Source organism: Stegodyphus dumicola, chromosome 4, assembly GCF_044657685.1.
Source record: "Stegodyphus dumicola isolate Sdum_Otavi_A_Nest chromosome 4, ASM4465768v1".
In the NCBI taxonomy this organism is placed as follows: domain Eukaryota; kingdom Metazoa; phylum Arthropoda; class Arachnida; order Araneae; family Eresidae; genus Stegodyphus; species Stegodyphus dumicola.
The window spans coordinates 89056352-89128440 of record NC_140771.1 but is presented as its reverse complement, the minus strand read 5'-3'; the positions used below and the strand labels follow the sequence as shown (position 1 = coordinate 89128440).

Below are 72089 nucleotides of genomic sequence, written 5' to 3'. Positions count from 1 at the left end.
CAGAAGCCTACCGAAACACTTCAGGAGCTCGCCACGGATGTTGAAAGGCTGTCCCATCTCGCCTTTTCGGAATACCCGACAGAAATAAAGGAAATCCTGTCCTTGCGATACTTTATCGACGGCATCCGGGATACTGAAATACAGAAAGCTCTACGAATGGCGGATGTAAAAGATTTAAAAAGCGCTCTAGTGTACGCCATGAAATTCGAGGCAGCCCAGTAAGCAACTCGTAGAGACCGCCACCCAATCAGAGCTGCTCATGTCCAGGAGCCAAGGGATCAAGTCACTGTTCGTCTAGACGATATAACCAGACAACTCAATGACTTGAGAAGAAACATCAGTGAAAAGAAACCGACCTTAAAATGTTGGAACTGTGGAGCTGAAGGACACATACGGCGGAACTGCAGAACACCCCAGGGCACGGATGTTAAGACCGCTCCTAGCAACCAGCGGGGAAACTAATTGGTGGCCATCTCGCGGGGCGGAGGTTGGCAGATAATAAAAAGCCTCAGCTTAAAGCGTTTCAGATTTCAGCAGTGAGAGGCGGCAGTAATAGACTTTTCATAATAGGACATGTTAATGGAGTTCCCTGCAACATGACGATAGATACAGGAGCCAACGTTACCATCATCCGAAAAGATTTGGCTCAACAACTGGGAAACAAACTTATCTGGACACCGCCCTGCGTTACCCTCCAGACTGTGTCCGATGAGAAGATCGACATTGATGGAAAAGAAAATGTTAACATCACGTTTGGAAGTGCCGCTTACCATCACACGGCATATGTAGCAGAGATCACTGATTCTTGCATACTCGGAATGGACTTTCTAAGGAAATACAATTTTTCCTTGGACTTGAAAAATAACGAATTGCATTCTACGTCTGAGGACATAGCGTTATTTGGAGTTAATTATGAAGTTAAATCTGTCCATAAAATCATTGCACAAGACAATATCACAATACCGGCAAGAACAGAAATTTTATTTCCTGGATCCATAGCCGAAAACAGAAATTTTCGCTACGGCATCATAGAATATCCTAATAACTGTAATAGCCCAAAAGGAGTACTAGTAGCCTCAACACTTGTGGACCAATCCAGAACGGTTATCCCGGTGAGAGTCGCCAATGTAACTGAGAAGGTGAGAATTATTAAGAAAGGTGAAGTGGTTGCAGCATGTACTCCAGTAACCACCGTTGAAAGAAAGAGTAACATCCAAGAATCCGTGTCTTCAGAAAGAATTACATCAGAGTTACTTCAGAATGCGCAATTAAACGACGAAGAGAAGAATGCTGCCGATCGCGTCATTAAAGATCTTCAAGTTGTTTTCTCAAGCTCGTCTTCTGACGTGGGTCGAACTAGTTTGACACAACATAGAATCGATACCGGCGATCATCCCCCGATCAAGCAACATCCAAGACGTCTACCGTTTGCTAAACAGGAAGAGGTACGAACCCTTTTAAAGGATATGGAAGAAGGCGATGTCATCGAGCCTTCAGCAAGTCCATGTGCATCGTTCTTGTCAGAAAGACGGCTCAACAAGATTTTGAGTTGACTGTCACCGGTTGAATGAGATTGCGAAGAAAGACAGTTACCCTCTTTCTAGAATTGACAATATTCTGGAAGCAAGTGGTTTTCAGCACTTGATCAAAAGGGTGGGTATTGGCAGGTAGAAATACATCCTGATAATTGAGAAAAGACTGCATTTACTATGGGACAAGAACTTTGGCAGTTCAAGGTGATGCCGTTCGGACCCTGCAATGCATCGGCTACATTCAAGCGCCTAATGGAGACTGTTTTGAAAGGTCTTTCCTACGACACCTGTGTGATATACCTGAATGATATCATCATCGTCGGAAAGACTTTTGAAGAACATCTAGAAAATCTTAGAAAGGTGCTTCAAAAACTGAAGGAAGCCAATCTAAAGCTGAGTCGTGCTAAATGCAAATTATTTACACAGGAAGTAACTGACCTGTGACATGTCAACTCTGCAGAAGGTGTGCGCATGGATCCTGAAAAGGTGTCAGCCATTAAATCATGGAGACGTCCCGAAAATGTCCATCAGCTGAGAAGCTTCCTAGGGCTTTGCACCTACTATAGGAGATTCGTGAAGGACTTTTCTTCCATCGCAAAACCTTTTCACAAGCTGACAGAGAGCAAGCAAAAGTTCTTGTGGACAAAAGAATGCGAGGATGCATTTAACAACTTAAAGGAGGCTTTAACATCTGCTCCAATCCTGACGTATCCTCAGCTCGACCGACCAGTTATTCTCGACACAGACGCGAGCAATGAAAGTGTCGGTGCTGTTTTGTCAGAAGAAATAAACGGCCAAGAACGTGTAGTGGCGTACTGGAGCAAGTGCCTGTCTAAACCGGAGAGGAATTACTGAGTCACCAGGAAAGAGTTGCTCGCCATAGTCAAAGCTGTAGAACATTTCCATCTTTATCTATACGGGAGAAAATTCCTCCTCTGCACGGACCATGCCTCATTGGCCTGCTTTTAAATTTCAAGAATTCTGAGGATCAAATAGCCAGGTGGATACAGATAATCCAAGAATATGACATCGCTATCCGTCATCGTAAGGGATCATCACACGGGAACGCCGACGCCCTGTCTAGACGACCTTGCCCAGAAAGCTGCCCATATTGTTCCAGGGTGGAAGCGAAATACGAGCTGCTGACTCCGGTCGCAAGACAAATTACAACATTAACATCGGCTGACCGAGACCCGTGGAGTGATGATGAAGTCAGGAAAGACCAGCTGGAAGACCACGACATTAAACCCATAATTGATTTAATGGAGTCATCAAACAGAAAACCTACCTGGCAGGGCATTTCTATCTGTAGTCCTACAACAAAACAATACTGGGCACTCTGGGATTCACTTCACATTCGAAACGGCGTCTTATACTGGAAATTCGAATCGGATGATGGGAAGACGTTCCGATGGCAACTGTTACCTCCAAGATCCCGGATTCCTGATGTCCTTAAAGAACTACATAACAGCCCTACAGGAGGTCACTTTGGAATAATGAAGACCTTGCAGAGAGTTCGTGAGCGCTTTTATTGGAATAATGCAAAGAGTGATGTGCAAAAGTGGTGCCGATCTTGTGATGCCTGTGCAGGTCGAAAAGGACCGAAGAGACGCAGCCGAGGCAAGCTGCAACGTTACAACGTAGGGGCGCCTTTTGAACGTATAGCCTTTGACATCTTGGGACCTCTGCCACGAACTGCTGATGGCAACAAATACATACTCGTTGTCATTGATTACTTCACCAAGTGGCCTGAAGCGTACCCTATTCCTGATCAAGAGGCTGTTACAGTAGCTGAGGTGATGATACAGCACTGGATTTCCAGGTTCGGAGTGCCTCTTCAGTTACATTCTGATCAGGGAAGGAATTTTACCTCGGTAGTAATCAAAGAACTATGCAAACTACTCGGAATTGACCAAACCCAAACGACGCCATTGCATCTTCAGTCGGACGGCATGGTAGAGAGGTTCAATCGAACCATCCTTAATAACCTCTCATTAGTGCTTTCCAGAAACCAGCAGGACTGGGACAGGAAATTATCGCTGTTTTTACTGGCTTACCGCAGTGCTGTATACGAGACTACCGGCTATTCCCCAGCACAGATGCTCTTCGGTCGTGACCTTCCTCTGCCTTGTGATCTCTTGTTTGGTCGCCCTCCGGATGCTCCTTCATCGCCTGAGGAATATATTCAAGATCTCCAGGCCCGGTTTGAAGTGATGGACAACTTTGCACGAGAGCAAGCCAACTTGGCGACGGAGAAGATGAAGACCCGCTACGACACAAGAGTTACTGAACATCAATTCCACGAAGGAGATAAGGTGTGGTTGGGAAATCCGATTCGACGGAAGGGACTCTGTCCGAAATTACAGTCACATTGGGATGGTCCGTACACAGTCCTAAACAGGCTGAATGACGTCGTGGTTCGAATCCGTAAGTCTTCGAAATCTAAACCTAAAGTCGTTCATTACGACAGGTTAGCTTATTACTATGGCCATAGTACGTAATGTAAATAATTTTAAATAGTGTAAGACTATCAGGATCAGTGTTCCGTCTTACCTTCTTCGGGAACATGCAAGGACCTGACTCGAAACAGAGAGCTTACTAAAGCTATGTTCAAAACTGTGGGAAGTAGACAGGATACACAAGAAGGGTATACAAAACCCTTTATTTTTCTCTATTTACAATAACTTCCGTACTTCGGAATACACAGACCAGCTACTTGGGGTCTAACGTAAAAATATAAAAATAGAACTAAACACTAATTTAACTTTAAAATAATAAACGTGGAAGATTGGCCTTATATTAACAGGAAGCCGTATGTAGTACAGAGAACTGTGAACACTACAATACGTTTAAAATTTATCAAGAGGATTAAAACCTCTGGCCTGGAAGGCAACCAGCAACTGCGTAAAACTTCTAAGGTAAGCGGCCTGCTTCGACTCACTGCTTCCTCTCTCTCTCTTGGCAAAAAGCCACAACTTAAATACTTGGCGTTCGCCAGACAAACTTTGCATAAAATACTTTAACGCTTATAATTCTGGCCGGAAGTAGAAAATAAGAAGTGATAGTAAAGATTTAAAATAAAATAAACGTTAGTAAAACTTAAGATCCTTACAAGACCATGGCCCTTTTTGTTTTTAAATGTGTATTTAGTATTTGATTTGTATTTTGTATTTGATAGCATTTGATTTGTTTTATTTATTGCATTTATTGTTCATGTTGTTTATTATTGCATTTATGCCACAGTTTAAGTTCGCCTTCCTGTCCAGGGATTGTACTGCCCGGGACGTTCAGTCCTTGGAAAGGGGGCAGTGTTACGAATTTGGTATTTAAAAAAGCTAATGTTAGTTCAATTATAAATTAAATGGTTTTATTTCCCGCGCAGTGCAGCGCGTGACTAATATTAAAAGAAAGCTAAGCTGGAAAAATTGAAAATACAAGAGCGCGTGCATTTCACATTTAATAAATATCTCTTTTTGATTTCGAGAAAGTACTAGAAAATTCTCGCGCGCGATTTTGAAATCTTATAAAAGGAGGAAAACCTTTCAGTTTGTTGTAGTTACTTAGTTTGTTGTTGTTTAGAAAACTGCTCTTGTTGATTGTAGCGAATTCGCGGATTAGCTTTCTTTAGCTGTTTTGAATTAAGTTCTCTTGAACGTTTGAGTAGTTGGAAGATACTACTGTGATATATTGTGATACTGCACTATTATTTGAGGACATTTAATCATATTTGTTGTGATAATAAGAAATTTTCTTCATTTTTCATAGGACTCGTGCATTCATTTCGTAACGAACCCGTACGCACGCAACAATACGTAGATAGCTTCAGTGAGGGATGAGCAGGTATGGGTACCTGAGAGCAGACGCAGCGGATATCGTCCAGAATCTTCCCGAAAACCAGAGATTAGACTTTGAAGCTCTATCCGACGCATTGGAACGGCGCTTCGGGAAGAAATGTTTGAAAGGCTACAGTAGGCTTCAATTAAAATCCCGTCAACAGAAACACTCCAGGAGCTCGCCACGTATGTTGAAAGGCTGTCTCACCTCGCCTCTTCATAGTGCCTGACAAAAACAAGAGAGATCCTGTCCCTGCAATACTTTCTCGAAGGCATCCGGGATTCGGAAATACAGCAATCTATATGAATGGGGGATGACAAAGACATAAAAAGCGCTCTGTTGTACGCCGTGAAACATAAGGCAGCCCAGCAAGCAACTCGTAGAGATTGTCACCCAGTCAGAGCTGTGTAAGTCCAAGAGCCAGTGGATCAAGTGACGGCTCGTTTAGATGATTTATCCAGACAAGTCGATGCTTTGTTCAAGGAGTAGGAGTGAGAACAAACAGCCTTTTTTCCCCCTAAAGTGCTGGAAATGTGGTACTAAAGGCCACATACGACGGGATTGCAGAACACTCCAGGGCACGGAAAATAACACGGATGATTTGACAAGACCAGTCAGTGCCTTGAGACGGAGCAGGAGTGAAGAGAAACCAATTATAAAGTGTTGAACTGTGGTGTTGAAGGCCACATACAAAGAAACTGGTGAAAACCGCAGAGCACGGAAAATAAGAGAGATGATTTATACAGACAATTAAAAGCCAAGAGACGGAACAGAAGTGACAAGAAACCAAAGTGCTCAAACTGCGGAGCTGAAGGCCACATACGAAGGAGTTGCAGAACACCACAGGGGACGGAAAATAAGACCATTTCCCAGCAACGACGCAGGAAACAAATTAATGATCATACCGCGGAGCGGAGTTTGAAGGATAGTGAAAAACCCTGTTTCAAAGCCCTTAAGATTTCTGCAGTGAGTGCTGCAAAACAATCCACAATCCAACAACAGCACCTTCTACTAATCTGCAGAGGCTACAGAACCACCTCAACCGCTGCCCTCCTTGTACTAGCTGGAACTCCTCCCCTAGAACTAATGGTACAAAGAAAAGCTGCGATTTAGAGAGCCTTAAGATTACAGAAAAACTGAACGTTTTAGACAAAAACGTATATAGCGACTCACTTTGAAAATAGAATATATCATGCAATTGGTCCCTGCAATAGAAGGCTTGTCAGCAATAACACTGTTTTCCAGGCCGAGCTTGTAGCTCTAAGATCAGCAGTCGCTTACTCAAAACAGAAGAACCTTGGAAAGCTCAAAATTCTCAATGACTCAACTTCTAATCTACATGCCATTCACAATTATCTGAACAGATATTGCATCGTACAAGAAATCCAATCAGCGCTCCTCGCACTTCTGGAAGAGAACAGGCCGGCTTTGTCATGGGTTCCGGCTCACGTCGGAATTTTCGACAACGTAGAGGCAGACAAGGGCGCAAAACAAGCAGCAAATAACATCTGCAGAGAAGAGCGACCGGAAAAGTTACCGTACTCTTACCTTAAAAAGATGAAGCTAAAGGAACTTCTGGAGGTATGGCAGCAACGCTGGACTTCAGAAACCACAGGTCGAAGGTCCACAATTTCTTCCCAAAGGTTTCATTACTTCAGCGAGGCCTAGTAAATTACTTAACGCAATTCTACTCAGAAACACGGCCCTTTTCCGCCCTATCTTAATGGATTCAATCTTACGAACACGGACATTTGCTCATGTGGAGCGGTTGGCGATGCTGATCACAACCTCTTTAGCTGCGCAATGACAGCCAGTCTACATCTAAAGAAACCACAGGAACACTTTTGTTCGAAATGGGCGGAGCTCCTCCCCAAAGAATCCTCTGATCTTAAAAAAACTTAAGGATATATTGACATTCTGTCAAAAACATACCTCTTCCATGAGTGGACGTAGAGCTTCAAGTGGAAACCAGTTGGTTTAGCAAAACAGAATATCACATCAAATAAGAATAAATCAAAAATCAATAATCACCAATAAATAAAATATAAATTGATTTAATGGAGTATAATAATATCACAATCTCAGATCATCGCTGCGTCACATCTTCCATCGACTCTCTGAACACACTCAATGGCGCTCTCAGCACCCTCTAGCGATACGCGGGTCTTACCAGCTGCCTTGTTATGAGAATGTTGCTCTGGATTAGTACATTTCAGAAATTGCAATGAAGTTCTAGTGCAGATCAAGTGAAAATGGGACGTCCACGTACTTGCCCTTCACTTTATATTTTCGTGAGGTAGACAATATAATTGTCTACTTTGCGGACACAGTTCATGACAAAGCTTTTAATTTAACACTTGCGGTGTTAATTTTTTCGCATAAACCAACTTTTCCAGGGAGTTCGCTTATATAATCATTGAATCTAACACTTCTTTTGTGTTGGGACAGCATGAGCATGTGTAAGTTAGAAGAATACTAAATCACTGGTGCACATCAATTGTTTGAAGATTCAGTGGTAATCCAAATTTCGAATATATGGTGGTTCAGCAAAACATAATATCACATCAAATATGAATAAATCAAAAATCAATAATCAGCAATCAATAAAATATAAATTGATTTAATGGAGTATAATAACATCACAATCTCAGATCATCACTGCGTTACATCTTCCATCAACTCTCTGAACACACTCAATGACGCTCTCAGCGCTTTCTAGCGTTACGCGGGTCTTACCATTCTTCCCGCTTACACTACCATGGAGTTTACATTTCAATTTTCAGATATTGACATAAATTTAAAATCAATAAAATTACACTAAACTAAATATTAAATTGGTAAATTATTAAATATAAAATAAAAGTTTTTCAAATTCATTCAGTCTTTAAACGGTAATGGAATAACTTTGCTGATGGCTCGTCGAAGAACACCTGTAGACGTCTTAACTTCAACTACTCTGACTAGACCACCAGGATACACTTGTTGGATGTGACCCAATGGCCAATGCAAAGGATTGGAGTTGGAGTCTTTTAGCAGTACTAGTTGACCAATCTGTGTGTTTGGCTGCGAAATGCTCCATTTGGCACGATTCCCCATACAGCACACTTAGTTGCTCAGACGTTGCAGTGACCTCTCAATGTTGCATTTTCTTCACATTACATTTGTGACCACGCAAAACGTCGCATTGTAATGTGGATGTGAATGTCGTACGGATGTCCCATACACGTCGCAGCAAACGTGTAATGTTACTACAAGTGTTCCCCGCCTGACCTTTCTTGACCTTGCTAAAATTATTATTCTTGAATGGGAGGTATTCCTGCACGCTGACCTCCCTCCCCCGATTCATTGCTATGTGTTTCAATAAACCTTTCTAAATAAAAGATTCTTTTATGCTAATAGCTTGCAATTTTAGTTATTTCTTTTTTATTAAAAATATTAACAGTTTTAGCGTATTTTTATTGATGCGGTACTTCGAAATCATTGAACTATATTCTATGGTGGAGAAATTCACATTCTACCGTATCTAGTGTTATCAAGAGAGACTGACGAAAGTGTTTGTTGTCTGCATAGCGTTTGTTTATCTTAAGGATTTTCGCCACCATTTTTTTAGTTCTGTTCACCGAACACATCTTGTGTGCTACATTTTCAGGTAAGCACTGTTTATTGTACATTGAAGTGAATGATATCAGTAATAATTAATATGTAATAATAAAAGCGTAATTTAAATGCTATGAATGAAAATAAATACTGGCAGTAGACTAACTTTTATTTGTATTACAAAGAGTGCGGAAGCAAGGGCCATTATCAAAAGTCATTTTATTTTTGTCTCACTGCTTAGAAATTTTAATTTAGAGAGTCAGGTTTATTTGGCACTTTTTGTTGTTTTTAATGTGAAAAGATAATATGAAAAAAAAAAAAAAAAAAAAAAAAAAAAAAAAAAAATGATTTTATGCATTTTACTGCAGTACTTTCATTGTGTTCAGCTATTTTTCGAAATTATTCACAAAATAATTACTTCCATGCGTGGTACTTAGCGCCACATTATAGATGACGCAAGAATTCCATAACCACGTTTTAGTTATATAGAACACGTTTTTTAATTATTATAACTTTACAAATGGTGTATTACTTTAAAACACTATATATATATATATGTAAATATCTGAGATTAGTTTTAAAATTTATTATATCAGATCTTTTCTTTTCGCAAATTATGTCAAACTTTTATGTATAATATATTTGTATTGTTAAAGTAACCCAATTTCCTTATTAAGAGATTTAGTTAGAGAAAAATATTTCCTAGTTTATGTCAAATTATTTTAATACGGCAAAACATACAAGGGCTGCCTACTTAAGAGAAGGGATGCCTTTGTGGAGGACTTTCTAAGGAAACTACCTCGTATTCACTTATTATATTAAGAGAAACATGAAAACCTGTGCAAAAGTATTTGTTACTTGAGAGATTAAGAGAATATATTTATGGTATTAATTTTTAAATAGATATATAAATTTTTTAAATGATAACAATATAAAAATAAGGAAATTAAATTTCATCTTTACTTATATATGAAGGAAGTTAAAATTTCACTTGTGACAAAAGAGTATAAATTAATAGTAATTTGTCTCTAAACGTACAAGTTACTTCCTGTTATAAAGAAACAGAATTTCAAATTGTATTTTAAGAAAATTTAATCTATTGCAGACAATTTTATAAACGTAATGAAAACTACTATAAATCGAAATGTATATTTAAGTTTCACCGATAAACTTTTAATCGAAATAATAATTTTATTTTAAATTAATATATTTCACTTCTGCAAACAAGATTTTTTATTTTGTTATTATAAACTTAAAAATTACACCTAACCCTCTAATTACGTCTAGTTTAATTATTTAAGCTTATCACATCTAGTTTTGCTTTAATGTATCATTTGCAGAAATAGACATTGAAAAGATACTAATTTCTGCAATCGTATTAAAAAAAAAAAAAAAAAAAAAAAAAGGGCAGCCCCCCCCCCAAAAAAAATCTGAAATGTTTCAGATTTTAAATTACGTCCAAAGGGGCGTTTTTTTAACGTTTTGAGTGTTACCTTTATTTATTAAATATCATGTTCTTTGCACTTAAACCATAAAATTCAGTTCAAGAGCAATATCGCAAAATAATGTTAAATTAAGCATATCTTTAGAATTTCCGATATACACAGTCTCGCAAGCTGGAGATAAAAGTATTTTTTTTTCTATATAACGTTGCCATTTCTCGCTTTTAAAGCATTGAGTTTGTAAATAAAAAATTCGTTAAAGTTTTACAAAATATAAAATCTATAATAAAACAAATTCCAAATTTGGGATTTCAGATGCCCATATTCGCAGTAGGATTTCGTCATTCAAAATTCGATGGCTCTATGTACCATTGTTTTATCACAATGCGAGAAATAGACAATCATTCATGCAGATTTTTAGTCCAAAGGGATTTGAATCCCGAAGGACTATTAGTTTCGTTTTGGCATTTTGCGTCGGACTCATAAATGTCGGTTCACTTTTCAAACTGTTGCCACAAAATGTTAGAGTCCTGCGTTATATTTGAAGAAATTAAATAATGAAAAATCTGCATAAATGTATGTATATTTCTCGTATTGTGATAAAACAACGGTACATAGAGTCATCGAATTTTGAATAACGTAATCCTCCAACGAATATGAGCATGTGGAAGACCAAATTTGAAATTTGAAATTTGTTTTATGATCGATTTCCTATTTTTTCCACAAAAAATTCGTCAAAGAAGGAAATCAAGCGAGCAATGGCAACGTTGTGCAGAAAAAACATTTTTATCTCCAGCGCGTGAGTCTCTGTATCGGAAATTCTAAAGATATGCTCGTTTTAAAACTATTTTGCGATATTGCTGTTGCACTGGATCTTATGGTTTAAGTGCGAGGAACATGATATTTAATAAAGAAAGGTAACACACAAAATGTTAAAAAACGCCCCTTTGGACGTAATTTAAAATCTGAAACATTTCAGATTTTTTTTTTTTTTTTCATTATTTAATTTCTTCAAATATAATGCAGGACTCTAACATTTTGTGGCAACAGTTTGAAAAGTGAACCGACGTTTATGAGTCCGACGCAAAATCGCAAAACGAAAACAATAGTCCTTCAGGGACAAAGCCCCTTTGGACTAAAAAAAGAGAAGGGGGGGGGGAAGAAAAACTGATTTTAAGGTAAAATATAACTTCATGGAATTACTTTTATTCGAAAAGACCTCAGTTCTTTGCCGCATTTAAATAAGCAAATAAATTTGTTTGTAAATCAAATAATCTATTTCTCTTCAGTTAAACGTATACTAAGGAAACTGTTTCTTTAATTCTCGTCTAGTAAAAAAACTATAACATGATTGCTAAAACATGTATTGATGCCTTTTTGGCATTTTAACAGTTTGAAATCATTTCTGATTTCAATAACTAAATCAAATGAAAACTTTAAAGAAAGTCCAGTGTACAGAAAAATGAAGTACTAAAGAAAGTAAAGCATCAGGGTCTTATCATCAGATTTTAATATTTGAAACTAATCTCATAACTACTTCTCCTAAACATTTTTATTACGTTCCAAATTCTTATACATATATTTTACGTGCCCCATTATTTTCAACTGCCTGATTCACCCAAAAACGGCACGGCTCTGTGTTGTACAGATTCATTTAGATTAAATTAATAACTTTTTGAAAGTATGCATTATAAACATGATATCTTCATATTATTTAAATTAAATAAAAAAAACTGAATCGTGTTTATATTAAAGGAGAAGGATAGCAAGAATGCCTATATTTCATGTTACCTCATATTTACATCAAAACACATTTTCTGAATCCTCGTCTTTACTCTGAGGCCCACCAGCGGCCGAGCGGTAAAGTCCCTGAACACTGGTAGTTCCGTCCGAGGTTCGAATCCCGCGAACGGGCTGGCTGCATGGGCGTTTTCGTGGTTTTCCCCATGTGTAACGTGTATACGAGCCAGTTTCCCTTAGAAAGTCCTCCACGAAAGCATCCTTCCCCTTAGGCAGATAGCTCTCGAGGCTTTGCCATAATCTCACACACACACATCTTTGCTCTGAAAAATCGTATTAAAATAATATCAAATGCCCTGATTTCATTGTCTGTTTGTAGAAATTTGTGAAAAGCAAAAAATCTTCATTGATTTTTCTCGCGTTTCTATAAATTTCATGCATCATCTCTGGTATTTTTCTCGTCGATAATCGCTTCATTCTTAATAATAATTTTAAAATTTATTTTAAATTATTATATATTAATTATTACTGCTATCATTCAAATCAATATAAAATAAGTGTTTACTCCCCATATGTGTTGATTAAAAAAAGGAGCTTGTGTACTTTAACGCATAAACAGCCGAGTGAACTGAATGAAATTCAGTTTACCGTACGAGCTACGAATAGTATTTAAGCATTGCTGTAAAGGTCATAGTATAGTGTATATTCTCAGAAGTGAGTAATACAAATTTTCCGTACGTCAGCTTTGGTAACAATAATGGTTCTATGAACTGGAGCAATTAATTCCTGCAAATTAGTTATGCTTTTGCATAATACTCCATTTGTTGAGAGAACAGAAAAATGCGTTTAGGAAATGCTGAAATATTTAAAACAAATGATTCACATTAATCATCAAATGAAACAAATTATGCGATATTTTTACCGTAATACAATTATTTAAATACATTGAAGCTGTGCAAAATTCTATAGCTTTTTAGCAAAATTTGAAGCAAAATTATATAGCTTCTGGACAGTTTATACTCAAAAGTATTAGCAATTTAATACGGTTAGAAAATAACCATAGATCATATTTGCATCACATATATTGTAACACGTTCTGCATTTTCTGTACACTCTAGTTTACACAGATATGTCATAAACATAAATGGATTACAGTTATATAACCTTAATAGGGTGAGATACAACCTCAGTAAGATGAGGAAATTTTAAATCATTATATTAGATATATTCAATTATTTAAAAAATTCGAATATTACGGAAGTATTTTTATACCTTGAAAAGTATAATACCTTACTGGATCATTAAAACATTGCTGTGGTTACCTCTTCTCTAAAATAGGAGTTCATCAGTCTAATCATTTAGAAAGTAATCCAGTGTTGCGTGACATCCATTTACATCTTTAGTGACATTATATTCATGGCATTTTATTATGCTGCATTCATGTCACTATATGGCTTTATATTAAGTCGAAATGAGTTGTTACACGAATGTCGCAGTGTGACTTCACAACAAAGTCGCAGTGTAACTTCACAGCAAAGTCGCAGCGTGACTTCACAGCAGTGTCACAAAGTGACTTCACTTTAAAGTCCCAATCTGACTTCACATGAACGTCGCAAAGTGACGTCGGAAAAAGCGGACATTAAACCATTCCTACAACGTTACTTCGACATTGAGGTTGTCACAATGCGACACGCTTGCAATGTTGCAGCGACGTGCCGTGCTATTGGGGCCTGTACCGGTTCCAAAATTTAGTTTGGAGTCTCTGAACTAGTTCCCACCTGGAATGAAAAGAAAGAGAATCCGAAGCAGTATGTGGTTCAAGAAAGGATAACATAGCATTTCCTGTCAAAAAATGTCTCGGAGTTAATGGCTGTAAGTCATTCGGATCGGAAGAAAGCGGTGATAATGGGCGGGAATTCAGAACTGCTTCTATCTGAGAAACTAAAGTAGTTCACTTTTCAAAATTCATGATAGCTGATTTTGCTACCCTTAACAAAACAAAATCTGTTTCACTGATTTTATGTTTGCTTCCGCCAGAGTGAGGAGAAGCTGGTGGGATAGATTTCCATTAGATGCCTTCTTCTGCACTTAATCTTTGAATTGGGTTAGATTTGCAAATTTTATTATATGCGTTAAGAATATTTCTCGCACCTTTGAAATTCGTGCCGTTGTCGCTCCAGATAACGGCTGGTTTGGATCTTCTAGCAATAAATCGTCGTAAAGAGACTAGAAAAGCTTCTGTTGTTAATTCAGAAACGACTTCTAAGTGCACTGCCTCAATGCAAAAACAGATAAATAATGCAATATACGAGGGCAGTTCGAAAAGTAAAGATACAATGGCTCGCATTCCTTAAAAAAAAACATTTATTTAGAAAATGTCAGTTACATCTTATTATCTGGATTATTTATTATTTTTCGACATAATCACCCCCGTTATCCAAACATTTGTGAAGTCGGTGCACAAGCTTTTGTATCCCACAGTCATAGAAGGTTGCCGCCTGTTGGAACCCAGCGCGCACACAATTTCCTGTACCCTAACTTAACAGTCACAACTTCATAAAGAGTTGTCATTGACACTTTCGGTATGATCTGATGCAATTCTTTCAATTTGAGACGTCTATTCGCACGAATTGCTTCCTCTGTTCTCTGAAGAAGGGCATCAGAGATCACAGATGGCCTACCTGTTCTTTGTTCGTCATGAACATCGGACCTACCTTCAGAGAAAAGACGACATCATTCTGTTTCATTCACATTTTGTCGATTCATAATGTTCCCATAAACAGAAAAAATTTCTTTGTGAATATCCGCTGGTCGCTGACCTTTTGCATGAAGAAAACATATGACGGAGCGCATTTCGCATTTGGTGGAATTCTGAATCGGGGCAGCCATTTTAAACACGACCTACTCCAACCAGAATCAACGTTGAAATGCCGAACGACCGCGAGGAGAAAGCTAACGGTTCAAGGTCACCTGTGTTGCCAACTTGCTCACCAAAACTTTTCTTTTCTTCTGGCGTACGGTGTATCTTTACTTTTGGAAATGCCCTCGTAAGACTTTAAAGTCATCTTTGACCTTTTCAAATTAGGTTTCGTGTATATAGGTTCTGCGAAATCCAATCCGACCTTCTCGAAAGGTCTAGAAGATACGACTCTGTCCCTAGGTAGATTACCCATCATCTTGCTTACCGTTTAATTTTTTGTTCTAAAGCAAGTGATGCACTTCTTTATTACTCTTCTAACTCGATCTTGACCAGACGGTATCCAACATGACTCTCTTATTAAAAATAATGTAGTCTGTACGTCGGAATGCAAAGATTTTTCTATGATAATATTCAATAACTAAATTCGCGAAATGATGAGACTTTGGCAAGAGTATCTGATATTTCTGAAATTCAGAAAACTTAGAATACTCCAGTCTTCCTCCTACTCTCAGTACTTCATTTTTGTCAAGAAATACGTTCAGAGATGATATTTTACTATTTTTTGGAAGAGATTGTCCGTTTTTTAAGCACTTTATTTCCCTTCGAAATTCAGTTGACTTTACCAGTTTTACTAAAACTTCAGTAGCATGTCCTTATTCAGAAGCACATACGAAGTCCGTTAACTCTGGCTTCACTTTACAGTTATTTATAAATCTCAAACATAAAGCAGTTATCCTAATTAATTTACTGAATGAGGAGTATCTTGTGATCAAATCGCTTTCAATTTGGCTATTTTCAACAGCTGCATTTACAACAACTGATTTCTTGAGCTCTAAATTATCGACATCTATTTCGGTTTCCTCAATCGATTCTAAGGAGGATGGCCATGCTGTATTATTCATTGTCAACCAACAGGGTCCATGGTACCAGAGGTGATTAGTCTTGAAATCGCTTAAGGATAAACCCATAGAAATCAAATCGGCGGGATTATTCTTTCCCATGCAATGATACCGTTCTTTTGGATTGCTGTATTTTTGTATTTCTTTTATTCTAGTCTTCACGAACATCTTAAGCCTGTTTGGATCACCTTTGATCCAGTAATACGCTATTGAGGAATCTATCCACAAATATCGAGTAACTGGAAAACTTAGTGCAGTTACAATTTTATTGCTTAATCCTGAAGACAAAAGTGCACTCATGAGTTCCAATCTAGGAATCCAAAGGGTTTTTAACGGAGCTACCCTGCCCTTTGATGCTACAAACCTAGAAATGATATTTCCACTCTTTAATTCTATGCGTAAGTACGCAACAGTACTATAAGCTTTCTTAAATGCATCTGAAAAACAGTGTAATTGAATTGTGATTGCATGACTGGTCAAAGAATTTTGAAAATAATATCGGAGAATAATTATTTTCTTTACATCTTGGATCTCATCGCACCATTTACTCCAAGCAATTTCTAACTGTTTGGGCACTTTTTCATCCCAGTCTAATCCTAAACACCAAATTTCTTGCATCAAGTACTTAGCTGTAATAGTTATATGGTCCTATAAAACCTAATGGATCGAAAAGTCGACCTACCGCTTGTAGTAAGTGTCTTTTTATGTTAATTCTATTTAAAAGAAATGTTTTCAGATTTCTGGTATCGAAATAAAACGTGTCAGTTTATTCATCCCAGCCAATTCCCAATACTTTTGAAGCTATCAACTTTGTATCTAGAGACTCTTCACCCTGATCTACATTGAAGTTTAAATTCTTTAATTCTTTACTTAGCTCAGGAGAATTGGTTCTCCACTTTCGAAGGTCCATACTTGCCTCTTTTAGAATGTCTACACTTTACAAGTCTTAGAGCCTATTGAACAGTGACTTGATCACAAATGAAATCGTCGACATACAATGATTCATTAAGATGTTTAGAAGTTAGAGGAAATATATCTACGTACCTTTTCAAGTGATGTTTGATTGTGGCTGCAAGGAGGAACGGGCTAGATCTCACCCCACATAACACCCTTGTCATCCGAAAATTTTCCAGTTTCTTGTTTTCATCATCAGTTTTTGGATCTTCTTCCCAAAAGAATCTGGTGTAGTTTCGTTCCCTTTCATCTATTTCAATCTGGAGAAAGGCCATCTTTATATCTGCAACAAATGCTATCGGATTCGTTCTAAATCTGATCAAAAGAAGAAATAGGTTAGGCATAAAATTAAGTCCCATGTATAAGCAATCATTCAAAGATAATTGACTTTTTGCATGCGCCGAAGCATCAAACACAATGCGTAATTTGCATGTAGTCTTATCTGTACGTATTACATCTCGGTGAGGTAGAGAAAATGTATTTTGGTGTAAATTTACTTCATCAACTGGACAGATTCAATAATATTCTCCAAAAGATAGTTCTTTAGAACAGTGTTATATTCACAAAATAAGGAAGGGTCATTTTTAAAAGATGATTTCAATCTCAAAAATCTTTTCATTGGTATCTACTCGTTATTTTCTAATTAAAGTCTTCATATTTGGTTTCCAGGGCAATTTCACTTTGTATCGCTTATTTTGATATGTAATTCCGGATTCAAATTCACTCATTATATCTTTCTCAGTAGGTTCTATGTCAGCTACTTCTGCCTCGACACCCAAATTCTCTAAATCCCAAAATTCCTTGAGTTGATCGGAAATATTGGATTCGTTTACCATAACACTCATTGCAAACGTTTCATTTAAGTTCGTGTTTCGGCCTTGCAAAAACCACCTTTGAACCAACTTTGACAGATTTTCAGCCATATTTAATTTCTATCCGGGTATAATTCAGTTTCAAATAATCTATAAAGATTTTCTTACCTGGTTTTCCCGGCCGATGCACCAAATGTGGTTTGAAGATTCAGTGGTAATCCAAGTTTCGAATATATGGTGGTTCAGCAAAACATAATATCACATCAAATGTGAATAAATCAGAAATCAATAAAATATAAATTGATTTAATGGAGTATAATAATATCACAATCTCAGAACATCATACTGTGGTGTATCACTGCGTCACATCTTCCATCAACTCTCTGAAATCACTGCGTCACATCTTCCATCAACTCTCTGAACACACTTAATGGCGCTCTCAGCGCCCTCTAGCGTTACGCCGGTCTTACCAGCAGCTTTACAATCCTGAATGCAACTGGGTACCAACCTACTGTGTTGAATTAAATTGAATATAATTGTAGTTCCAATAACTATGGTATCATTTATATTGTGCTGTATCATCTCGTAGATATTCTCGTACTTTTAAAAATGTGGTAGTATCACTACTATGTACATCTCAATATTTGCAATTACTTTCTGAATATAAGCATTTGTAGTTAAATGAGGCTTATGACACTGACTAGCTCGGGTTTTTGTATTTTCTTTATTGTTCAATCCCTTGTTAACTGTTCATTAAATTCTCATGCATGCATTTTTTGGTATACCTGAAAAATCTGTGCTGAACATAAATCTAATAGCTAAGTAACTGCATATACTATAGAATTGTAAATGCTAAGTTGTATAGTCTTGTTTGTATCCGTACTGTAATAGCGAAGGTGATATTACTGATCTGTATAGCAAATGAATTATTGTAATAACCGTATCTAAGTATTTGTAGGTTAATGTAGATGTTATTATTAAGTTTGGGGTTTTTGTATTATATTTATCTGTGCTGAATATAAATTTAGTGGAATGGTAACTGTTTGTACTATAGCTTCATAAATACCGTGTAGTATCAGTATTGTAAAAGAGGAGGCAGTAACACTGCTACGTACAGCTTTTGTAAAAATTGTAATAATGATAACTAAGTATTTGTAGGATTCATGAATTTTATCTTGCAATCTAGTTAGGGTTTTTACTAAAACAACTATTCATCTCAGTATTCACTGTTTCTCGAATTCTATTGCATGCATCTTGTTGGCACATGAATAATCTGTGTTGAATACAAACTTATAGAATGGCAACTGTATGGAATATAGTATCATAAATACTGTGCTGTATAATCCTGTAGGCATTAGTGTTTTAAAAGGAGAAGGTAGTATTACTGCTATGTACAGCAATTGTATCGTCATAATAACTGTATCTAAGTATTTGCAGGTTTTTGAAGTTGATGTTACTATCTAGTTAGTGTTTTTGTATTCTATTTATTGTATAAATATATAGTTCTCATGTAACTAATTGGTACTCTTGGTTTAATTGCACCAACACCATTCAAATAGGTTGATAGGTTAAGAAGTTAATAGTAATCAAATAGGACCTTTGCTTATAGTCTGCTGTACATCTAACTTAATTCTGCTATCTTACTGTAAGACACTTTTAGAGTTTTTTATAATTAAATCTCTACGTCCTGTATAGCTATTTAGGAAGTTCTTTTTGAAAAAAAAAAAAAAAAAAGGCTTAAAATTGACTGGTGCACCTATGTTTCCCTTTCCTTCGTATCTCTAAGATTCTAGTGTTAACTTGTATATAATTGTCTGCATAAGAAATGTCTTATAACTGTATAGCTAAGATGTATGCTTATGTAGACTATTTCTTTTTCTGAAAAACAATAATTGTAACCTTGTTCACAGGAATTTTATAGAACTGTGTAAAATTGTATGTCTGAAATCAATATTAATGGCTGAAGTATGTCGCATAGAACTGATTGTAAATTAGCCGTGATAAATGTATGACGTACGTATTAGAAGAAAAAGTGTAAATCCAGACTATGTATTGAGACCTCTGTTGCACACTGACCTTGTTTGCCTATGTATCTTTTTGTTTCAGAATTCAATAATTGCCGTCTGACCTGTCACCCACCCCAGTTATGGTGGAGCGGAAAGTAGATAGCTTCCGGAAGCAGGGGCTTTAATCTGTGTAAGGCAGTCTGCTAGACTGCAAGGCAATGGAACCCCTGTTTTCTGGGTAAAGGTAAAAAATGAGTGTCAGCAGTAATGGACTATATAGCAATGGGCATATCGCTAGAACTTCTTGAAATATGATCATTGACACAGGAGCTAATGTTACCATCATTCGCAAAGATTTAGCTCAACAGTTTAAAGACAAACTCATTTGGACGCCATCCTGTGTTACCCTCCAGACTGCGTCTGGTGATAAAATCGACATAGATGGGAAGTTAAACGTGAACATCACGTTTGGAAGTGCCGCCTACCATCACAACGGCATACGTGGCAGAGATTACAGATCCTTACATACTCGGACTGAACGTATTAAGGAAATACAATTTTTCATTGGACTTCAAAAAACAACAAACTGCTTTCAGCATCAGAGAACATAACTACTCATTACCAGAAGGGATCCTCAACTGGAAACGCCGACGCCTTGTCTGAAAGACCCTGCTCAGAAAGCTGCCGAAATCAGACTAGGGTCGAAGAGAGACGCCAGACTACCGGCTATTCTCCATCTCAGATGCTCTTCGGTCGTGACCTTCGTCTGCCTTGTGGTCTTTTATTTGGCCGCCCTCCGGTTGCATCTTCATCGCCTGAAGAATACGTCCTAGATCTCCAGGTCCGGTTTGAAGTAATGCAAGAGAGAGTCAACTTGGCGACGGGAAAGGTGAAGACCTGATATGACTCAAGGGCTGCTGGACATCGATGCAATGAAGGAGACAAGGTTCGGATCCGTAAGTCATCGAACTCTAAAGTCGTTCATTACGACAGGTTAGCTCCTTACTATGGCCATCATACGTAGTGTATATAATTCTAAACAGTATAAGACCATGGTCTTTTTTGTTTATAAATTTATTAATTGATTTTACTTGTATTTCGTATTTAATTTGTATTTGGTGTTTGATTGTATTTGAATTGATTTAAGTTACTCACTGCGATTATTGTTTACGTTGTTTGTTATTGTAATGTAATGTTAGTTACTGCAATCTTTTAATCCTAGTTGTAAGTTTGGTTTCCTGTCGAAGGATTGTACTGCCCAGGACGTGCAGTCCTTGGCAATGGGGCAGTGTTATATATTTTGTATTTATTTAGCTATTTTTAGTAGAATTTGTAATTAAAATTGTTTTATAGTCCTGTGCACTGCAGCACAAGACTTATTTGAAGATAAAGCTACGCCGGAAAAATTAAAATACAAGAGCACGCGCACTTAACATTATAATAAATAGATATCTGGTAATTGCACTCTTCTGTTAACCCTAAAAAAATACCAGAATATTCTTGTGCTTGATTAAAAAGCTTATAGAAGCCGAAGGAAAACATCTCAATTCAGTTGCTTACAAAGTTGTTTACCTAGTTATTGTTGTTGACTGTAGCGAAATCATGGTGAGATAGGATCAGCTTTCTCTGTGTTTCTTTTAAATTGAGGTCTATTTATATTTTAGTAGTTCAAAGTATTACTACTGTGAGACATTGCGGTATATAGTACGAATATCTCTGAGAAAATTTCAGCATTTTGTTTCATTTGTTGTGATAAGAATAAATTTTATTCACTTTTGATCGGACTTGTGCATTCAATTTATTAGGAGCCCATACGCGCGCAACAATATATATGCTTATTTAGAGGATCCCGATTACTTTAAACCAGGATTTCTCAAACGTTTTGGTGTGGGGACCCCCTAATATTTACGAAAATTTGATGGAACCTCATAAGCATTGCGCAAATCCGACACAGTGAAATGATGTGTCTTCACTTGTACTGTAATATACTACTGCTGTTTCAGGTCACTGAGTTTCGATTTTTAAAGTAAAATGAACGTTTCTATTATATTAAAAAAAAAAATAAAAAAAAAAGCGTCGAAACTTTTCCGTTTTTTCTTTGTCGGTATTTTCTTATCTTTATCTACTTTCAGATAAATTATGTAAAAATATTTGGTAATCGTAAAACTGTTATAATAACTTACAGAAATATCAAAATTACTAAAATTTTTGGTGATCCCGTAATGCAGGTTCCGCGTCCCCAACTGGGGTCGCGACCCACAATTTAAGAAACTCTGCTTTAAAAACGTCATGACATAAGGGCAATTAAGAAAAGGGCCGCCAACTGTAAAAATATTGGTACTTTCCCTTTTATTCGAAGGGATACGACCGATTATCACAGTCAGTATTTTACAGGAAATGCAAGATGCGTCATTGTCAAGCCATCTCGGACTAAGACCAACAATTCAGAGTGGAAGGGAAGTTGTATCATTTCCCTCAACTATACAGATTTTTGACTGAATATGTCAAGGCCTGTCGCACTTACCAATTAATTAACGACATTAATTATAGCCCGGCCGGGTATGTAAACAGCATATAAGCCTTCTTAACGAAATCATAGGAACTGATCTCTCAGGCCCTTAGATGGGTAGAAAAAAATAAAAGCACATTATTTGTTCGTGATTGTTGATCTCTTTCGAAGCATGTAGCTTTCCTCAGAAAGGCGTCTGCGAAAAGTGTTGCACATTCGTTTTTAGACAAATTTATAATAAAATATGGAACTCCAGTAAAAGTAATCTCGAAATGGTTCCGCAGGCCATAAGTCAATATTTTTGAAGAAATGCATAGGTGTATTAACACAAAGCATTTTAAAATGGTCCCTTATCGACTAGAATCAGATACCGCAGAGCGAGTAAACAGGGACATAGTTAAAATTATCCGCATTCATGTAAGAAATCACCACCAATACTGGGACAGCTGTGTCAATAAACTCGTTGCTAAGCACGATATCATTGATAAAACACCGGTCGATTTATACCTTAAGAAGAAGTTGATTACACCGCTGGAAAAATCTTTTTTGTTGTTGTTGTTGAAAAGGTGTGTATAATTTAAGTTGGTAGACATTCAGAAATTAGTAAATGAGGCAACATGCAATTCAGATATCATTTGTACAAAACAAAAATTTTATATTGTATAGTAAATTCAGGGGCCCCTTTTTTAATTGAGAGAATTAGAGAGACAGCTTTGTACTTAAAAAGAAACAAGGGAGAAACGGTAAAAACGTATGTGAATCAAATAAAAATTATTATGAGGGAGCCTGACATGCCGCTAATAAGAACTGTATTATACTGATCCCAGGGCATGAGCAGTACAGGCTCGTTGGAAAGGTCAGTTGGCTCAGTAGCGGCGTCTACAGGAGAATGGAAGCTTGAAAAGTAAAAGAAAAGGCGCAGGTTTGGCTGATGCATCAAAAAGGAAAGCTACAGAATAAGGGGCGGTCAAGAAGGAAGAAAAGAAAACGGAACGTGCCAAAAGGTTGAAGGCAAAGTTCACGGATCATTGATATGTTACGACCACTCGAGTAAAAAACAAAAGAAGTTCGAAGAACAGCGAAAAAAGTTCCGGTGAACAAAAACAGCAGAAGCTTGCATTAACGGGAAAACGATTGGTCAGTTTTAAAATAAACTAGGAAAAGCCGCAAGATGAAGACCAGTACAAAGGAAAATTAAAAGAAACACTGAGTAAAAAATTCAGATGGCCAGCACACCAGATAATGTAGATCATAAACCGCAAAGGAACCATATGAGGAAGGGGCCAACACCGTCATTACAGAGCGAAGATCAAAGGGCATCAAGAATCCAATCAAGAAACAAATGGTTATGCGATTACGGCAAAGTCTCGAAGGCTACCTGCCTAACGAAAGGGATGCCTTCGTGGAGGATTTTCTAAGGGAAACTGTCTCGTATACACGTTACACATGGGAAAACCCCGAAAACGCCAATGCAGCCAGCCCGTTTACGGCATTTGAACCTTGGACAGAACTACCAGTGTTCAGGGGCTTTACCGCTCGGCCGCTGGTGGGCCAAGAAACGAATGAAGCCAGATGATGAACAGAATAGCTACCAGTCCGCAGACGAATAAGTGTCAACAGAGCCTTGATCTACCCAACCTGGAATGAATTTTTGGAAAAGAGATGGTTGACTTCCACAAAAACAAAGATAAGTGAAAATTTACTTTATTTTTTTAAGCAGAAGTTTATTTTATGTATGTTATAAAAGGTATGCGAAGTTTTCAATATACAGTAGGTAAAAAAAGTATTGGCAATTGCCTATAATTGATCATATTAGCTAACAAAGGAAATGCTTGACAATTTTAGCTCGACATAACGAACGCAGGAGGCAATAAGACACAAATCTAATGAAATTTTCGTTTTAATATGCTTTTTACACACAATATATAAAAAAACGTAAATTTGCATGTCAAAAAAAGTATTGGCAAGATCATACAGCAAATGTGGGAACAAAATTTATTACTTTGTATTCATACCTTTTGCATCTATAACAACTTGTAATCTATTTCTCATAGAGAAAAACCAAAGTCCTGCTGAGAAAATCTTGTTGGGAGTTTTGTGCCATTTTTGCAGGAGTATACGCTTAAGTTCATCTTTAAATGAAATTTTATGTTTTCTGGCTTTTAGGTCCAATTTGTGCCATAATTTTTCAATTGAATTTATCTCACGCGATTGGGGCGGTGTCTTTTACTGGCGAGGAGCGTTATAGAGTAACTATTGCCAGATAAGGTTCATTGTATTCTTAGGGTCACTGCCCTGTTGAAACACAAATAATGTTCCTAAGTCAAATTTTTGGGCACTTAATTTTATGTTATGGCGCATATATCAATGTATGAGCGTGCTGTCATAATACCATCAGTGGTTACCAATTCTGTTTGCTGCCAAACAGCACCAAACTACGACGCTCCCTTCAGCATGTTTTCCAGTCGGTGTTAAGGCAGATAGCCCTCGTGTGCTTTGCCATAATTAAATACACCACACCACACCACCAGTCGGTGTTAAATGTTGTTTTTCCAGTTCGATGTTAGGTTTTCTCCGCACATGTATCGTCCATCACTCTCGAAAATGTTAAACTTCGATTCACTGGACAAAATAACAGTGTTCCAAAATTCTTCAGATAAATTAAAATGAGATTTTGTAAAATCTAATTATTTTCTCCGGTTTATTTCCGAAATGAAAGGTTTTTTTTCTAGCTGCTCTTCCACAATAACTTCCTCCATGCCAGACATTCCGTATAGTCTTGCACATTAAAAGTTTTATGCGAAATATTAGCAACATCTTTGGCTAACTGGGGTTAGGGTTTTTCTTAATCTCTTTAAAAATGCCACGTTTTCCCTTGCAGAAAATATTCGAGTCCACCCACTTCTAATCTTATTTTACGTCGATTCTGTGTCTTTGAACGTTTTTACAACACTTCTAACAGTAAATAAACTTATGTACAGCTGTATTCCTATAGCGAGAGTGTTTCCTGGAGGCATTTTGGTCAGCTCGACTGCCAGCGAGACGGACTAGGCCCTCCCTGGGTCTGGACGTCTCGTGCGAGGCCTCTGCTGGCCAAACTCTAGAGAATGGTGGACGTGGCGCTATACCAATTAACCACTATGGTAAAGGGATGGTGCCCACGTCCCCCGTTCCTTGTATTCCTATAGCGCAATAAGTTAAACCCTCATTTCTGAGATGAATAATCATGCTTTTAACATTATAATCCAACTCCTTCGAAGCTATTTTATCATAGTATTAACAAAATAACGTTTTAAAACTTTTGAAGTAGAAGTGCAGACTTTATACTAACAGGGTTTCTTATCAGTCTAAACACGTGACCTCAACATAACAAAATTTGCATAGCACTTAGAAATTCGCCAATACTATTTTGACATGCAAATTTACGTTTTTGTTGTATACTTTGTGTAAAAGGCATATTAAATTTAAAGTTTCATTAGGATTTGTGTGTTTATTACCTCTTGTGTTCGGTATGTGCAGCTAAAATTGTCAAGCATTTCCTTTTACGTAATATTTTCAATTATAGGCAATTGCCAATACTTTTTTACCCACTGTACATTTGTTATACTCAGGGACGTAGCTAGAGGGGGCCATCTGTCCCCGGGCGCAGAATCCAAGGGGCGCCAAATTGATGTTACGACATTTTATAATTAAATGTTTTCCATCCTTGGCAAGCAGTAGGGGGCGCGAAATCTTCAGTTGTCCCTGGGCGCTGAAAACCCTAGCTACGACTCTGGTTATAAGCGAGGATATCTAAGTGCAGCTAAGAAGCTTAATCTGTTAACGTATTCATCTACTTCTAAGAATTTTATGTTACTTTAGTTGAAAAGACTGGAACTAACAGAAAATTTTGACGTGAATTCAAGTCAAATAATAGCAAGGGATGCAAGATGTATTTGCGCAATTTTTATGTATAGATAATCATTTGATGCGTAGTATAATGAATGAAGTTTAATATTTTTGAATGCATGAATAAGATAGTTTATAACATAATGCATTGTAAAAACAAAATGTATTGTTGATAGTCTGTTTTGTATATTGAAAGTAAAAGATAGCATATTGTAAATGAGTTTACCTAGAGTTAGGCTCTCCAGTCAACACTTTTAAAAATAATGAAATTTAAGTCTAGAGCATTAGGTATAGATTTTGAAATAGAGTTACGTTGAGATCTGGAATGTCAGAGAAGAGAGTGGGGAAAAAGGTTAGCAGATACTTGATGAAATGCTGCAATTTTACACGCTATTTCAGCTGGAATAAGCTGGAAAGCGGAGTGCAAAAGAGGTTAAGAGAAAAAAATAAGCTGACGACGTTAAATACACACCATTAATTACTTCAGCCAACTTAAGTAGACTATTTTGTGTGCAGTCTCAAGCTACGTTACTTAAAATTTTCATTTCAATTTATGTTATTTTATATACCTGCAAGTGGCGGAGTTTCGTTTTGTAGCACAGTAATGCCTATTAAATTTCGAGAGTTAATAGAAAGGTTAATTTAATCTTTTCGCTTCAAACTAGAGCGATGACTCCCTTGTCAGTCTAGTACGATCTGAAAAACATTGATTAAAGTTTCTATACAAGCAGAACCCTACAACTTCACTATAATTTTCGTTGATTTCTCAATGCAATTTCTGAAATTGAATATCTTCCTAAATTCTGTCGAAGTGTCATCTTTTGTAATCTTATTTTTATTTGTGAAAACGTTCTTGATAGGTAACATGAATTAAAGGATGCGATTAATCCTAGACTTACTGGGTGAATGATAGAAGTGGTGTATTACGTGGCAAATAAATAAAGAAATGGTATTATGTGATAAATAAAAAAAAAAAAAAATCTATTACATTTTCCGAAGAAATCATTCTTAGATAACTAGATGCGTTGTATGAGATTTTAAAATGGAAATCTGATCCCTTGAAATACTTTTAAGCTTCAAGATAAATATAGTTTTTAAATTAATCTCTATAGTTTTTGTCAGCCAAGCTTTTCTATTGGATCTCGAAAGAACATAAAGAAAATTTTTATTCAAATTTCTCAGCACAGGCAAGGGTTTCATGAACTCTAAATATAAATATAAACTTCTTCTAATCTCCAGAAGCATTTTACCTAGCAAAAGTGTTATATGATCCTTCGAAACCTTTCAGTCAGGCTCTGGTTTTGATTTTGTCTAAAAATATTTCGTCACGCATCTTTTCCCCATAAAAATTCAGTTTTGCCTTGCGTTAAATATCTGGTCATCACGGCAAAGAGATATTTAATGTACGGGTACAATATCCTTCTTCAATGATTTTTTGCAATTTCTTAGGAAAACTAGCTGTTACGTTTTATCGGCACTTGTAATTTCACTTTGTATGTGAATGCTCCGAACTCTCAACCTTTCAAATCGTTCAAACTCCCGTGAACTTGCAGAGAATGCTACTTTCACGATTGATGCCAAATAACTTTCAAGTTTAGATGATTACTGGTTAGCGATAAGCAAATGCCGTAGGATAAAACAAAGCTATAAGAGTGTTACTTGAAGACTGAAGACTTGAAATAAATGTAATTCTGGATGTATATGAAATTAAACTACATTTGGAGTGCAATAAATTTTGGTACCTAATTAAAAACTGTCTGAAATCGAGAATCGCCATAATCGAAACCGTGATAATCAAACAATCAATATAAGCTTATAATTGAGTGGACTTGGCTCTTTAGAATTCATAGATTATATCAGAAAGTGATGCGGCATCAAGAACAATCAGCATTCCTAAATACTTTCACAATACAATTAACCAAACCATCACCAATTCACTTTCATGTTACAGTTTCGATTATGCAGCTCTGAAAAAGCTCTTCAAAGGTCCACTGAAAGAGCATGGACTTTTCGAGAAATGGGAAATACTGTGAACGTGGACTCGTAAAGGCCCATTTACACTAGCGGAACTTTGAGCCTAAGAAATGCACGCGGAAATTGCTAGCTTCACTAAATGGCGAAAATGTTAACACTTTTTTTTTTTAAACTGAAACGGAATATGTACACATTTAAATAAACAGCCTAACTTATAACATTATTCAAGAGTTTAAGAGTTAAATATTCCCTCATAATACTAAAAAATTGCTGTTAAAAAGCTCTCAAACGAGTCTTCAAATTCGCCTTCGTTTCTTAGGCTCAAAGTTCCGCTAGTGTAAATGGACCTTTACGGAACAATACACATTTTACTTCGTGTATTGCCCAAACTTTACGTTCTAAGACCACTTCAATAACTTTGCTGTAATTGTCTGATAGTGAATATTAAAACTAAGAAGCTCTGTGGAAAGAGTTTTTGCAGAAATGTGCGAGTTGAAGTGAATGTTAAATTCTACCATACTCTGAATAATATTTCATTTTTCTGCTATAATGTTTTAACAATCTGTTATACTTTTCAGAAAATATTTTTTATTTCAGCACTTCGAATGCATGAAGCTCTGCGACTTTATAGATAGATATATAGCCAGAAACATAGATGTTGTGGTCTTCGATATATCAAAAAGATCTGCCATCTTAGTAACAAGCATATAATGAGCATCAATAATTTGTCCTCTTTTGAACTTCCATATATCCAGAATGGACGTCCTGTAATTGTCAATGTTTGAATATATGTCAATGTTTGAAATAAATACTTTTAATACCACTAAAAATCCAAACTTGACATTCTGTTGCTGTTGATAAAATTTTAAATAATTCAGGATTTCCAGCCGGAAGTGCATATGTTAGCCTATAATTTGCAGTGCTATATTCGTCAAATATTTTAGTAGTTTATTGTTTAAGCCAATAGTCAACTTGATCTCTAATGGGTGATTTGAGCTTTCATAGTGGGTATCTGGAATTCAGAGAAAGAGAGAAAGATTTTTTTTCAATGATGAAGATCAAGGAATACTGAAACACACTTACATATACATGGTTGTATAGATTAAAACACACACACGTGAAAGTTTAGTTGTTTACCTGATCATTCCCCCTCTGCACAGCGCTTTTCTGTTTAACGGTTTTGTGATTTTTTTTAATAAATTTTCTACTTATTATAAATATACACAAAATATAAATAAATGGATAGATATAACTATATATCTTTTTACTAAACCTTAAAATATTAGTTTACAACTGTGCTAAACCGGACTAGTAGATATAAAAAGGTCGATTACCTTTAGTTTAAAGCCTGTATATGTTAAAATTGAAATTATGTCCTAGAAAGTGTGTTTCGAATTATTCTGGAACTTATTTAAAAGAAAATACCTGAATTATACAAATGCAAATGTTTTTATAACACTTAGAGCTGAAAGTCTTTTTTTTTTTTTAAGAATGAATAAAACAAATAAGTGCACTGCTATAACAATTAATTTTATATCAATTTATTGATCTATTTCACAGAATTTTTAAATTAGTAATGAGAGTCGTTTTCTTTAAGTAAGAAGAATACAGGAACATCTCCTTTGCAAGTATGTACAATTTCTTCATGTTTAATTAAAAACGTTGCACCTAATCCATATGCCAAAGTTGGTAAACCTATGAATGATGAACATATACATATATGCAAAGAAATTCCATACTTCATAAATTAGTTAAACCTGCCATAGTGACCATCCATCGTTCCAAATGACTTTGGTCTTCTGTGCAGAGAGCGGATAGACTAACACAGAAACCAACTAAACGAACATGACTAGCATTGATATTCCATATAGCTATATAATTAAGTTCTTAGAAACACTGGTCGTATTTGGAAGTAGTCGTTTCAGAAAGGTGGTCGCTGTGAGAGGTTTCACTGCAATTTAATTTGAATAAGAATATAACAATTAAAAATTTAATTTAATTATGGTGCATAGAAGAGTAAATAAAATTTTTATTTGCTTATTTTAGCATATTACAGGATAAAACAAATTAATCCCCAATATCTGCATCAGTTGCGATATGCAAATAATTGAAAAGTAGGAACTCATATTCTTATGTCAAACAATAATCAAAGTATGTCACTGGGGAGAAAAAATGCCTTTCTTATCTGTTGGGCTAAAGTAAAACCAACCTACAGGCAACATAGATAAAAAAATTGCCCATTAAAAGCTGAAAATACAACAAAATTTCCTCCGCCTAATTTTCGGCAAGCAAATTTCTACTTGTTTTGAAATACCATCAAAATAAAACTCTCTCTCTATCTATCTATGTAATGATATGTAATGATAGCACAATTTTGGAAGCACTGAGACGTAGAAACGCGGAAATACTGATGGCGTAGATACTTGATGCTTATAGCGTTGACCCATACTGAAGAGAAACAAGTCGAGCCAGATTAAATTCCTTTTTTATTTAGCTCCACATTTAAGGCCACAATCACTTGACACTCTACTCGTGCCTAGTAAAGAACATTTACATTTTTATAACTGTTGCGATAGGAAGGGAGCACAGCGAAATTACGTCTAAGCAGTGTACAGAGAGAAGCTGAAGTGAAAAAGTACGCATCATTTCAGAGGAAGAAGGGGGTCAGTCAAAACGTTTTGGTTTAAAATGTAGGGCGATTATAATTAAAGTTGCGATTTCAAAACCCTCTAACTTTAAAACTACTGGTCAGAATGACTTGATATTTTACCAGAACAATCCTGAGGTAATGGAATTTTGTTTGGCGAAGGAAAAAAATAGGTCCAAAATGTGTTGATAGATGGTGCTGTCCGTGTTCATATTGCTGTTGTAGATGTATAGCTGAAAGGAAACAGTAGCCTTCAATGATTTGCAACAATTTTATTAGCGAAAAGGCAAGGATATGTATTTATAGAGAAAACAGCGATAGTGACAAGAGAAGCTTCACGAAACAAACACCTTACGGATGATTAGTGCATAAGTTGTTCGATACGCTCTCCTCCTTGTTCCACTGCTAATTGGAAGCGCAAAACTGCATGTTCCACAATAGATCGGACAGTATCTGTGCTGATGCTATGAACGTGGTGCGTAATGCTTGCCTTCAAGTCGGCCAGATTCGCAATTCGCTCACTGTAATCAGCATTTTACAGATATCCCCAAAGCCAAAAGTCACACGGGCTTAAGGTGGGAGAGCATGGCGGTCATGCTGTTGGAAAATGGTGGCTTATGTGATTCTATCATCTCCGAAATGAGCGATCAGCAGCAGCTTCACACAAGTAGCAATGTTCGGAGGGGCGCCATTTTGCAAGAATGTAGTGCGATTCAGACATTGACGTTGTTGAAGTGCCGGAAGGACATGGTTACGCAAAAGTGCTTCATACCGCTTGCCAGTCACTGCGCAGGTAACGGGACTCGCAGGTGTAATCTTCTCGAAGAAGAACGGACCGAAGACAAACGCTGTCGTTATTCTGCACCACACAGTGACCTTTTCAGAGTGAAGAGGTAATGGCTGTAGCGGGAACGGTCTCTCAATCACCCATATCCTTCAATTCTGCATATTTACAGAACCTTGCAGATGGAAATGAGTTTCGGCAGACTACAGAATGTTTCAAGGCCATTCATTATCCATTTCGATCCGGGCAAGAAATTGTAGTGCAAACAATTCACTTATTTCCTGATCAGCAGGATTAAATTTATCTATCTTTTTCCGCAGGCCATATGTGGTCATTAGGCCGGATATTATGCTTTTAAGTCCGGAACTTCCTGATAGCTGTTAACGCTCAGTCTGATAGGAAAGCTTCACGAGAAAAGCACGATCCTTCTTTGTCAGAGTCATGAAGAAGCACTCAAGCAAAATGTTATCTGTATGCTTTGATGCTTTAGTTGCGTATGCTATGTGTATCGTTAGTGCTTTGCATTTTTATCTTAGCTATGTCTGCAGTGCGCATGTTATGTTTTAGTAATTTGCATACCAACAGCAATGTTTCCCTGACTGCGCCATCTATCGGTATATTTTGAAACTATTTTTTTCCTTCTCCAAACAAAATTCCATTGCCACACGATTGTTCTAGCAAAATATCAAGTCATTCTGACAAGTAGTTTTAATGTTAGAGCGTTTTGAAACCGTAACTTTAATAATTAATCATCCTGTACTTTGATTGGGCATTGCATTGAAAGTATTTGCATTTGACTGTATGAAAAGTGTTATGTAAGCTCGCATGATAAATTTGAATGACGCAGTCTAGACTTATGGCGCTATTTCTAAGACAGAGAGAGGAAGTCCCCAAATTAAATAAAAAATAAAAGAGGTTATAGTAAATTAAAATTAGAAGTTTGCTTTCATATTTTTTATCTTACATATATATATATATATGTAAGATAAACATATATATATATGTAAGATAAAAAATAGTTGAATCAAAATTATAACTTAAATTAACAATAGCCCGTTAATTCTTTAATTTGGGTATTTTCCCTTTTTGTTCTGAAAATATCAATTGATTATAAAGGCCAGCGGCCGAGCGGTAACGTCGCTGAAAACTGGTAGTTCGGTCCGAGGTTCGAATCCCACGAACGGGCTGGCTGCATGGGTGTTTTCGTGGTTTTCCCCATGTGTAATGTGTGTACGAGCCAGTTTCCCTTAGATAGTCCTCCACGAAGGCATCCCCTCCCCATAGGCAGATAGCCCTAGTGTGCTTTGCCATAATTAAATACAACAACAACAACAACAACAACAATTGATTATAAACTTTTAACTGGCCAATGAATTAGAAACCAAAGATCAATATTTTACTGGACCACCTTTTGCACGGATAATTGCTCTGATTCGTTTAGGATCGACTCACATGATTCTGGAGTGCATTTACGCCCAGGGAATACCATGCATTGGTTATGCAGCTTCGAGCGTTTGATTAGTTCTCGGGATCGCTACCCATCCTTTCCCAAGCATTGTTAAAACGAAATCAGGAGGTAAGACTTGTCGTCACGATTAAGTCCGTATCCTGGACGTGAATGCGAGTCTTGTGTATTGATGGGATATACAATCGCGTTGGTGGGATCATCGCTTTGGCTCCTGTGCATGAGCATACGCAGTCGGGCCGTTTGGACACTGTGGAGCGAGGCGCAGCTTTTTAGATCTTGTAAATTAGATGGAAAAGGAGAGTGCTGTCGAATGCGTCTTTCCACCATATCTCACACATTATCTATGGGGTTATGATCCAGGCTATGCGGTGGCCAGGGAAGGTGTTGGAAGTCAGAATGATACTCAGCGAAACAATTTTGAACACTTCTGGCACGATGTATAGTTGTATTATCGTCCATGCAGTATCTGTCGCCATCACGGTCAAAATGCAACATTGCTGGGTGCACTTGATCTGCCAGCATATCTAGGTAACTCACGGCCGCTTTACCCTCGAGAAACAGCAGAGCACAACTTCCATGCCAGAAAAACATGCTCCATATCATAATATTCCCACCAGAACCTTGCACAGTGAGAGCAAGGCAAGATGGATTCATGGTTTCATGGGGTTCTCGCCAAATTCGACATCTTCCATCAGCGCAAAATAAGGTGTAGCGTGATTCACCCGACCACATCTACCCGTTTTCAATTCTCTGATGTCCAGTGTTCTTTTCTGACACCACTGCAAACGAATTCTTGCATATCGAGCAGAAATGAGTGGTTTTTCTCACAAGCACCCGACTCTGCATTCCTATTCTCTGCAATTCTATGCGCATGGTTCGAGCTGAAATCTGTTGGGAAGAGCCTTGGTTGACGATCTGTGCCATTTGAAGCACAGTAGAGTCCATGTTCTGCAGTATAATTCATCGGAGACGACGCCAATCACTCTCTTGAAGAACAGTGTTCGAACCGCAGTTACGTCTTCTAGAGAAGGACTCTGGGTTCTGATTCCAACTTTTGAAAACCTTTGGTATGGCTGCTTTTGAGAATCCAATGAGTTTTGCTGTCTTCGAAATCGAAGTTCCTGCTAAACAGGCACCAACAATAAGCTCTTTTACAAATGATGAACGATCTGTCGTTTTTCCTATTTTACTTCATTCATCGTGAAAAGCACTCTTACACCTTACTTATACTAGCATTCTAACCACGTGTAACCCACGTCTTAAAAAAAAATTCTATACTTCCTCCCTAGCCTGCATTCAAATGAATTTCTAAACGGTTTCTAATTCATTGGCCAGTGTGTGAAATAAAGTGTGAAGTCCCGATTCTTAATTTTACTCCGACACTGACGCAACTTGGCGAATCATTATTTATTATTTTTTGCTTTCATCACCGCATGAATATCGACACGCTGTTTTTTTTTTTTTTTTTTTAATATTAGCAACTGAATATCAAAGAACATGGTAATCTTTTATGCTGACATTACGCTTGGCGATTACTGCAGAATTCAGCTAACTTCGCGGTGAAGTACTGAGAATGTTGATAAGAAATTTCCATATGCAAAAAAAAATAGAATTTTGTAAATCATACTCATAGGTCAAAAGATAACATTTAGCGCTGTTTAAATAGAAAATAACTCATTTGTTATTCAGATAAACCCAGAACGGGTGACAAAGCTGGTGCGCCGCACTGGGTGGCAGAATTTAGGGAAGGGGGAAATTTAGAATTTCGAGAAACACCGAGCAACAAATTAAGGTATAGCAAAATATTTAGAATTTAGGGAAAGCACTGGACGCAGAATTTTTATAATTTCAGGTCTGCAGAGACAGTAGCGGGCCGCAAAATGTTTAGCACCGGCTCTTGAAGCTTTTAGTATAGGTGAGAATTTATTTATTCGGGACTCAACTAATAGGCGTAAGTATAACAAATAATATAATTCAAGCTTATATACTATATTAAATAACTAATATAATTCAGCGTGTGACAGAAGCAAAACAAGATTTAGCGTAAGAAATATATCTTTAGTCGCCAGTTTTATGATACATCGCAAATAGTGTGTAGCGGACGCTAGCTAAACTTCATGATGATTTAGCAGTCCATTTGAAAGTGTTCAGATTTCGCAAACAAAGAGCGAAATTATCCAGTTGACTGAATTTTTCACGAAATGTGAAAAAGTAATAAATGAAGATAATATAGATAGAAGTTTTTTCATCGCGATGACAACGCCCCAGTCATCAGTCCACTGTCGAAGAGTGAAATCTGTAGTATGGTTCTAAATTCAGAAAATATTGTTGCTGATAATGAAGGAAGTGATACAGAGGTTGTTCAGAATGAAAAAAATGTAGATTCATAGTTTAATGGGAATTCCTGACGCGGCTATCACAGAATCTGAAGAATGGAACTTTGTAACTGAATAAAAAATTATGTCTATCTAAAGAACATAAACACAAAAAAAGAGAAGCACCAAAAACGAAGCAGATTAAACTACTTACTTCGAAAGAAACGTCTAATAAAGCAAACAAATACATATTGATTTCCTTAGGATCATATATGTTTAATTATTTTATAAATATTTTTAATTTCATAATTTTTATCTTAGTAGATTTACAAGGTAACCAAAAAGTTCTTGCCGTTTATGATATAACATTGGAAGAGTGAATCCCAAAATAAAAGTGGTCGCCAAACCTGACGATGAGTTAGTTAGGATGGGAGTTCGGACATTGACCAAGAGTATAAAAGCGCGTTGCATCGGTACTCCAAACATACATTAATGGCAAAATACTACACAATTATATTTCAAATCATTCGATAGGACTTCATGCTCCTGGTGGATTCACCTATTGCCCGAGCAACAATTACCCGGACATTCTGAATATCCTGGTAACAACGACTTCAATACCAGTCGCCATGGAAGTTTTGCATGAATTAAATTCAGATCACGTGTCAGTTATCGCTGTGCTCGGAGTGGCCAAACCTGAGTCATGTGACCTCCTAAATATCACGGACTGGACTTTATTCCAAAATCTACTAGCTGCTGACCCCCCTGGAAGCATATTTCACAAGTGCACATCAGCGTAGCCACTGAGGGAGGGGTTTCGAAAATAGACCAATGAGCTTCTATCGCTCTTGTGACGCTAAATCTTCATGCATGTGAGCGAAAGTTTACGTTTTAATTTGCATTTGTTTCGCAGTTTGGCGTAATAGTAGAAAATCTCCTAGTTATTTCGTTTTTATGAGTTTAATGAATCGCTGACATTTCGCGATTTTTATCACGCATTAATATTTGGATTGATGTTTACGGCATATTATCGCTCTTTACATCGAAAAAAGGACTCAAGCTACAATTAGCGTCGAATATTATGCATTTACTAACACCTGTGGATTAAGAGAATTCAAGCGCATTTTTAATTGAGCGTATTTTTCACATATATATTATTGACATAATTTTTAATTGAGCTGAGAAGGACTGGAAGTGTTACAATGAATCTAGTGCTTTCTTATTTCAGTGCTTGCATTCTTTTGGTTTTTAAAGTGTAAGATTCAGAATATATATTGTGCTTGATCTGATTATATCCATTGTTAACTTTAAAAGTTACATGTGAATAAATTGAATATATTCGTTGGGAATAAGATAAATTCACTCTGTTTGATAAGTATTTCTTGTGTAAACAGTACATTTAATAGCAGTTATTAAATGTGAAATTTAACACACTAAATGAATACGAATGCAAACTAGTAAAGTTCACTTTGAATAAAATTTTGCATTGGCTATTATTATAGAACATCTTTTTCATATAGACTGGAATAAAAAATGCTGACTTCTATTTACATATATAATTGATGTAAATATTTTTCTCGCATGCATACTTTTATGTAAAGATAGCACTTGGGCTCAGATGTTTATTACATATTTCTTTCTTCATTTTATTTACCACTTATTAAATAATATTTCACATGAATACTTTTGCGGAGTATCCAACATGTGTTTGTATTTATTCCAAATTCTTTCAACCAGGTAGTGAAATCTTCACTATTGCTTATATTTGATCTAACTTCGCAATGAAAATTTTCAGAAGAAATCGACGGTGCTTTTGTACAGAAAATCGCATGACAAAATATTTTCAACCATCTTGTTTCATTCTTAAAGCACGCAAAAGGTCATGTGACATGACATAAATATTACTGGATTCCCATTGGTCCATCCTAGAAGCCACTCCCTCGGTGACTTACACAGATGTGCACTTGTGAAATATGCCTCCCGGAAACTAGCTCCTTAAGAAATACTAATGATATTGATTCTGCTGTTAATTTATTCACTACTAAAATTCTTGAGGCTATCAACGAAGTTTCTGAGAAGGTTCCAGTCTCGGATAAAATTCTCAAACTCCCTTCGCACATCCGAAACATAATCCAGGAAAGGAATTGGCTGAGGAAAAGATATCACGTGACATGGGATCTAAACATCAAGCGTAGCCTGAATAAACTCAATTGAGAGATAAAAAATTAATCAAGGAACACACACAATTCCTGTGGGAATAAAAGATGGAATCCTTAATGTCACGGACGGATCGTTCAGGAAACACCATAAAAAATTCAAGCAAAAATACTCATATAACCGACACATCTACTGCAATGACCAAATCTATGCTACTAACGATGAGAAATCAGCCATCTTTATCTTTGCTGATTACCTGGAAAAACAGTTCACGCCCAACACCTGGCCACGTGACGATCATTCGGAACTCAGCATATTATTCAAGATCTGTGATTGGCTGAACACACCAAGCGCGCGAAACATCCACGCCTTCTGAAATTAAAGACCTACTCAAAAAACTAAAATTAAGAAAAGCACCAGGAATTGATGGAATTTCTAATACTGCTCTGAAAAACCTGCCCACGAACATGATAACAAAACTCTCCTCAATATTCAATGCTTGTTTATTCAACTCTTACTTCCCAGTTGCCTGGAAAAGAGCGAAAATCATCATGATTCCCAAGCCTGGAAAAAGATCATTGTAAACCCGAGAGATATAGACCTATTAGTCTCCTGCCAAGTCTTGGGAAATTATTTGAGAGAATTTAAATGAAGACTTACCTTCACCTACTTCCCGCAAAGCAATTTGGATTCAGACCACAACTCTCAACCGTGACGCAATTAATCAGGATAACTGAATTTTCTGGGGCGGCTCTGCATTCTAAACTTCAAGTCGCACTCCTCATGTTAGATGTGGCCAAGCGTCTGGCGTCTGGACCACGCCTGGCATGAGAGGCTCATCTCCAAATTAATTGATCTAAACTTCAGCAGGGAACTTATTCCACTGCTGCTTTCGTTTCTGACCACTCGAACTTTCCAAGTCTCCGTCGGAAATTCTATCTCCAAAGCAACACCCATACATGCTGATGTACCAAAAGGAAGTACAATCGGACCGATACTCTACCTATTCTATGTTGCGGATTTTCCCAAGCCACATGGCTCATCATCGTTGTTAGCATTTTATGCAGATGATACAGCCCTGGCTGTAAAATCGGTTAACATTAACCACGCTATCAGGAAACTCCAAGGTGAAATTCCTCAAATCGAGAACTTGTGCCGACGATGAAAAGTGGCGATCAGTGCAACTAAATCACAGATTCTGGTAATCAAACGAAAAAGAGATACTCCAATCACGGAAAAACTACTTCTCTTCAACGAGCCTGTGCCGCTTGTAAAGCAAGCAAAATACTTACGAGTAATTTTAAATAACCAAACTGACTTGGACTGACCACGTTAACTACGTACGGAAAAAGGCATTATGTGTTATTAACATGCTTTTCCCAATCATAGGGAAAAATTCCAGACCGGACCTGAATAAGAAAAAACTTATTTATACTTCAACTATTAGGCTCATCCTAATTTGGGGCTAACCTCCATCTTAACTAACCTCACCTGCCTGGGCTGCGGTTACGGATAAGGGCATCGGTAAACTGCAAATTGTAAAATCTAAATTTCTCCGTCTGATGACTAATGCACACTATTACGTGCGTAATGACTAGCTGTATAAAAACCTCAAGTTGGACTTTCTAGACAAATATCTCAAGCGAACTAATGAACGCTTTTTCACAAAAGCGCTTGAGCGTGAAACTCTGAGCTATTTCGGTACCTTCCGTTATGAACTGTTATACGAAGATCGAATGCTAAGACTCTTTGCAGCTCATATGATTGATACAAATTTTCCTACCTAATTTACGAATATTGAAATGCTATCGGGACTTGTATATAGTGTAAATAATGTATATAATTATCTTATCCATCTTAATTTTCATATTATATAATTGTTTGTAAGAAATGCTGTATAATATCCTCACCACAAATCTGGAGACGTTATCAACTCACAGGACAGCAAATCAAGACTCCTCAAGACCAATGAGTTAAAACTTCACGTGGCAATGGTCACGCCCCTTACCTCACACTCAGCGCTCCTTCAACCACGGCAGCAGTCAGTCAAGAAATGTTATATAGCCAGGCGTCGAACGACACTACTTCAGAGAGTCGGATCACGTCATACAAGTTCGCATGATAATTCCGGCATATCAGCGGAGCTAGGAACTCCAAACATAGTTGGACAGCCAATCCGATGCCTTGCCATGTTACACGTGACTACTGGAGCCCACCAGCGGCCGAGCGGTAAAGTCGCTGAACACTGGTAGTTCGGTCCGAGGTTCGAATCCCGATGGGCGTTTTCGTGGTTTTCCCCATGTGCAACGTGTATACGAGCCAGTTTCCCTTAGAAAGTCCTCCACGAAGGCATCCCTCCTCTTAGGCAGATAGCTCTCGAGGCTTTGCCATAATCACACACACACAGACGTGACTACTGGTCACGACCCTTTTATCTCCTAGTTTATCCTCCGCACTCACCCTGAGCATTCAACTCACTGCATCGCTCGGAGTAGCACCTTATATGACGACAGCCGGAACAAAGCGAGCGAATTTACAAGCTACTTGCGGCTTAACATTGGAATTGGAACTCCAAACATAACTCACAAAGCGACTGATTAAAATGGATGCGTCAAAAGCGCTCTTTCGGAGTTGTGTTTTGTATGTTTTTAAAGTGGGCCTGTCAGCAGCAGAATCAAGTCGCCGAATTTGCCAGGCCTTTGAAGATGATGCCGTTAACGAACGAACCGCTAGGCAATGGTTCCAGAAATTCAGATTAGGAGGTATGTCTTTTAGTGATACACCACGTAGCGGTCGGTGACAAGCGCTGGACAATGCGGCCCTGAGAGCAGCCATTGAGAGTGATAGTAGGCAAATATGTGGTGAGCTTGCTACACACTTCCAAGTATCGGATGAAACGATCAGACTCCATTTGCATAGAAAGGCATAGAAGCTGCCGATGCAAACAAGAAACAGCGTATCGCTGTCTGTTTGTCATTGCTTACTCGGCACATGCATCCATATTTGATCAAGTACTCACCAACGATGAAAAGTGGGTCCAGTATGACACATCCAGGCGTTCCAGATATTGATTGTCACCAGTGGACCCTGTGCCTCACACTGCGAAATCTTCTCTCCACTCACGCAAGATCATGCTCTGTATCTGGTGGACTAGTTGCCAAGTGGTACCCTATAAGCTCCTGCCAGTGGGCCAAAGCATCCCGACAGGCTTGTACTCGTAGCAGTTGAAACGTGTGCATCAGGCACTGATGCATAAAGAGCCAGCATTGGTCAATCGTAAGGGTGTACTCCTCCGAAATGACAGTGCAAGGACGCATATGGCTCGAGAGGCCAGGGTCACCAACCAGCGACTGGGCTGGGAGACACTACCCCATCCACCATACTCTCCAGACCTCGCGCCAACAGACTACCACCTTTTCCATTCTCTGTGCAACCAGCTTCGTGGGAAATCCTTCAATAACCGGCCAGACCTCGAAAAGGCCATCACAGATTTCTTTGCATCAAAGACTCCTGAGTTTTATCGAGATGGCATCGCATAGCTAGCCACTCGTAGGCAAAAGACATTCGATGACGATGGTGATTACGTTGAGAATTAGCGGGGATTATTATTTGTTTTGTGACTTTTTCCTTCTGACTGTCCAAAACGGTAAGAAGGCAGAACCTTTTTGATTACTTTGTAAAAGGATGATCTAACAACCGGAATCGCTTTATGTACGACGAGTCTATATCTTAGACTTTGTACTGTATATATAATGAATCTTAGTGTGGCGATCGCTTCTGGAAGTGAATAACATTTCTGAGAACATGTATAAATATCGATATTAAATGTTATCTATCTAAGACTGAAGATTTTTTTGGACTATTAAGTTCTTTTTTTATACAGTTACTTAAGCAAATCATTAATAATACAGTAAACCCTCTTTAAGACAACTCATGGTTTCAAATTATTTTTGTCTTTTGAGGAAAGTGTAGATTTTTGGATTTTTGTCATAAAATTTTTTATTTTTTTGTGAAATGCTCGTTTTATTACCAATTATGAGCAAAACGTTACCCATGAGCTTTAAATATTGCCAAACAGAAGTTATTCACCAGTCAACAGTGTATTGCTTAAAAAGCAATGCATATATATAATAAAAATTTGGAATGATACAGAGACGATTAGCATGGCTCCTGCGCAAGGATGACATGCAAAATCGTGAAGTGTTTCATATTTTAAATGCCCGGTCTGGGCATATTCATGCAAATCTTATAGAAAACAATTGCAACAGGCTCAAAATTGTGTCTTAAGACAGATTACCAATTCGCCCTGGTACGTTCGAAATCAAAAGTTACATGGAGAATTGGGTATAGAATAACTTGTGTTTTTACTGCCGGCTCGCCCGGAACTTTTATGCCAATCTTGTTAATATCAACAACCCAGTTATAAGGATTTACGATTACGACTTTAATGACCCAAATAATAGTAAACGGCCTATGGCCATACTTAGTACCCATATTGTATAACTTGTTTACTCTAATATGTACCTCTTAATAATATTGTGTTATACATTTAAGGTTTAATTATTACTAGTGCACCAAAAAACTCACACTACTTTGCCTATTATTTATACGAATGTTTTTTCTGCATCAGGCTATAGCCAGCTCATTCCTCCTCTCTCGGCCTTCCCAGATAGCACTTCAGGTCTATTGAAACTTGACGTACACTTTAGTCTTTTTAGAAATTTATCTTTTAATTTATCTCTTATCTTATTTCTATTCTTATAATTAAAAAAATGTTAAAAACATGATTTAATTATATATATTTATATATATATATAAATTCTAAATATATACTAGTTACTCATGACAGTATTCTAAATAACATGTGTTCTACAAGAGGTAGGGTCCTTGACCCAGGCACCCTGGTGCTACACCCTTTCCCCAGTGCGTCTAAGTCACCAGTGACTTGGCTTGGGGGGTGCAGATAATCAGAAATTACTGATTTTTATTTACCTTTCAAATTACAGTACAATGCATTATGAATGTAATAGATGGAAAACTTGTTACACTTATATATCATATATACCTACATACTTTTTTCCTCTAGCTTTTTCAACTTATAATTTAGGTTTTGGTTTAGTTGATTATAAGACAAAGCACTCTAAGGTTATTTGATAAGGGAATGGATGCCTTCGTTTTCAAGGGAAACTGGCTCGTACACACGTTAGACAAAAGGAAAACCTCGAAAATACTCATGCAGCCAGTCCGATGGTCAGCGTTTGATGGAAAGCATCTCTGGAGAAAAAATCTGAGAATCTCGTACAATCCTAGCATTGCAGCATTTTATTTATGCGAGCGAGAGATGCACATTAGCCAATCAGCAAGGGACGCGCATCACGTGCATGTTTTTACATCACAAACTTCTCTCACTCCTTTCTGGAAGGTCTGCTCGGTGTGATGCTGCCGACTGTTACACTTTATTTGAAATAATAAATAGGTTCTATACACCCTTCTCTTGACTTTGTAGTACTTTAAAAGACTTCGTGATAATTCACTAAGCAGTGTTCAACGTCGCGTACATTTTATGATAGCTAAGAATACACGATGTTGCAATTAATTATGTATTAATAAATATATTATATAAAAATTATGCTACAATAAATTATAAAACTGTAACATTTAACGCATTCAGAAATTTGAAACTAGCTAAATGCAAAAATGCTTAGCTTCACTGTTTAATTAATTGCTAATATAAATTTGTAATTTGCCTTTGCTCCATAAATTTGAAGTTTAGAGCTTTCAAAATGCTTACAAAGCAGAAAGGAATAAAACTTATAACATTTTTGTTCTTAGAGATAATTTTCTTCAAAATAAATAGTCAAGTTAGGCAGTTTCTATTATTAAAAATCTATAGAAATATTAATGATCTAAAGTATTTTTCAATGAAAATAATATTAACTGCACAGTATTTTGCAAACCAAATATTTTTTTGAGAAAACTAATAATTTATTAAAAACTGAACATACAGCGAATTTTCTGATAACAAACACCTCTGAAAATGACAGAGATGACACAGATAACCACTTCTGAAATTTATGTCATTTTTTCTGGGAATATAGTAAATAAAAACCACTGTTGGTAAGTATTATGTTAAATTCTAAGACAATCGTTTCTTGGTATGCCCTCGTGGTGTGGTGGTCTGCACGCTGGGCGTGTATTCCAGAAGTCTGCGATTCGATTCCCAGCGAAGGCGTTGCTCCTTTTTCATCTTGTCTGCTTCCAAAAAAGTCCTAATGTCTTCACAATGTAACCATTAAAATGTCTAATTTCACTATCAGATTCAATATTTTATGTACTGGATCAATGAATCGCATTTTCTATTCTGACTATAGCAGGAAAGCTGTTTTACAGAATACTACAGCTAAACATTTCTGAATCATGATCTTTTCTCAGCAAGTATAATTCATACTTATTCTGAATTTGGAATTATGCACCTTTAAATTATATATCACATTCTTAAAGTGTTACATTAATTTTTTTCCCGTTTCATAGGTGATACATATTACAAATCAATGTTCAAGTAACAATGATTAAGGAAGTTCACACAGGGTTCGTAGTCACATTTTAGTTAAAAAAATAAGCACCTATAAGCACATTTTAAGAAAAAAAAAAATAAGCACCTGTTTAATTACATATATACATAACTGCATAGCCTTAAAATAAAAATGAGATTTAACCGTAATTCAAAATCCGAGAAATTCAGTATTTAAAGAGAGAATCAGCATTACTCAACCATGGGAAACAATTACAATTATTTTTTAATTGCAAATAACAGTTCAATTTATAGAACTTGTTTACGATGAGAGGGCGGGAAAAACCCTATGCGAAACTAAACTATATATTACAAGATTTAACAATGAAAATATCAGTTTAAGGAAAATAAATAATAATAAACTGTATTTTATATTCATACACAGTACTTTACAACATAAGAAAAAGAAACAAGGAAAAAAGATTTATGCTTATTAATTAAATTTTAATTTAATAATTTATGCTTATTAATTAGTAATACAGTCAAAAGTCGTTAATTCGGACACCCATAATCCGGAATGATCTATAATCCGGACCTCAAAGCTACAAACTTTCTGCGCATGCGTCGCGTTCACGCATGCGCACAGGCGTTTACGAGAGCGCATAAGACCCTTACAGCTGCGAATATGTTTGTGTGCATGCGCGTTTAATGTGTAACGGAGTTATACGCTAAGCTAAAGTTATCTAATTCAGTTAATGTTGCAGATTGCGTTGTTCCTTAATCTTCGAATTGGATCCGGCTTATTATTTTTTGCAGACTGTTAGAGCAATTTTATAAAAGTAAGCTTGAACTTTTGATTATGTCAAATAGAATTTCCGATATATATTTACTACAAAGCGAAAGTATGTTTTGAAATCCGAAATCTGTTTATCAATTTCACGCTGCTCTGCGGCAGAGGGGGGGCAGAAACGTCATTATTAGATTATGATAGATTAGAAAGATTATGTCAAATAGAATTTCCGATATATATTTACTAATATGTAATTTGTATCTACAAAGCGAAAGTATGTTTTGAAATCCAAAATCTGTTTATCAATTTCACGCTGCGGATTGGAAGTTGATCTGTCAGCACTATCCTTATCTTCAGAGCAGATGTTTTTATTTTATTTGGTTTATAATTCCGTACTAAGTGTAGTATTTCATCTCGATATACTCCGACTTTGATATGATTTAAATCAAGTTCCTCGTCATTATAATTTGCTTCCGATAGTGAAGAAAGTGACCCAGAGGTTATTGAAAACGAAAACATTTCGATTGACAAATTAGTCGGTATTCTCAACACAGCAATTATAGGACTTGAACAGCGGAACTTTGTAACTAAACAAGAAATTATGTCAGTTTAATAGAATTAAAGAGAAAGTATTATCACAAGAAACGAAGCAACTTACATTGAAGGAAATGTTTAATAAAGTAAACAAATAAATATTAAGGTTTTTCTTTTTGTAAATTTTGATACCCTTTAGATCATAATTGTTCTTTATTTCATAAATTACGGTTTCATATTTTTAATTTTGTAATTTCTGCATGCCATCTTACCAGATTTAAACTGATGATCTATAATCCGGAAAAATCGATAATCCGGAATCGCCAAAGTCCCGACGAGTCCGGATTAACGACTTTTGACTGTATTACATTTATTTTTTATTTTTCTTTTCTTTCTTTTCATTAATGTCTGAATCCAAATCTCTTAAGAGAGTTTGTTTCTCACAACTAGTTTTTAACATTACATTTATTTAAAAGATTAAAGTCTTTTGTAACTTCAGCCTTTTCAGTAAGTTCATTCGCTTTATTTGCAAACATTTTAGCTTCTCTTTCTAAAGGAGTTTTCCTTCTTTTAAGGGAAATGAATTCATCTGTTGATTCTGTTGCTTTTCTTTTTTTCCTTCTTCCAAATATAACTGATACTGTGAACGAGCTGATGAAGCTGCCGCTGCAATTGTTAAGAAGGAAAACTTTGTAGCAGCAGGGAGTCCCTTCAAACGAAAGGGAAACAGCTGCGCATGCGTGAAATACTTGTCACCAAAAAGCGCCAAAGCTCGAAGCTGATGTCGAAGTTCAAACTTCGACATTGTTAAGAATTGTTAAAAAAGAAAACTTTGCAGCAGCAGGAAGTCCCTTCGAATGAAAAGAGAAACAACTGCACATGCGTGAAATACCTGCCGCCAAAAAGCGCCAAAGCTCGAAGCTCATGTCAAAGTTCGAACAGGTTTGACGGTCACGTTTATCAAGAGTTTAAAGCTGTGTGACTCCATTTCCCCCCCCCCTCCATATTGACGGATATAAAAATCGGACATCAAACTGCGATATGTAAAATGCAAGTTCAACAGCCAGTGAAAGTGAAACTTCACCTAATTTTCTTATTCATCTTAACCCGTATTCCTCAATTTCCTGTACACGCCGCAGAGGAGGAGGAGGAAAATGTCGGCCAGGTCTGGTACATCACAGATGGGGAAATTCTCGCCAACAGGTTCCATTGCCAAATCCATTGGCGAATTTTTCCTCTTCTTTCTAGCGGCTTAGAAGACAAACTGGTTTACATTACGTCTATGGAGCCTTTCCTTCTTTCTTTCCTTTCATCTCTTTCCTAATTGACACATCTTAGCAAAATATAGCAAGTGTTATTGCGCAATACACACGCCTTAATTCTTCCGCACGTGATATTACGCAATTGGAATCAACAATAAAACAAATTCATATATTTTTGAGAGAGATGATAAGAGGCTAATTGGCCTGTAGTTGATTGGGAGATTTAAATTTTGACCCGATTTTGGAATAGGAATGACTGCGGCAATTTTCCAACAGTCAGGGAAGTAACACCTTTTAAGCATAAGGTTAATCAAGACCGTAATCCATACAATATACATAATGGGGAAGTGTTTGATCATGCGATTCAAAATTTGATCTATGCCAGGGACCTTCTTCAGTTTCATTTTATCGATGAACTCCAGCACCTCAGTTGGATCAGTCGGCCTGAAATCAGGCGTGATGGGTTGTGTTAAGAAATGTTCAACACATGAGTGTATGCGCCCCTGTGTAACATGATGGTTACGGTAGGCGTCGTTACTTGGACTGAATTGTGTAGCAAGGCTGTCAGCAATAACTTCAGCCTTTTCAGTGTCTGTGAAAGCCATCTGGTTAGCATTTGCCATTTCAAGGGGTGGAATGTGTTTACATTGTTTGCGTAGTTGGGCGGCAGCACGCCAAACCGACCCGTCGTTAATCGTTAGGGGCTCAATGTAGTGTTTCCACTCCGCTTGTTTTTGCAAGTGGGTTTCAGACCTAATCTCGTTCTGTAGTCTACGAAATTGAACATGAATACTGGGATCATGTATTCTCTGCAAAAGTTTTTGCAGGTAGTTGTGCCCCAATAGAACGACGTACACCTGTCTCTACTAGCGTGAATCAAAGGTTAAAGGTTTTGTTAATGCGGAGAAAGCTATTTCCAAAAGTATGATTCACAATCTGACGCACCAGATAAGAAAGAAAAAGTTGTTTATTTAGTTGGGGCTTTCATGCGAGGGAAAAAAAAAAGCACTGAAAAAAAAAAAAAAACTGCTTTAGAGAAAAAGTAAGCACCTATAAGGGCTTTTATAATTTATTTTCAAATAAAAGGACTTATAAACACTTGTAAAGGACCGCTACGATCCCTGTTACATCTTTTGATACTACTGCAATCAATCAAGCTTATTTCGGTGTTAACAATTTAATTTGCATATATGTTTTTAAAAAAATCGACTACATTACAGTACATCATCAGGTCAACTTGTAAGGATCTTAAGTTTTACTAACGTTTATTTTATTTTAAATCTTTACTATCACTTCTTATTTTCTACTTCCGGCCAGAATTATAAGCGTGAAGGAGTTTATGCAAAGTGTCTGGCGAACGCCAAGTATTTAAGTGTGGCCTTTTTGCCAAGCAGAAGAGAGGAAGCCGTGAGTTCGAAGCAGGCCGCTTACCTTAGAAGTTACGCAGTTGCTACTTTGCCTTCCAGGCCAGAGGTTTTAATCCTCTTGATAAATTAAACGTATTGTAGTGTTCACAGTCTCTGTGCTACATACGCTTTCTGTTATTATAAGGCCAATCTTATTCTAAAGTTAAATTAGAGTTTAGTTTTATTTTGATATCTTTTACGTTAGACCCCGAGTGGAGGGTCATTGTATTCCGAAGTACGGAAGTCATTGTATATAAAGAAAAAAAATAAAGGGTTTTGTATACCCTTCGTCTGTATCCTGTCTACTTACTACAATTAGTGAACATAGCTTTAGTAAGCTCTCTGTTCTAGTCAGGTCATTGTATGTTTCCGAAGAAGGTTAGAAGAAACATAGAACCTGATAGTGGCGCCCGACGAAGAATAACCATGGCCGAGTTTCAAGAAGAACCTGTGCTGCCTGCAGAAACAGCTCAGAATCCAGAAATGCCAGCTGCCGCCCTGGAAGGATTTGGGTATATTGTCCAGACCATGCGCGCTTCGATGAAACCAGAAGCAACGTTTAATGGAAACTCACAGGTAACCAGTTTTTTGGAAAAATTGGATGACCACTTCATGCTCTACCCCGTGCACGAGTTTCAAAAAGTTACCTTAGCTACCAGCGCTTTGAGGGGCCAAGCGCTTAACTGGTTCAAATGTATCGGCAGAAGTCTCTTGGGTCAAGCAGGAAGTCCCACCTATACCTACGAAAATTTCAAGACTGCCCTACTAAAAGCCTTCCCTGTTGTAAGGGATCGTGCGAAATTAGAAACAGAACTTTTCAGTATATATCAACAAAGAATGGAAAACATCTCGAGTTTTATTTTAAGAAAAATTCACGTTTTCAAGCTCTTGTATGGAAACCGTCCGGATCCTGAAATAATTCAAGTGATTTTGCCGAGGTTACTACCCCAAGTGCAAGACTTTATTGAATTGAGAAATCCGACTACACTGGAAAAATTATTTGAGCTAGCAATCCAGTTTGAAAGTAGAAGAACGGCGGACGTCGAAAGAAGACGCCAATATCAACAGCGAAACCAATTTGGTACGCCAAGACTACAGCAAACTCAAGCACATGGCTACGGAGAAAAAGCGAATCAGTGGGCAAGGAAACCCGAGCATTCAAAAACAGCCGGCGAACGTCGACAGTTCAATAGCAACCCAGGAAAAAAGTCTCAAGGCCAGTGGAGAAAGAAGGAAAGCACCGAAAGGAAAAATAATTTAAACTAAAACGGATTTCTGCTGACGAGAGGGTGCGGAAATCCGAAGGCCACGAAAATCCCTCTTCCTACAAGTTAAATACAGTAATGGTGAAAAATTTAACTCTTCCGAAGATTGAAGTCTTGGTAAATAATATCCCGGCCACCGCACTCCTGGATACCGGCGCGCAGTGTTCCTGTGTGGCAGAAGTCTTTTTCAGAAAGTATTTTCGCAAATACCGCATATATAATGCGGATAATACAACAGTATTAGCGGCGCAAGGAGAACAATGTAAGTGCGTAGGTAAAGTACCTTTGTACATCCGTATCAAGGACGAACAAGTAAAGGTGATGTTTTTTATAGTAAAGAATTTGCAAGCACACTTAATACTAGGAATAGACTTTCTTTCAGACGCACAAGCTACACTGGATTTTAATGAAGCGTCTCTTAAGCTGACGATGAAACCAGTGCGTGTAGAAAAGGTTGAACCGCCAAGGTTAAATCTCGACCACCTGCCTAATGACGAGCAAGATAGAATCCGACAAGTGGTAAGTGAATTTGCTTCCTTATTTAGTGATATTCCAGGATTTACCCAGGTTACTAACCATAGTATTGACACCGGAGATGCATTGCCGGTTCGTCAAAAACCATACCGGTATGATAAGAATAAGGAAAAAATTATAGAATGGCATATTACCGATATGCTACGTAAAAAGATCGTAACGCCTATCTCAAGTAGTTATGCTAGTCCGGTGGTTTTATGTAAGAAAAATAATGATTATCCTTTGGAGCATCCAAAAAGGTGGAGATTCGCTATTGATTACCGTAAATTAAATTCCATAACGAAATATCCGGTATATCCGTTACCGATTATAGAAGAAATTTTAAGGAACATAAAATCAACCAAATTTATGACAACTTTAGACTTAACGAATGGTTATTTTCAAATAGGGATCAGGCCTGAGGACGTGCCTAAGACTGCTTTTATAACCAAGTCTGGCACTTATGCATTTTTGCGAATGCCGTTTGGCCTTTCAGGCGCCCCAGCAACATTTCAGCGATGCATGGACATTGTGTTAAGACCTGTTCTCGGAAAGTCCACATTTATCTATTTAGACGATATCATTATTACTAGTGATAATCTAGACCAACATGTACAGGATTTAAGACAGGTGTTTTCTTTATTAAATGAGGCCGGTCTAAAAGTTAATGTCGAAAAATGCAAATTTGCAGCCCCTGAATTAAAATATTTAGGTTACAAAATATCGCAAAAAGGGATCGAGACAGATGAATCAAAAATAATCGCTGTACAAAAGTATCCGACTCCAAACACGGCAAAGAAGCTCTCTTCTTTTCTAGGACTTTGTTCATATTATAGGTCCTTTATAAAAGATTTTGCGGCTATCGCTGAGCCATTGTTAAAATTAAAAAGGAAAAAGGCAAGATTCTCGTGGACGGCCGAAGCCAATAGTGCTTTCGAAAAATTAAAACAAGCATTAACGCAAGCCCCTGTGTTGAAATTTCCTGAAAAGGATGAAAATTTAGAAATTTCAGCGGATGCTTCGGATTATGCGGTAGGAGCGGTACTTTCGCAAAAATCAGCAGCCAGTGGCATTTTTTAGCCGAACTTTAAATCAAACACAAAGAAACTATTCCGCGACCGAGAGAGAGGCACTTGCAGTTCTGTTAGCAGTGCAAAAGTTCCGAGTCTATTTTGGAAAGGCGCCGATAACAGTATATTCTGATCATGCGGCGGTAACTAGATTGTACTCTGGAAAAAATTTATCCCCAAGGTTAATAAGATGGGCACTCAAGCTGCAAGAATATAATCTGGTAATCAAGCATACCCCCGGAAAGGAAAATATCGTAGCAGATGCCCTGTCACGAATTAAATTAGACGAACAGGGTAATACCGTAAAAGTTGCAATGCTGACAGCGTGTACCATAAATTCCCGAGAAACTGTAATAACCGAACTGGGTAAGGATCCTGAGTTTGGAAGTATTTATGAGTATTTGAAGGATCCTGAAAATTTTAGCCACCAAGATATTGTGGCGATAAGAAATAGGGCGGCCCATTACGAACTAATAGATGGTCTATTATTTTATACAAAAACTACGAATTCCAACAACGAATTTCGACCTGTTATCCCAGCTAGTCTTAGATTAAATATCCTGCAAGAGCTCCATGACAGCCCTTTAGCTTCTCATGCTGGTATTCGAAAAACTACTCAACGCGTACGCGAGGCAGTCTACTTTCCTGAACTGCAAAAGTTAACAAGGGCGTATGTCCAGTCCTGCCCAACATGTCAAGCCGTTAATTATATTAATTTCCGCCCGGCCGGGTTTCTAAATAGTATTAAATCCGAATTTCCAAATGAAATAATCGGCATCGATTTATTGGGCCCTTTCCCAAAAAGTCAGTTAAACAAAAGTCGCTATCTCCTTGTTATAGTTGATCATTTTAGTAAATGGACCGAAATTGTTCCCTTAAAACGAGCCTCCGCGAAATTAGTTACCGATTCTATTTTAAATAAATATATTTTAAAATACGGGGCGCCCCTAAAAGTTATATCGGATAATGGTCCTCAATTTGTAAGTAATATATTTGAAGACATGTGCCAAAAACTGGGCATACGTCATTTAAAAATGGTCCCGTATCGGCCGCAATCAAATATAGCGGAACGGGTCAACAGAAATATAGTGAAAATTATCCGTAGTTATGTTAAAAATTTTCATAAAAGCTGGGATAACTATGTCAATGAATTTGCTTTCGCCCTTAGGACCGCAAAACATGATACAACGGGAAAAACTCCTGCTGAGTTATTTCTAGGCAGAAAGGTTATAACACCGTTAGATAAACTATTTTATGTGCAACAAAGAGCCCCAGAATTTAAAATGGGTGATATAGACAAACTAATAAAAGAAGCAAAAAAGAATACGGAAGTAGCACAAAGAAAACAAAAATTGTATTATGACTTGAAACGACGGGGAGTAACTTATAAAGTAGGGGATGAAGTACTAAAAATTAAGCATTCACTTTCTTCAGCACCAGAAGATAAAACTGCCAAATTTTTTCCACGCTTTGAAGGACCATATGTTATAGAAAAAATAACTCACGCTGTTGTAGTGTTAAAGGCAAGAAATGGTGAAACCTGTTCCGCAAACATTGACCAGATAAAACCATTCTATGACCGTAATAAAATGCAAATCTTTTCAGATCTTTTGCAGGATCCGGTACGGCAGACACCGCAGGTACAAGTTCCAGAGGTGGGAAAACGACAAGTACAAGGGCAAGCCAATGAGAGACAGAAGCAAGTGAAAAGAAAATTGCCCCGCGGAAAAATTGAAGGTACAAAGAAAAAGAAGCCGTTTCACCGTCCAAAAAACAGAGTTCACGAACACCCCCAGAATGAAGAAGGGAGAAGGACGACGTATGTGGAAAAGACCGGGAGAAAGGACGGCAACTATAACCCGGCTGTGAAACGGAAGATTGACTCATCCGACAGAACTCTCCGCAGCAAAAGTCGCCGAACTGCGGAAGGGCCATCAGCGGCGGAGGAAAAAGTACAAGAAAAATTTGAACGGCCAACAACGAGGTCCAAGCAGGATCACGACAGAAGTTTCCCGGTTCCACCAAGACCAGCTGCCTTCAAACGGCCAAGACCACAAGCAGAGGACAGAAGGAAGATGTTCAAGGGTGGCCGTAGTGGTGAAAAACGGAAGCTTCCAGAGGAAAGCACTGAAGGGCGAGCCCGTACAAGAAGGAGGATCAACCAAGCTACGGTCTGCAGCACCTTTAAAGACTGGGCCCAGAAAAGGATGTCTGAATATTACAAAGATCTCTGGAAGGAACCAGAATTGAATAAAGCTCCTGTTTTGATGCAGTACAGATGAAAAAAAAAGATTGTTGTATATTCCGGGAGCTGCTATTGTAACAAATTTCTTTCTTTTAAAATTTTCTAGTTTCTAGCTAAGTTATGATTGTAAAAGTTTGGCCTCGCGTTAGTTTCTAGAGCTAAAAGTTTTCAACAAGGTCGTTTTAGACCTCAGTTTCAAACTAATTAACTCTGGCGGGAAGTATGTAAGGATCTTAAGTTTTACTAACGTTTATTTTATTTTAAATCTTTACTATCACTTCTTATTTTCTACTTCCGGCCAGAATTATAAGCGTGAAGGAGTTTATGCAAAGTGTCTGGCGAACGCCAAGTATTTAAGTGTGGCCTTTTTGCCAAGCAGAAGAGAGGAAGCCGTGAGTTCGAAGCAGGCCGCTTACCTTAGAAGTTACGCAGTTGCTACTTTGCCTTCCAGGCCAGAGGTTTTAATCCTCTTGATAAATTAAACGTATTGTAGTGTTCACAGTCTCTGTGCTACATACGCTTTCTGTTATTATAAGGCCAATCTTATTCTAAAGTTAAATTAGAGTTTAGTTTTATTTTGATATCTTTTACGTTAGACCCCGAGTGGAGGGTCATTGTATTCCGAAGTACGGAAATCATTGTATATAAAGAAAAAAAATAAAGGGTTTTGTATACCCTTCGTCTGTATCCTGTCTACTTACTACAATTAGTGAACATAGCTTTAGTAAGCTCTCTGTTCTAGTCAGGTCATTGTATGTTTCCGAAGAAGGTTAGAAGAAACATAGAACCTGATAAACTGGCCAACACGTTACACTACTTAGCCATAAAGTAAAGAATGCATTAGATAAAAACAAATCCTTTCTGAAGTTTTTGTTGATCTGAAATTTGCTTATGACTTAATTTGTAGAGATACTTTATTCTCAGAACTGTCTAATATTGGAGTTCACTCAAACATGTTGCATTGGTTTAAGAGTTTTCTTAGCCAGTGAATATGTAGAGTTCATTATGAAGATTGTTTTCACGATATAAAGTTTTAAGGACTAGTCTCCCACAGGGAGCTGCTGCCAGTTGTCTTTTATTTAATATACACATAAATAGTCTCACAACTGAAACTGAAATAAGTGGTGTTAAAAGTTTAACTTAAAAAGTTACTCCCAAACGTCATGCAAAGGAACAATCAGATTTAATTCTAAACCAGGCTCTAAAAATTTTAGAAGACTGGTGCGATACTCATAATATAGAAGTTACTCTTTGATTCTAAAGCTGTTCTTCTAGCCATTTCCTCTTTTGAATCACCAATGTCTGTCGATGTTTTAAAATGTAAGCATTTTCTAACAACTTAGCCCAGGAAGAAATTGCCATGCAATGGATACCGCCACACTATGGCCTTCATGGAACACAGATTTTTTGGCAAAGAAAGGGGTTAATAATTCTTCAAATAACAGACAGCCACATGCCTTTTCACATTGCCAAAAGAGTAATAAAAAACTATTATAGGGGAGCTTTTTGGAAGTATGTTACCGAAAGGAACAGTCATAAAGTATGGATTAACATAATTTTTGACATGTCTTTATGGCCCAGAAGAAATCTGTTGCTTTCTTTCGACTTGTTACTGGCCATAATTACCTTTTAAACCATCTACATTAAATGAACATTATCCCAACCCCAAATTGTAAATTGCGCATCCTTCATGAGGAAATGGATGCCTCACATCTGAGTCATTCTGCACTTAATGCTGGATCACTCTGGGAGAGATATTGGGAGGTAAGACACAAAATACATTTATAGATTATAGTATGAACCCCCCCCTTTTTTTTTATTCTGCTGTTTTCATTCCTCTTATCTTGTTCTTTCTATAATTGTCTTTACAATCTGCCATTTAGAGGGGATATTACAGTTCAGTGTTCAAGTAGCAATGTATAAGCCAGTTAATATCTGCTTTTGATACTACCACAATCACTCAGGCTTATTTCTAAGTTAACAACAGTTAATCTGCATACGTGTTTCAAATTCGACTAGGAGAAATACATTTTTTGCTGCATTTGCCACTGCTTTTATGTATGAGAAGTAAGTCAGCTGTTCCCTTAAAGTTAAAAGTTCTGTTGACAAGTTCAAATAATTAGGTTGAGGTCTGGATAATAATAAAATATTGATTTATTTTAGGAATTTCACATTGTTCCCAAAGAGAATATGATTAACAAAAGGAAAAATTAAGTAAGATGAATATTTTAATAAGCAGCAAATATTTTTCAAATAATATTTTAGGGTTAAATTTTATCCTTTTAAATATGATTTTGGCTAATCTTTGGAATATGGTAACAGGTAGTTTGGCGACATTTTGGTAGGCAATAAAGATTACTACCTAGGACTTTGGGAATAATGTGAGAAGTAGTCAGTTCCGATTACGCATTATTTTGTGCAAGGGAAATGAGAGATCATGGGATATGTCATGTGACATTAATGGACGAATTACAGTTCTTTAATCGGAAAAGGGGGGAAATTTAGAAAAATATCTGCAGTACTATAGTATTTTGTATTAAGCTTCATTGTGTGTTGTGTGAAAGAGTGTTGATTAATTTTTGGATCGCATGGTGCTATCTAAAGTAAATTCTAAATTTTTATTGCATTTATCTGATAATCCAAAAGAATTGGTTGAATGGTGTATGAGTGTAGGATTAATTGCGGATAAGTATGAATGTCCAACATGTGGGAATGAAATGAGATTGTGTGAAAGGAAGGATATTACAGATAAGTTTGAATGGCGGTGCAAGAAATCTGATGAAAATGGACATTTTGTGAAATGGGGTGTAAGGAAGGGTACGTGGTTTGCTGAAAGTCGTTTGAGTATGGGTGAAATTTTATGAATTTCTTATTATTGGGTGAATAGACTGCCAGTTGACTACTGGATTTCGGATTTAGAAATTAGCAGTAGTACTGCAGCCGATTGGAACTCTTTCTGTAGGGAAGTGTGTGTGGAATTTTGCGAGAATGATATGGGTATGCTTGGTGGTATGAATGTTATTGTTGAAATTGATGAAAGTAAGTTTGGGAAGCACAAGTATCAGAGAGGTAGGAGAGTGGAAGGAAAATGAGTATTTGGTGGGATTGAAAGGGGTAGTAATAAGTGTTTTTTTAAGGTTATGCGAGATAGAAGTAAAGATTGCTTATTAAGTTTTATTAAGCAGTATATTCTACCTGGTACAATAATTATATCTGATTGCTGGAAGTCATATGCATGTTTAAAGGATGAAGGTTTTCAACATCTTGCTGTGAACCATAAGTATCATTTTAAAGATCCTGAAACAGGCGCACATACAAATGCAATAGAGGGCACGTGGAGTGCTATAAAAAGCGCCATTCCAAAGCATTATGATAAAGAGTATTTTGCTTTTCATTTAGCGGAGGAAGTATGGCGGAAAATTCGCAGAAAAAACCATTCAATAATTTTATTGAATCTATAAGAAAATTAAGACACAATAACACGCCGAATAAATACTAATTCAGAAGTCAAACAACAAAAATCAGCGTTATACCTACAAAATTTTCACAGGACTAGTTTCGATGGTTTTACCGAACCATCATCTTCAGCTGCAAAACCGCAAATGAAAATGATCTATAAGAAAAGTTTATCCGCCACGTAATCAAGATTCTGAAGAAGATTAGGTAAGTTAGTATTTTTAATTATTTGAGGATATTATTTTTATGCATTGTTCTAAATGTAAGGAGTAAATAAATTAATATGGTATTATTGGAAAATTGTTATTAGCAATGATTTAGTTTAAAGTAATTAGGATTGTAAGCTAATTTTTATTAATTTAAAGTATGTGCTTATTTATATTTTAAGTAGTGTTTTTAAATTTAATTATATTTTAATTTAATGATTGTGATTTTGTGAGTTATATGTTTGTAGTATTTTGGAATACGTTTCAGTAGAAGTAAATGTGCATGGAAAAAATTTAAATATTTGACACTAAGTGTTTGCAACCATTTTTAATGTTTGCGTTATAAATTCGTTGGTGACGTTTATAATAGATAATTTAGAGGTAAAAGTTTTTGGATATTTTATTTATTTTATATGTGGAAATGTTCATCCTTGGAAAGGGTATATACTTTTTCGCGATCAGGTAATTTCATGTATGTGCCTTTTACCGAATTTAAAGATTCACAACATTTTCCTGCATTTTCGTGCAAATTTTTGTAATTTATGAGAAAATAGCAGTGTAGATGGATAAAGTCAAGAGTGTGCGCAATGCCATTTTTGTGCTATTCTGGGATGTTTTTTTAAGTAAAAATAAGTCAACGTGTACATGGTTACTGTGTATGTGCGATTCTGAAAAACGTGGCAAGGAGTTTGCGATTCTGCACTTTTTCCCAATTTTGCAGTTAATATTTGTCATGATTAAGCAGTTTTGTTCCATAAAATTTCTAGCATAAGTGCAATTCGGCTAGCAGATTCTTGGAAAAAGTGTTGAGTAAATAAAAAGAAAAGAAAAATGTCTTTACTTCGCGAAGACAAAATGGCGGCGAAAAAAAAATAGAGGGTTGCTGTAGCAGAGTTGGTCGCCAAATTTTCGCCAAAAAATCGCCAAGTTACCATAATCCAAAGATTAACCATGATTTTTTTTAAAATTTAAAAATATTATTAACTTATAACATTTCAGGAAATTAAGTTTTCTAATGCTGAAAATAAAATAATTTAAGATTAATTTTATTATTTCATTATACAGTACTCATCTTTATAATAATTAATAATTTTATTAATTAACTCATATACAATATTTTTACTGCATATTTTCCTTTATTTGATGTCAATAGCCTTGAAAAGCAGAAGACCATTACTCAAATCAATACCTGCTATCATCAACAGTTATCTCCTCCAAGCTGATCATCTTCACAGAAAATTAAAATCATATGGAACTAACTATACTTATTTTGGTGAGGAATCATAATATTCAGGTATCTCTTTCACAACATGGCCTTTTACAACATGTTTTTGTACTTACATGATAGGAAAATTGAAGAAACCCTCACTTAGTGCAGCAACACAGTTTCATTCTAATACATTACTAAATATGCATAAACCCTCTTATAACACTTTATGGTACATCTTTATCACAGCGGCTCCTAAGATTGAATCACAAATCAACCAAGATATCTCGCTACATGTTCTTATACTTCACATGTTAAATCCTGGTTTGATTAGTGATTAAATTTTTAGGGCCACAATAAAAAGTACCCACTTTATTTACATACATATTTCAATAACACAATTTTTATTCTAAACATCTGCAAAATTAAGTTATGTACTATACGATCATGTATACTACACAATAACATCCTATTTAGTTCTATACACAAAAATAAAATAAATTCTAGGAATACTTACATTTTGTCACATCAAAATTCTTTTTGAATTGAGTCATGCCCATCATTTACACAGTATATATCTTGTGCTCCAAGCAGGACTAAAATTAATCCACAGTCGACTGGAGCTAATAACTGCTGTGTCGAAAATACCGACTAATTTGTCAATCGAAATTTTTTCGTTTTCAATAACCTCTGTGCCACTTTCTTCACTATCAGAAGCGAATTATAATGAGGAGGAATTTCATTTAAATCATATCAAAGACGGAGTACATCGAGATGAAATACTACATTTAGTAAGAAATTAAAAGGCAAATAAAATAAAAACATCTGTCCTGAAGATAAGGATAGCGCTGACAAATCAACTTCCAATCCATTGCGCGTGGTGTCCCCCTCTCCCCCCGGCACATGCGTCAATGCAACGCATGTGCAGAAAGTTTGTAGCTTTGAGGTTCGGATTATAGGTTTCCGAATAACGGCTTTTGACTGTATTTTCTTCCAGAAAATACGCTGATGAATTAATTTTAATACTTTAAATACAGAAATTAATGCCATTGTATTTATATATCTAATTATAGTAGTTAGAATATACTACAGTCAAAAGTCGTTAATCCGGACTCGTCAGGACTTCGGCGATTCCGGATTATCGATTTTTCCGGATTATAGATCATCAGTTTAAATCTCGTAAGATGGCATGCAGAAATTCTAAAATTAAAAATATGAAACCGTAACTTATGAAATAAAGAACAATTATGATCTAAAGGGTATCAAAATTTGCAAAAAGAAAAAGCTTAATATTTATTTGTTTACTTTATTAAACATTTCCTTCAATGTAAGTTGCTTCGTTTCTTGTGATAATACTTTCTCTTTAATTCTATTAAACAGATATAATTTCTTGTTCAGTTACAAAGTTCCGCCGTTCAAGTCCTATAATTGCTGTGTCAAGAACACCGACTAATTTGTCAATCGAAATTTTTTTGTTTTCAATAACCTCTGTCACTTTTCTTCGCTATCGGAAGCGAATTATAATGACGAGGAACTTGTTTTAAATCATATCAAAGACGGAGCATATCGAGATGAAATACTACATTTGGTAAGGAATTATAAGCCAAATAAAATAAAAACATCTGCGCTGAAGATAAGGATAGTGCTGACAAATCAACTTCCAATTCATTACGCGCCCGCCGCCGAGCAGCGTGAAATTGATAAACAGATTTCGGATTTCAAAACACACTTTCGCTTTAGATCCTTTACATATTAACAAATATATATCGGAAATTCTATTTGATATAATCGAAAGTTTAAGCTTACATTTATAAAATTGCTCTTACAGTCTGCAAAAAATAATAAGCCGGATGCAATTCGAAAATTAAGGAACAACGCAATCATCAACATTAACTGAAATAGATAATTAGATAATTTTAGCTTATACGTCCATTATACATAGAATGCGCACGCGAAAACGTATTCTGCACTTGCGCACACTCATATGCGCAGTCGTAAAAGGTCTTACGCGCAGGCGTGAACGCCTCTGCGCATGTGTCAACGCGGCGCATGCGCAGAAAGTTTTTAGTTTTTATGTCCGGATTATAGATCATTCCGAATTATGGGTGTCTGAATTAACGACTTTTGACTGTATAAGAATTTATCTGGTGTAAACAATCTGATAATATAACTGAATAAATAAAACAATTTCTGGATAAAGAATGGGAATAAGATTATGAGCTAAAAATAGCACTGATCATGAAATATACAATTTACAAGTAAAATTAAAAAATATAATAGAATGATGGGAAAAATATAAAAAGGCAGCGAATAAAGACTTACCAATATTTAAAATCTTTAACACAAGGAAAAAGTTGTTTTCATAGTCTAAATTTTGACATGATCCTTTAGTGCAATGATATTTAATATATGGAAAGCATCCAGTTCTTAAAATATGATAATTTGCCTGGCCGACTTGCCAATTAAAATAGGATAGACTAAACTGATCATTAACAATGCTGCTATATTTGATAAAATATGAAGTCCATGGTGGATATTTTCTTTGTTTGATGTGGCATGTTAATACTTCAGATGCTGATGGCTTGCTTAGTAAAAGTCCAGGCTGTAAATGTAGATGAATATGTGTTAAAGGCCCATAAATCACCTTGCCATTCATCTTCCTGAAATAAAATCCGTTGTAAAAGACAACACATTGTACACAATAGAAATGAAAAGATAAGTAAAAAACTAAGGAACATCTAATGAATTTAAAGGCAGATATTTTTAAATAAACCAATTATATCGAAGTTGTTTATGATATTAGAATAAAACTTGGTTCCTTATATGCCTTTTAAAACAAACCCTCATGCGAAAATTCCTTCCAGAACCAAAGTTATGGTTGAAAAACTGTTCTAAGCCTTTACTGTTCAAAGAACCAAATGGTTTTCTTTACATTTGAATTTTAGCAAATTCCTCATATGAAATCCTCTGAATCACACACAATGCTTCTGTATACAAATCCATAGTTATATTTACACTATTCAAATTATTTCAACATCTATAGGTAAAAGAGCAAATATATATCAAGGATAACGAAATAAATATACCCATTTCACGATCAGAAACTATTTTGTTTAAAAAAGACATTGAGCTTAAAAATGTGTTACATTTTTGACATATTTTCACATCTTTAAAGATAGCTTAAAAGGGTAAAGTGCAGAATCGACCATTTATTTTTACAAGAGTAAGAAGAATTGTATTTTTGTCAGTTTTCTTCAACTTTTTAAGTGAAAATAGGTCGATGTGTACATGCATAAAGTCGAGGAAGTGCGTAATGCCATTTTTGTGCAATTCTGGGATGTTTTCTCAAGTGAAAATAGGCCGACGTGTACATGGATACCGAGTATGTGCAATTCTTAAAAACGTGGCAAGCAGTGGGTGATTCTGCACTTTCCCTCCTAACCCCTTAAAACGAGGCATAATCTCTAGAAAAAGTCGGCAATTCAGAAACATTTAAGCAAACCCTGAATATTTAGATAATCTTAAACACTTATTTTCAGACTATGGATAGCGATAATTTAAAAATTTTGGGGTAAATGTTTACAATTGGGTGCTCCTTGTTTTAGGTGATTTTTTTTATGCCAAGATCGGCATCAGGAAGGCCCAATTTCAAGACGGCCGCTGCACAAAACCAAAACAAGAAGTCAAGGAATTGCAGAAATTCTGTGTCCATGTACACATCGATCTGTTTTCACTTAAAAAAAAATCCCAGAATTGCACAAACTAGGCATTGCGCACTGTCTTAAATTTGCCCATGTACACATCAATCTATTTTAATTTAAAAAAAACCAGGAAGCTAAAACAAAGTTAAAACTATCATGGTAACCAGAAATAAGGTTTTATCGGCAAAATTTAAAAAAAAAAAAAAAAAAAAAAAAAAAATGTCGCTAATCGAAGGGGCACCCAATTCTACACTAAAGCGATTTGGGTATGGGAACATTAGAAAAGAGGAATTTCTAAGACTAGAAAAATCTGCAAGAAAACATCAAAAAAAAAGGGGGTTTTCATCCGCAGAGAACCCATTAGCGCCATTGCATTTTTACTCGCCAAGCTTGCGGTTCATCGAGGATGAGCCAAGCCGTAAACGTGATTTTTAGTGCATGTAAATTCAAGTTAGCAGACAAAACAATATGTTAAACACATGGTAGTAAAAATTCACATATAATAAGCATGTAGATGTAAAACTAACCGGTTCAACATGATATATGAAAATAAATTTGTATTAAATTCAAGTTAGCACAGAAAAGAATATATTATTAAGCATAAGACATATAAGCATTTATAACGGAAATAAAATTCATTAAAAAATATAAATTAGTATTAATATACTGAAATTAACCGGTTAAACGTGATATACGAAAAAAATTGGTCTTAAATTCCAGTTAACACAGAAAACAATATATTCCTTACACAGCAGTGGTTTGCTAATTTTGATGACCATGGTGATTCATCAAATATTCTGTCATCTTAGATAATCAATAATATTTTTTACTTCAATTTAATCATCTATTTATGTCACACCTGCCACCCTCTGAAAGGTTATTGTTAGAAAAGCATTAACAATATATTATCTTGTTAAAATTTTACGCCATAAGAATTGATTTATTCTCATAAATTTAGATGACAATAACCAATAATAAAAATAAAAGCATTACTTAATTATTTAAAATGCACATGCACATTTTAGCGGTCTACGAAAACAAATTATTTTAGAGGTTGGAAACTTCATGGTTCTTAAAGCTGTTAATAATTAAGAACCAACGTGAATAGCCGTGTTACAAATTAACCTTCACCCCTCCCGCCGTATTTTCTTCCTTTCATCCCGAACCGAGAACCGGCATCTATCTACGAAAATATTTCTATCTATTCGTTGTTAAAAAATTCATCAAAAATAATAATAAATAAGAGAAGAATAATATACTAAATGAGTTTTCATCCGCAGAGAACCCGTTGGCGCTTCGGGAAAGAACCCGTTGGCGTCGTTGCATTCTTACTCGCCAAGCTCGCGGTTCATCGACGATAATCCGAGCCGTAAACGTGATATTTTGTAAACGTGATTTTTAGTGCATGTAAATTCAAGTTAGCAGATAAAACAGTATATTAAGCATATGGTAGTAAAAATTCACATATAATATGCATGTAGATGTAAAACTAAACGGTTAAACGTGATATACGAAAATAAATTTGTATTAAATTCAAGTTAGCACAGAAAGGAATATATTATTAAGCATATGACAATATATAAGCATTTATAACGGAAATAAAAATTCATTTAAAAAATATAAATTAGTATTAATATACTGAAATTAACCGGTTAAACGTGATATACGAAAAAAAAAAATTGTCTTAAATTCCAGTTAACACAGAAAACAATATGTTCCTTACACCACCAGTGGTTTGCTAATTTTGATGACCATGGTGATGCATCAAAGTATTCTGTCATCTTAGATAATCAATAATATTTTTTTTATTTCAATTTAATCATCTATTTATGTCACACCTGCCATCCTCTGAAAGGTTATTGTTAGAAAAGCATTAAGAATATATTATCTTGTTAAAATTTTACTTATAAAAATTGATTTATTCTCATAATTTAAAGATGACAATAACCAATAATAAAAATAAAAGCATTACTTAATTATTTAAAATGCACATGCACATTTTTGCGGTCTACGAAATCAAATTATTTTAGACTTTGGAACACATTGTGAACAGCCGTGTTACAAATTAGCATTCATCCCGAACCGAGAACCGGCATCTATCTACGAAAAGATTTCTATCTATTCGTTGTTAAAAATTCAGAAAAAATAATAATAAATAAGAGAAGAATAATATAAATCTGCAAATGCGAACAAATGGTTGCAAACTTCCAACAAGCGAATAGGATGAATCCGATGGGTTACCAAGTTTGAACTATTATCGCCAAAGTTGGCGATGTTTACAACAACCGGGTTCTCTGCGGAAGTGCTTCCTACTAAATCTTTAAATGCGAACAACGACAGTGATAATTAAAAAAAATGAACGCAAGAGGAATGATGGCAAACTTCGAACAAGCGAATAGGTTAAATCCGATGGGTTACCAGGTTTAAACTATTATCGCCAAAGTTGGCGATGTTTATATTTACCGGGTTCTCTGCGGAAGTGCTTCCAAAAAAAAAAAAAAAAATATTTACTAACAATGTAATAACACAGTTCCAAACAAATCCTTACTGGAATATCTTTCATGTTTACTTAGCAGACAACGAAGCTTCTTAACGTTGCCAATCGCAAATGAGAAAATGTTCCTTTTATTCTGCATCTCGTTTATAGTAATAGAAATTCAGAATTTATGCAAGTTATTTTTCATTGCAGTAATGATCATATTTTGTTACGATACACTCAAATATTTCAGATATAGTAATCTACTTTTCTATTTTAATTTAACACTTATTCACCACCTTAACAACGAATGGAAAAAGCTGAAAAAATTATAAACAAGAATAGGCGAAGAATATTTAAAGACTGAAAATAAAATAATAGCTTATTTAATAGTCTTGGCAGCTCGCAAAATAAAATAAAAATATGTTTTCTGAGGAAGGGGAGAGGTTAATGTTTTCAGAGTGGCAACATGTGTTCCCGCTTTGGGAGGTTTGCAGATATATGCGACGACAAACGCTGAGAGTTTACGGAAGTTAGCGGGTCTCACGTGACCGATGGCAACACTAAGAGGTTACCGTAATTTGCGCCAAAATTGAAAAATGAAGCCAAATGTAATTTTTCGAAGTAAGCAATACACGTTTTCGCCATTTTGCTTGCACGTGCTGCTGTGGGGGAAGCAAGGTACGTAGTATTAGCGCTGATATTTTGTGTTTTATTTATCTTATTTTAGTTATGTGTTTGTCTAAGCAATCTGAAAAGATGAAAATACTCATAATCGGGAATTCTATGATTAAATCTTTACAAGAATATTTGTCTGCGAATTTACCTGATTACGAAGTTGATTTTCGTTGCTTTCCAGGAGCTAGGATTGAAAGGTTGACACGTGAGATTGCCTTTATGAACAACCATTTTCATTTAGTTTTTGTCCACGTTGGTACCAATAATTCAGATGAAATTCATCGTAAATATGGTTGTCTATATAAGGGAATTGAACGATTAAACCCGAAGGTCATTCTGTTTTCAGGTGTTCTCCCACGATGCCCGGATTTATATCGAGATTGTAACACGTATCCCTACAAGAACTTAATAGGAAGATACTAAACATAAATTCAAGATTTCTCGCAACATACGAAGGTAAAGATGGGTTTTTCTTTTGCAGCTCTTTTGACTATTCTTGGAGTACTTGTTTATCCAGAGACGGTTTACACCTAAATCGGAGAGGTAATCAGCAGCTGGGGAAAATTTTTGTAAAAGATATCAGGATAAGTTTGACTGTTGCAGAGGTAAGTGCACCATTTTGTTCTACATCCCTTAGCAGTTTCCCAGCATTAACCAGTATTCCTTCTGTTCTGAGTACTCATTTGGGTAGTAATCTTGGTGCTTCTGTTTCCAAACCACTCTTTTCAGATGTTGTGAAACGTTCTTTAGTTTCCAGTGTTCGGGTTTGTAATTCTAGAGATTTTTTGTGCCATGTTTCTTCTTCTAAACAGCTTTATTCAGATGTTTTACTAGCTGTGTTTTGAATACTAATCCCAGTATTCCGAGTTTATCAGATTTTCCACTTCTTGAATATTCACTTGGCACTAGTGTAAACTTTTTGGATCCACCTCCTAAGCCACTTTACTCAGATGTTTTAAAACATGGATTTTCTAGTATTATCATCTCAACCTGCAGGCTCTTTGGATTCCAATTCATCATCATCTCATCTTGGTATCAATTTCAATTCTTGTACTTCCATGTTGAATTTTCCAGTTTTTAAGGTTTCATTTGTTTGCTCTGATTCAGATTTGCAGAAGGCTACTATATCTGTATCTAAATTTTCTTTTATGTCGTTAGTCACTTTTCAGCCTACTGGTTTTTGAGGCTCTGTTTCATCTACTCAGCTTGTCACCAATTCCAATACTTGCCCATCAGTTGTTGGTTCTTGTGCAAATTTTAATTCTTACCATCCATATTTTCATTTTAACAAGTTTTCTATTCTTAAAAATTATTCAGAATGCTCTAACATTAAGTTTGGGGGTGCAAATGATTCTAATCAGGGTGAAAGTAATGTACAGAAATCTGAAAATGGGTATGTTGAAGAAAACTGCAAAGTTATTACCTCTGTTAACCCAGATATAAAGACTATAATTTGTCCATGTTGTAAGAAAGATTTGTCTTGTAAAGAAACTTTATCAAGACACAAACGTAACAGTAAAATTTTAAATAAGGATAATTTATGTACTACCATAAAGAATGATGAAATAGAAAATAAATATCCAAGAACGTGTGAGGTGTGCATGAAGTCATATGCTTCAAGACGGTCATTTTTTAATCATAAAAAAAGGTGTAAATCTGTGTCTTCTGAAATTGATTCAAAATCATATATTTGTGACAACTGTGAAATATACTGTAAAACCCGCAGTAACCTTTTTCATCATAAGAAGTTTTGCTGTTCTAAAAATAATTTAAATATTCGTAAACTGTGTGATTTTCCTGATTGCAAGGCATCCTTCCAGTTTATTAGTGATCATAATAAACATTTGGCTGAATTTAACAATTCTGAGATGGATGTGAAGGAGCTTACATTTTCATCAATGGTGGAGTTTCAGCTGTGGTTAGAATGTCATTCTAAGGAAACATTCAGTTCTTTTAAGAAGTGTTCTGGGAGTAAACATAAAGTTAATAAAGCATACCATTATTATTGTTGTCACTTCACTGTAACACACAAAAAAAAAAAAAAAAAAACCAGTGCCAATTTCAAGTAGAAAAAATCTTAAAGGTTCTTTACCATTAGGCTTTAGATGTCCATCCAGAATTTTAGTTTCTGAGGAACAAGATCTTGCGACAGCTATTTTTTATTCAGGTCACAATCATTAGCTGTCGTTTGAAAATACCAAATTTCAACAGCTTAGTCAGAATTGTCGTGATCAAATCAAAACTTATGCTCAGTTAGGTGTTTCGACCGATCAAATTCAAGAATTTATCTGAGATGGAAGTGGATCACGTGATAATAGAGAGAGCGGCTCATTTCGGATACCCGGCTCTTGGCTGAATTTGGCGAGTTTTTGGCCGCCATCTTGGATTTCAGAAATGCGCCAAAAAGCGCATTTCGAAATTCAAGATGGCGGCCAAATATTGTTTTCCCTATCCGAGGGAAGTGGACAGGGAAAACAATTCTGAACTGCCAAAAGGAAAAATTGAACTTACCCTTGTTCATGTTGACATGATGATGCCTGACATTCCCTATTTCTTCAATGTTGTACAACATAGTTAATGTTATATTACTAAGCATGATATGATAACTTACTAATTGTAATTCAGACTAAAGTAATAGAACAAGAAATTTTAATTAACGTGTACTTTAACGAGTGAAATGTTTTGCATGAAACGCTGTAGGGCGAAGAAGTACTTACGCTCAAACTGTAAACAATCGATTTAAAAGAAAGCTTCCAACCTAAAAATTTGACTTGCATGTAATTTCGGCATTATATTATTTGGCATTTAAATTAATAATGAATTTATATTTAAATTAATTATGTTATGCAGGTAAGTGTATGATAGTTAAACATGATATATATGGATGAGAAATGAAAAATTAGAACATTTATTAAGGTATTTGTAATATATGCTAAGTTCTTTTTAAGAAATTTATTTTTCAGTATATAGCACTCATTTTTTTTTTTATTAATTAATCAATTTGAACATATATTTTCTATTTTCCCTGTGTTAGAATTTCAACTTTTTTTTAATTAATCAATTTAAACATATATTTCTTAACTTATTTTTCAATATGCAAGAATTTCAACTCTTTTTAATTAATCAATTTAAACATATATTTCTTAACTTTTGTTTCAATATGTAAGAATTTCACCTTTTTTAATTAATAAATTTAAACAAATATTTCTTAACTTATGTTTCAATATGCTAGAATTTCATATTTTTTAATTTATCAATGTAAACATATATTGCAAAATGAAGGTACTTACCCCTAGATGACGTTGCTTGTACAATCTTTGTCTTCTTAAATTATGTTATTTATATTTATATAAAAATTTCACTTTTTCACAAGAAAATTTTTATCCAGGTTCTCACAGTTTCACCTTTTCACAAGAATATTTTTATCCAGGTTCTCACAGTTTCATCTTTTCACAAGAAAATTTTTATCTAGTTTCTCACAGTTTTGCAAGAAAATATGTATCCAGGTTCTCACAGTCAACAAGTTCACAAGAAACTGTGTATATGATAACCAGGGCTAGAAAAGGGGGCATATGTCCGTGGGCACATCATCCAAGGAAGGCCAAAATGATGTTACGAATTTTTAGAGTTGAATGTTTTCCATTTTTGGCCAGTAGTCGGGAGGGGCACAAAATCTTCAGTTTTCCCTGGGCGCTGAAAACAGTAACTATGACTCTGCTGATAACTTATAAAATTTCATTTTTTCACAAGAAAAACTGTTATAGATTCATTCCTTGTTAAAATCCAATACTTCGTTTCACTGAACTCCACTCTTATAGATCGAGGCCTGTTCATCAGATCTGAAAAAGAACAATTTTTACAAGCATTTTGAAATTAGAAATGATTCCATTTCCACATCACCTTAAGACTTACACGTACTTAAAAAAAGAAAAATCTTTTCTTCTGCTTTTTGACTATTCATTTTAATTGAAGCATTACCAAATTTTGTAAATTAGAGTTTTTATAATTATATTTAAATCAATTATTTATAAAAAATATTTATGCGGGTATTATCATATAATTTCATTTAAAAAATAGGCACTATTTTCACATTACATGACGTTACATGCAGGTTAAAGTGATTTTTAATTAAATCTAAATTTGATAAAAAAAATAGAAACAGTAAGAAATGTGATTAATGATATTAGTGAAACAAAATAGTTACAAATAATCCCAATTTTTAAGCTAGTACGTGTAAGACTAGGAGGTAGGAATCCTGATGCGTTTTTTTTTTACGAGGTTTCGCCAGGAGCCATAATCCTCTAATTTTAATGTGTACACATATATTTTATATTACTTACCATTCAGCACCACATTTTGCAGTTTTCAGCAGTATTACTTGGCAGTTCACTATTTGGAGTTTTTTGTAGAGAAAATATCCATGTTGTATATGTTCAGAATACAAGATAAATAAACAAGATTTTAAATTTCATGATCGTCGAGATTTCCTGTGGTGGCAGCAGTTGCTCAGTTCCTTCGCTTTCAGGTGTGGCCCGCATCAGTCGTTTCAACTCGGATGTGTTTCTTGAAAGAAAAACCTGGCTATATCCCCAGGCACTGGGTTTGTCATCCGAGTTGATTTCTCCATCTGCTTCTTCCCTCATCTAAGTGGCAGCAAAATGTTATTTTTGAAGTCCCTAAACAAAATATCCATATTATGCATATTCAAAATACAAGATAACTAAACAAGGTTACGATAATGAAAACATAAGTTAGCATATATATAAACACTTTTATTAAATGTTTTAATATTTTTTCTAAAAGTGTTCTTTCTGTTGTTTAGTTTTAATCTTTTGTTAACTACATACTCTTTTTAACTAGAAAATAATAATTGAACATAGTACAAAAATACACAATTACCACAAAAGGGTGGCAAGTTTAAGAAGTTAATAATGTAAGATTGAATCCTTATATTTAAAATAATAAATAAACGGTAAAATTAAAATAATAAACGTAGTATGAAAATACATAATTAAAATAAACAGGCTGGAAACATTAAAAGTAATGAATTCACCTGTATATTTTCTGACTGAAGATTCATTTCTTTCCATGATTCATTTCTCATTTCTGCAATATTCTTTACCTGAAAGGGGTGATAAATTATCCTTAACAATAAAATGTTTTCTGGTAAGAAGTAGGCTGGAAACCTTTAAATTAATCAACTCACCTCTATGTTTGTCAATTTATCTGTCAAAATTAATTTTCTTCTTTCTTTTATTTATTTTTTTGGATTACCTAATTTGCAATAAAGTTTTTTTTACTGAAAAATAAGTAAGTAAACTTATACTAATAATAACTAGATAAATTTTACAGTTGCTTTTACTGAAGAAGTAGTATTAAAATAAAGTGAAGCACTAATTTGAAACATAAGCTGTGAATGGTTAAAATTTTGTCTTACCTCTGTCATAGTATTTCATGACATTTTGGATCTGCAGCTGTGAAAGAAAGTTTATTTTAATGAAGGAATAACAAAATATATAAAGAATAGCTCTCACGTCAAAATAAAAGTTGAGAATAACTGAAATACACATTTACCTCTTTCTGTAAAAGATATGCAACATTTTCGCAACATTTCCATCCTTTTGTTTTCTGGGCTCTGTTTTTTGGTTGAATTCTAAAAGGAAATAAAAAATAACAATTTCATGTAGTGAAAAACAAAAAGGTATTAAATCAAAATTTGTGGACCATCTGAACATTTACACAAATTATAGTAAACAATTTACTTGTATGCTTTTCTTATCATTTATTCCAGTTTTAAAACTTGGTCTGTGTTCCCTTACTCTGAAAAATAAGCACATAGATTATAATGGTATGTAATTTAATATTTAAATGCAATTTTTGTATGTATATATATGTAAATAAATAAATTATGTCAAAAATAAAGTTATATTTGTTGGTTTTACCCCATTTATCATCATCTTCCTGAATGAATGGTATATCATCATCTTGTCGGGCTGATTTCTTTGGAGGCATCAGGTCCTCAATTCCTTCGCTTTCTGATGTTGGTTCGTCCAACATTTTAAGTTCAAGGCCGACTTTTCCATGGCCTGGATACACAGCTTTAATGTCCTGTAGAAACTGAGCAAGTCTTTCTCCATCATAAGTAAAGGGCTTCAAGCGGAACCGCCTGTAATAATGTACAGCCATGTACTGCGTGCAAATATCATCTGTTCTCTTGCTCTTTATAGACCTCTTAAAAAGTTTGTTTTCACCCTCAAGATCATTTATAGTGTTCTGTTTATCATCGGGATCTACGAATACGCCTGTAAATAAAGGATTAATGAATGTTAAGGATGAAAAACAAAATGTCACTCATTAAAAAAAAAGACACATATTTACCTTTCTTGTGATTGGTAGTTTTATGTGTTGCTGCCGGAAATAAATTTTCTATCCTTTTATATTGTGGAGCAGAGTCAGTGTATATGAAGGTGGTTTCTGGGTGAACATGACGTTTAATGTAAGGCCACAAATGCCTTTTGCTTTTTCCTTTAACCTTGAAAAATAATCCTTCTTTGTCTTCTCGACAGTAGATGCCTAAAACTACGATGGTCATATTTTTGGTTACCCTGCCGCGGTTGTACTTGCGGCGGGTCAAAAATGTTTCATCAATTAATATAGATTTTCCTTTACCACCTAACATTCTGCTATGATGAGAGGCAAAAATTTTGCATACCTCACGACAATATGATAAAAAGTCAACAATAGTCTCATTTGCAATTACTGGTAATTTTTGCTTTTCCCTCCATAGCTTTAGCTGCTGATTTATGTAGCTAAAACTGCAATCTAGAACAAAGTACACAGTTATGACTAAAGCTTCCCTTATTGGGATTTTTGTACCTTCAAAAAAGGTGTTTTCAATGGGGTTAATCATGCCAGAGCAGTTGTTGCGATTTCTCAGGCTGCAGACCCAACGCCATCCCAGCTTTGATTCCTTTCTCTTGTTGCTTCTCATTCGTGCCTGGCACTTGGGGCAAGGTGGTGCCTCATCCTCTCTGGGAAGAAGTCCAGCATCGGTGGCAAACTCGAGTGCAGCTGCCTCTGTATTAATTAAATGCATGTCAGTAATTAAACAGAAATATTTCAGTTTTTCATGCAAAGAAGCCATATTCAAAAAAGTCAGTACAGTGACAGAAATAGTTTAATGAAATTTATTGTTAGAAATTTCAGAAACTTGGCAATTATGCAAAAGTCAAAATTATCAGAAATAAAAAAGTTTAATAAAGATGAAAAGTAATTATAAGTTTAATTAAAC

At 35.9% G+C, this 72089-nt stretch overlaps 2 protein-coding genes and 1 non-coding gene across 15 annotated transcripts; 1 reads left to right on the top strand and 2 right to left on the bottom strand.

Moving 5' to 3' along the window:
• Nucleotides 1-28429: 28429 nt before the first annotated feature.
• On the bottom strand, nt 28430-67053 carry LOC118181273 (uncharacterized protein C15orf61). Of its 10 annotated transcripts, none has more exons than XM_085815196.1 (3): nt 64947-66029; nt 60266-60603; nt 28430-29119 (listed from the first exon to the last, which is right to left on the bottom strand). In XM_085815196.1, exons 1-3 carry the CDS (start codon nt 65033-65035, stop codon nt 29010-29012), a joined length of 537 nt encoding a protein of 178 aa, XP_085671322.1. In that variant the 5' UTR covers nt 65036-66029; the 3' UTR covers nt 28430-29009. The 10 variants fall into 10 exon arrangements, with proteins under 10 accessions (XP_085671322.1, XP_085671325.1, XP_035206256.2 ...); XM_085815199.1 differs by lacking the exons at nt 28430-29119; nt 64947-66029 and adding exons at nt 29633-29802; nt 66891-67053; XM_035350365.2 differs by lacking the exon at nt 28430-29119 and adding an exon at nt 29633-29802 and having other exon boundaries at nt 64947-65391.
• On the top strand, nt 41586-41693 carry LOC118181274 (U6 spliceosomal RNA). Its single transcript, XR_015040930.1, has one exon. It is a non-coding gene; the product is annotated as a U6 spliceosomal RNA (small nuclear RNA).
• Nucleotides 67054-70224: 3171 nt separating the features above from the next.
• On the bottom strand, nt 70225-71497 carry LOC146997605 (uncharacterized). 4 transcript variants are annotated; one of them, XM_085815195.1, is made up of 5 exons: nt 71177-71497; nt 70741-71100; nt 70561-70618; nt 70373-70451; nt 70225-70272 (listed from the first exon to the last, which is right to left on the bottom strand). In XM_085815195.1, the coding sequence occupies exons 1-3, from the start codon at nt 71475-71477 to the stop codon at nt 70614-70616; spliced, it is 666 nt and encodes a 221-aa protein (XP_085671321.1). In that variant the 5' UTR covers nt 71478-71497; the 3' UTR covers nt 70225-70272; nt 70373-70451; nt 70561-70613. The 4 variants fall into 4 exon arrangements, with proteins under 4 accessions (XP_085671321.1, XP_085671319.1, XP_085671320.1 ...); XM_085815193.1 differs by having other exon boundaries at nt 70561-71100; XM_085815194.1 differs by having other exon boundaries at nt 70373-70618.
• Nucleotides 71498-72089: the final 592 nt, after the last annotated feature.

What these genes read in the sequence shown, in the direction of transcription:
- LOC118181273 (XM_035350365.2), bottom strand. Translation starts at nt 65,035, where the DNA reads ATGAAAATGGTTGTTCATAAAGGCAATCTCACGTGTCAACCTTTCAAT. An exon ending in AAAATCAACTTCGTAATCAG is followed by an intron (nt 60,604 to 64,946) that starts GTAAATTCGCAG and finishes ATTTTATTTCAG; the next exon opens with GAAGATGAATGGCAAGGTGA. An exon ending in GTTAAAGATTTTAAATATTG is followed by an intron (nt 29,803 to 60,265) that starts GTAAGTCTTTAT and finishes CATCATTCATAG; the next exon opens with GTTTACCAACTTTGGCATAT.
- LOC146997605 (XM_085815192.1), bottom strand. Translation starts at nt 71,477, where the DNA reads ATGTTAGGTGGTAAAGGAAAATCTATATTAATTGATGAAACATTTTTG. An exon ending in AACTACCAATCACAAGAAAG is followed by an intron (nt 71,101 to 71,176) that starts GTAAATATGTGT and finishes CTTTATTTACAG; the next exon opens with GCGTATTCGTAGATCCCGAT.